General features: G+C 38.9%; 1 protein-coding gene and 1 non-coding gene across 2 annotated transcripts; both read right to left on the minus strand.

Annotated features, from left to right (window-relative positions):
* Window positions 1-1,972: 1,972 nt before the first annotated feature.
* TMX1 (thioredoxin related transmembrane protein 1) lies at window positions 1,973-15,293 on the minus strand. The gene is made up of 8 exons (XM_060004565.1): window positions 15,056-15,293; window positions 11,900-12,015; window positions 10,514-10,559; window positions 8,579-8,707; window positions 6,329-6,374; window positions 6,129-6,230; window positions 5,947-6,013; window positions 1,973-3,288 (listed from the first exon to the last, which is right to left on the minus strand). The coding sequence occupies exons 1-8, from the start codon at window positions 15,205-15,207 to the stop codon at window positions 3,107-3,109; spliced, it is 840 nt and encodes a 279-aa protein (XP_059860548.1). The 5' UTR covers window positions 15,208-15,293; the 3' UTR covers window positions 1,973-3,106.
* LOC132421364 (small nucleolar RNA SNORA70) lies at window positions 11,648-11,782 on the minus strand. Its single transcript, XR_009518626.1, has one exon. It is a non-coding gene; the product is annotated as a small nucleolar RNA SNORA70 (small nucleolar RNA).
* Window positions 15,294-72,089: the final 56,796 nt, after the last annotated feature.

A 72,089-nucleotide genomic window follows, 5' to 3' on the forward strand; every position in this document is an offset into this window, starting at 1 on the left:
ATCACCATTTGTAATGAATGAATCAAAACTAAAAAATCATTAAAGGAGAAGGAACATTTTAGATGTTTAGTTCAAGTATGTAACTGAATCTTACTACTTATAGAGTATCAAAGTTCCAATTTAAACTTATGTTTTTCTAATTTCAATGGCTCTAAAACAGGTGCAAAAGTTGCTGGATATGAAATACCAACATATCTAAATCTGCAAGTAGGATATTCAATTTAAAATTTACTTTTAGAATTACACAATTATACTCAGTATGACCACTCATTTAAATTCCAACCCAAAGCAATTATGATTAACAAAATACCCACATCAAAAGTAATTTGTCAATCATACCTCAGTAAAGCTTGGGGAAAAAAATTATCGAAAGAATTCTAACTTAAATTATGCAATGAATCAGAATATCCTAGGTAACTTTAAAATGAGTTAAAATGTTCATTCAAAAATGTTTATCTAATCACGAGTCCAGTACTATGCCTTTTTATGCATCGGGCTCAATAAGAACACAACTGACTAGAGAGAAAACTGCTTTCAAAAGCATCATTTATGGTAATAACCTCGATTCTTTATGCAGTACCCAAAACACAAGACTGCAAGTACTGAATTCTGGTATTTCTGAATATATTTGTTGCAATATCTGGTAAGAGTGAAATTTTTAAATTTATATTGTAATTTCATATATAAATTGCTAAATCTGCAGTACTCGTGCTGAAAAAAAAAAAGCATGATTTGAAATCTTGTGGTTTCTGATTGTACCTATTTCTGCCCTAGCTCTCTGAGCCTGTTCACATGTAATGCTCAGATATCACATACTGTAGTCAGACTAAATGAATTATTACAGGAAAAGAGCACAGCTCCAATACTCAATGAATGAAGAATGTTCCCCATGGAACCTTCATTCAAACTACTGTCAGTCTTGCTCATTTAAGTATTTAGGCAATACGTGGTAGAATACTGCATTTTCTAGTGGAGTGATCAGATTTCAATACTTTAGTGCTGGAGCTGAATGACTGAGGCATCCTGGGGAGCAGCGTTCTCCAGGATGCTGATATTGCACCTTATTCCCTCCTAGATGATCTGTTGCTAAGCTGCCATGTGGAGCCCCTTTAAACCAATGCAGAAACAAAAGGGGTCTGTTAAAGGTAAAATGATCCCAATATAGTTTCTGTAAGCCTCTGGTGTGACAGAAAATTGATTATTCAGATGTCTACAGTGACAATCCTGAAGACACACAAGATCATCTCTTTTCTGAAATATCAAGTCTCTACATGTTCAGCCTACTTGTAATCTTCTGTATATATTGTTTTTAATCACTTAAAAACTTAAAACTATATTGTCATGTATACAAGACTAGAAAAATAGAACGCTTAATTAACGAGAAGCATTTCTCTGTCATCTCAAGTGACAGAAACAGATGTGTATGACTCTAGCCTTTTGATTACACATATCAAGTATATACACAGTGACACAAATATTCACTTGAACACTGTAAAATGCAAATTAATTAAGCATCGTTAAATATGCAACTAGAAATCACACTTGCCTTCAGCTTCAGTGAAGTGCTTAGAAAAGTTTATTTTGTGCTTAGATTATTTTTCTAAAGCATCACAAAATTACACATCCAAACTCTTCAATGGTAGAATATTTAATATTCTAAAGGAGAGGCCTTTAAAGAAAACTGTTGTACATTATGATATTGTAAGTCTAATGGATTCACACAGCAGCAGAACCTAGATGAAAGGGGACATTACAGAAATTGTCTATTACCATAATGGAGAGGTGATCCATTCTAAATATTTATGCTTTTTCCCCTTCTTGTAGCTAACACAGTTTTCTACTGCTGCCGCACACATCCGCCCACCCCCTCTTTTGCTGTAAGGTGAAAACTCTTCAACTCTTCAAGGAGTAAAAATATATTAAATGTCCCACCTTGCTGATACCCACCTGTGAAATAACACACAACAGAAAGTACAGTAGAATACGGAGTCTGTCTTTTCAAAAACATAAGCCTTTTATGAGTTTAAGACATCAGGCATACATTGACTTTGTAAAATCAATTAAGAACTTTCTGTATGAGGACAAATATACATTGAAAACATACACTACAAGATGCTTTTTCCTGAGTAGAATGCTAACTTTATATCAAATTAAGCTTCTGTGAATTTTCAAAATGTAAAATACCAAGGCTTTTCCACAAAATCAAGTAAAAATCAGGAATGTTCACCTTCACATCCAAAAAAAGTTCAAGTAGAGGTTCAACAAGAATGATGTAAAATCTGAAACAAGTAGCCAAGATTTTAAATTATCAGTAGATGCCTCTTCACTTTTAAGGATTCCTCAGTAAACTTCAGTTTGAAACAATTTATTAAAACATGAAAAACATTTCCAGGAAATTATCCAATTTGGAAAATGAAAAATGTAACTCATGGTAAGAAAAATACAAATCATACACTGAACAGAGGAGAACAAAAAGGCAACCAACCTTTTATAGGAATCAAGACAACATCATGGGCTTATAAAATCTTCCTAAACATATCCTGTATTATCATATGTAGAAAACTGTAACTAAAGTAAGGTAGCTTTTATTAGTTGCATACTCTAAAGCTATGACTACATTTTGGAATTTACCTCTAAAAGGACCTCACAGTTGTCACTGAAATACACATTTCTTGAGACAATGGGCAAAGTTCCCATTTATGGGAAATATGTTCTTTTTTTCACACAGTGAAACTGAGAAAAATTATATCAAATGAGAAATCTTTTTCTCTAAAGTAATCTCCTTAAATACCTCAATAATGCAATACTTGGGAAATGTAATTTTTCAACTCAGACTTGAAAAGGTTATTATGAAACAAACATACAGAAATCTTATTGCTTGGCACCAGATTTTTCAAAAATTAAACTACTGTTTGAACCACCATACTGTTCTCAAATCCTGATTTTTCAAATAATGCTACTTTTATTTTCTGAAGGTAGACTGTTCAACCTAATGACAATCTAGACTGAACCCTGCAATGTACAAGCAAGTCACAGTTCACTTCAAACCAAAAGAAATGATCAATCTTCTGTTTTTGTCAAAATCATATGAATATACTTGTACAAATTAACTAGATTTATCTGTGGCCAATGAAGGAGCCACAGAACGTTGTCTTATGGCATTTTGTGCAAACTCTGTGTTTATTCCTTCTTTGCTTTCAGGTTCCTCTTCTGAAACATCTTCTTCATCAGCCTCTTGTTCTTCCTCCACTTTTTTCAGAGGTTGAGAAGATTCTAGTAATAATTTTTCTTAAAGATAAAAACCAGAAATGTTCTTTTGTTGATGTATTAGAGTTGTGTTAAGAGTACAATCAAGACACAATTCATATGCCCATAAATTGCTTTGGCACTTATTTATCAATCATGTTTGGATTTCCAAAAGGAAAAAGCTATCTTCAAGAACAAGTGATACTGTAAAAATAACTGGTTTGGAAGATCCATTTTACTTACCAAATTCATTCTTATTATCCACCTATTCATAAACTGAACTGAAATTAATGAACCAGAATTAATGCTGTGCATATTGTTGTAAGAAAACAGACTGCATTAAATATAACTATCTTATATTAACTTGCTATTAAATCTTCTAGCTAAGAAGTATACTAAGACAAACTTCAATACCACCCTTGTTTCAGCTCCCAGGAGAACAGGAATCAGACACTTAAGTTGAAGGCTATTTTCCTAGCTATGTTTTTTTCAAGTGGTTTCATAAAGATGCTTCCACTTCTCCACATATGTAATTTTATTAAGGTGTAATTACAAATAATATAAGATACATATCTTAAGTATACAGCTCAATTAATTTTTTAATATACACACACACCACATATACCCCCCCTCCCTTTGTTAATAGGGACTGTTGCTAGTTAACTTAAACTTAGAAGACACCATGTTACTGAGATCCAGAACACAGAATTTGGCCAATAAGCTTTTCTCTGTTCAGTGATCCGAGACTGTCCCTAATCCTAGGCAACCCGGAATGGAGCGGGAAGAACACGGGGGTGCAAGGTAGAAGAAATTACGGGAAGGAATTACCGTAAAGTGGACAATCTGTTGTTTGGTCTGTCTAGCATCCCTTTTCCTGTTGGGTTACCCCTTCCCTATGCTACATCCCAGGTGGCTGTGGTGGACACAAATGACAGTTTAGAGCAGTGGTTCTCCACCAGGGGTGATTCTGCCTCCTAAGAAACACTTGGCTATGTCTGAAGATATTTTTGGTTGCTACAAGAGAGAGGGGTGGTGCTACTGGCAACCAGGGGGATGCTGCTGAAAATTCAATAATGTACAAAAGACAGTTCATCACGATTAAGAATTATCCAGCCCAAAAGACCAATAGTGTCAAGGTTGAGAAACTCTGGTTTACAGTGACTGTTCCAAAAACTGAGCCCTCTATACAAGTGGAATACACCAGAATTTTTCCAGAAGATAGGTGAGTACAGGGAGAAGTATATTTCCTTCTTACTCTGGGATTATGAGCTATAGCTTTCTATAGTCATTCTATTCTCAGGACTAAAAAGAGCCCAAAATGGAGCAAGCAAAGTTATAGAGAACTGAGCAATTCAGAAACATAAAAACATTTGAGCCCCAGGATCCAATCAACTCTGCCCTCAGGCTTCCTGACTATGTGAACCAATAAATTCTGATTTTGCTTAAAGTTAGACTCAGTTGGATCTTTTCCTAGCAACTCAAAATCTAAGCCAAATACACATAATGGAAAACAACTCAAAAAAATCCTGTAGCCTGCTGTAGAAGGGGTAATATCACATTAAAGTATAGATTAGTATCAGCTGTGTCACAGATTACTTGAGACAAATCTGTTATTAGGTTTAAGGTTTTTGAAGCAAAATAAATATAAAAGGTACATTCACTGACTTAATTGTCTTTTAAGTAATCTGTGCTTATTATATTTTTTCCTACAGGTCAGTGACCCTTGGTGGATAAAATTATTCCCTCCCCTACCTGTGTTCTTCTTAGCATCAATTCAACTATCTAAGAAATTTTTTAAAAACACTATCAGTTGTTCGACAGACAAGGAATACTGTAAATGCAATCTCCACTGATTTCATTTCAGGAGTTCTGACCTCAGTTTAAGTCCTAAGTCACGAAATACAACAGAAATGTCAGGCCAAAAGTCTGGTTTAGGTTCTACTCTCAGCTCTGTCATTTCTGTGTGAACTTGGAAACACAGTTCATCTCTCTCAGCTTTAGTTTCCTCAACCACAAAATGGGAAGAGTATCACTTATGCAGTCTACCTAAAGAGCTGCTGAAAAGCAAATGGGACGACAGAAAGTGAAAGCTCTTTACAAACAGCAAATAAGAGGGCCTTCATAACAGCATGATTTTCAAGATTAAAAATAAATGATTGGTAGGTAATCCTATTAAGATAAACAGCAGTGAATATTCTAATTCTATAAACCCATCGTGTAGTAAAATACAATGGCAATGAGAATCCTCAAGCAGCTACAGGATTTGCTTTTCCCAATAACCTAACAGAAAAACTCAGACTTGACCAGCATACAAAGAAAAAGCTTCAAATGTCGTCACTATACCAATGAAAAGACTTCAAGAGTGGAATATATTCAACTTTTTTTGACACAAGTATATTCAAATGGATCCATGAATATCATGGAATTTTCAAACAAACTGACATCAGGTCAATGGTTATCAAATATCTATAAGTTATATGCAGTGTTAAAATTCTCCACACTATAAAAACCAAAAAAAAAACTATGTTTCTAAATCCAATGGGCTGTCATTCTTACATGAAATATACATCCCTCTTCCCCCACCACTCCATATTTAGAAACCTAAGCTAGAAAGACAACCTGTTTTATGTGTGATTGTGTTTATTACAGAAATCAATGGGATTATAGTGAATAAAAATAAACATTTAAAAATATACTTACTGGAAGGGTATGGCTGTGGTCTGCGCCTTTTTGAAGGACAAAGGCAATCTGCCACAAATATCATGCACTGCAAAAATAAACAGAAGAAGTATGAATGTACAATATAAAGCCAGTGAAACTATATTGAATTATGAAATTCTAAAATATTTTTCTTCCCAGTACTCTGAAAATGAAGTGCTTACAAGTCCTAATAATAGTCCCGAAAGCAGAGTTGCTAAAGCAAACACTGTATATGATCCCCAAACCGGTAATCCAAGGTCTTCAATAAAATAGTTATGGTAAGTCTAAAATCAAAAGAAAAAAATAAACTAAAAACATGGTCATTTCTTAAAAAGTGACAGTGTCAAAATGTTTAAAATAGAAATAAAATTTTAGCCCATACCCTGATCCACATAGACAGCTGAAAGAGTGCTGACATACTACTCATCCTAAAATAAAGAGACAAGTGAAAAACTGAATCAGATACACAGTTTTGAAGTAGAATACATGTGTGTTACCTATATCTTCTATTTTTCACTCTATAACTTCCCCAACACAACAGATTTTATTGCTGATGTTACTCAAGATTAGTGATACATCAGTGATTTCAAGCCCATAATAAGAAGGCTTATTAATGGAAATTAACAGTTTCTGAATTTTTGCCACTATGTGATATCCTCATAAACAAAACACTTGATCATTTTTTTTTTCCTTTTCTCCTATTGTTTTGACTATAATCTTTCACCTGATGATTTCTCCAATATACTTTGAGTACAGGTTACAAACTCTATGGAACAAACTGGTTTGAAGTTAGGCACACTGTAAGCAAATGGCAACTCTTATTCACCCTTAAAATCTTCCAAAGAAGTAGAGAAGGGAGCCTGAAGGAAGACTGGGAGCACTTGCTGAGTTGATCCTTCCCACCTAAGAATTACCCTCCTTTTGTATTAAAATTAAACTTACAACAGCATTAGTTTGATATAGTTTAATGATATACAAAATAATCACACAAGAAATAAATGCTAAGTTACCATATAAGTAAAATGGTAAAAGTAAAAATAACAATTTTCACATAATTAAACCCAAGTAGCTTTGATGGGCAGTTAGAAAAGAGGCCTGCTCCAAAACTTAGCTTTGTGGGTTCTCTCTAGCAGAAGTGGGGCCACTTACACATAAACTAATTCACACACAAGCCAGAGGTCCTGCATGCAGGATGGCCTAATCCAATCACTGATCGCTGGGTGGATGAACCTGCCAAGCTGACCCTGGAAGCGCCTCTTACTCAGTCTACCAATAAAAAAGGTATGGACTGCTGTCCGGAGGAGTCAGCGGAGACTTACAAGCGACCCCCACTTCCTCGACCAGAGAGGGGAAGAATCATTTATGACATGAGATTTCAAACAAAAATCAGATACATTTTCAGTCCAACACAGACAGGTACATTAACCATGTTGCTTCTGTTCTTTAAAACACAAAATAGGAATAGGAACAAGGAACTGAAACATGAATCACTGTGTTGTCTCACTGTAGTCTGTGCTGATTAGATTCTATCAGGAAGAGCAGGTGCCTTATTTGGGTTGGGCATGGTGGCTCAGTGGGGGAATTCTGACAGTTCAATTCAGAGGTGTAAGGAAAAGGTCCTAAAGATGAACTTTCTTTTTCAAAATACTGCTTAGGGATGATCATGCCCCCACTCCCAGATCCAGAGCATTATCGCTTACACTCTCCATCCTCCAAAGGCAAGTGTGGTAAGAGGACAGGTAGAGACAGCTTAGCCACACCAGGATGAGCCCATGGTGGCCTCAGCCAAACTCAGTATTCCCAGACGTCTCTCAAATGACCCGTGAGGCCTTGCTCCCCAAGAGAGATTCAGAAAATGTGCTAGTTATGCCCAATCCTACTGCTCCATAGCAAGCTGCTCTGGAGAAATGTACCCTCTACCTACATATAAAGCTCAGTGGTTAGTCATGTCATTAGGCTCATTGTTCATCCATACTATTCGTACAAAAAGCTATCAGACAGGTGGAATAATTCAATCACATTAAATCAAGAACTTAAATCTAAAGGTAGCATGAGTATGCATATGGTTGAGGCTTCTCATCCAAATGCTAAGCTCAAATGATAGGGACTTCCCTGGTGGTCCAGTGGTTAAAACTCCACACTCCCAATGCAGGGGCCCTGGATTTGATCCCTGGTCAGGGAACTAGATCCCGTGTGCCGCAACTAAGAGCCCATATGCCTCAACTAAAGATGCCACACACCGCAACTAAGACCTGGCACAGCCAAATAAATAAATATTTAAAAAAAACAAAACCAAAAACAAACAAAAAACCCCTCAAATGATAGTTTTACCTATTGTATCGCTCACACTCTTAGGGGGATTTATTAGTTTTTGATGATACAAATGACCATATTTACAGAACTAAAATATTCCTAAAAAGACTTAATTCTATAGAAAGCCTCCTTCTACATTAACAAGGATCACAGTATCCACTGGACTTAGAAGATAAAGTCAAACTGAAAATATCACATAGTAAATCTGAACACATCTTAAGGGTCCTAGAATTAAAACTAAGTAAATATGCTTTATTTACATGAAATATATGTCCCAATTAATCCTGAAATAAATAAGAGAAAAACCCCTCATACTTACAAAACAGAACCTGGACCAACCCATGATGAAACAGGTTCAATACTCTTCCACTCTTTTTCACTTATAAAGTTTATGAAGTCCTTCTTAGTCCTTGGGCCCTGATAGCGCCTAAATTCACCATTTTTACAACTAAAGATCACAAGTAAATATTAATCAGCACCAAATAAATAAACTTTGTTTTGCTATTTCTATAACCCCATTTTACAATCAATCCTAATCTTCAAAATCATCAGCAATGCAGAAGTAGCAAATTACACTAATTACCTACCCTTGACATCTTAGCCCCAAATTTAATTAAACACTGAGGTTATACTTTTAAACAATCGTAAGTCTTAAGACTGTTATTGTTACTCTTCCAAATAATAAAACTATGAAACACAGTAAGTAATTATATGTCAATTATGTCTCAATAAAAAACTGGGGAGAAAAAGAAATGCAGTACGTAGATATATCTCAGAAAATCACTTTTAAGCCACAATACACACATTAAAGAGATGACTTCATGAAAAAGCAGTTAGAATCGCGTCTGACATTTATTATTTATTAGCTATTGTTAAAGAACTTTCACAGCCATCATGGTTTAAGTCGCTGGAGGCATCTGATGCAGTGACATTCGGCTTTGCGTTCTTCCTGACACCCACCTCCTCCTTCCCATTCCTAATGCATGGAGCTCTGTCATAGGATCGTAAGTGCTCTCCCTGTTCCCACATCTTCACCATTTCTAAATTACCTTAAATAATACTGCCAGTCTAACTCTACTTAATTAACACTTCAATTTTTATCACTTTAAGCGCAAAAACTTTCCATAGCTCCCCACTACCTACAGTAAGATCAGAGGATCCTTTATCCACCCAGAGCCAAAGACAACAAGGAAGCCCCCACTCAAAAACCCAAAGTTTTGTGGAGAAAATGACACTTGAGCTGTTTTTGAAGGATAGGTAGGATTTCAGCAGGCAGAAATTAGGGGAATGAGCATGATAAACAACGTTACTAAAAGAAAAAGGCAGGAAATTCCAGAAAATTTCAGGGGTTGTTAAGACAAGGGGGAGACTGACTAGCCAGTTAAGGGGCATGTGGAGAAAAGGACTGAGTAAAAACGGAGAGAAGCACTTACAGAGACAGAGAAGAGACATTTAAACATATACAAAGGGAGTCGTGGCAAATAAAAAGGTACAGGGAAACAGATACAAACATGAAAAAAAGACAAGGAAAATCAAGATACACACAGAACCGCCAACTTCTTGTTTGTGTAACTTTTAAGTGAAGGAGAGAAGTGCCTCCTGGCATTCAACCCACCAGCTAGATGAACATTAAGGTTCAGGGCAGATACAGAGATTTAAGATTTCTTATGGCCAGTTCAGAAGATAAAGACAAACTAAAAAACCTGACACTGAACACTACATAATCTTGTTTATTCTGACTTAACAACCATTTCACCTACCACTGTCCCCAAGGCTGAGCTACAGCACTTTCTAATAGCTAATGTTTGAACATACCATGATCCTAATTATAACTGTTTATGAGACTGTTCTCAGGATGGAATGCTTACTCTGCACTCTTGAAAATGCTACCTCCAAAGTTGAGTTTAAACCGCATATTCTCCAGGAACCAGTCCAAAGCAGCGATTTTTTTCCCTTACCAAATTTCCTACAGTACTTACCACAACTCTGCGCTCATAATCACTTACTAGCTGAATGGTATCACACCATTTCTCGTGCACATCATCTTCTAAAACAATTACAAATCTTTGGGATCACAGATTGTTTCATGCATCATTCATCTATCTAAAGGCACTTAGAATAGCACTAAGCAAAGTAAGCCTTCTAGTAAACTTATTGAATATAATGCTCTTTAAACATGATCTAGGCTGGAGGTCTACTATTCTGATTACACTATGATGCATCTTTCATAACTACAGAATCTTCAAATACTTACTGATAAACAGTAGGAAGAGCACTTATGATAAATCGTCCGCTTAGTCCTACAAATGATAAAGAAAGATTAGAAATAAATACAAGAAAGAACACACAGCAGGTTTTATATGGGCCAATCACTTACCACTTAAAAGCTGACTCTGAATTACTTGAATACTAATAAGCAAAGAATATGAAATTATACCTAAAAATAGTTGAGCTCTGTAATATAAACAATGAAAGAAATTCCAATTACGTACTTAAAGCAACTGAAAAAAAACTCTACTATACATTATCTCCATTTAAAAGTATGTAAAATCTGAATATTGAAGACATTTGTGAATATATATGTATAAACATTTGGTCAATTATACTACTATAAGATTACTAGCTGAGTCATGGGACAGCACAATATAACTGCGGTCTTAGGTCTAAAATCAAATGAAACTGCATTTGATAATCAAAAAGCAAACACAGAGTTTCTAAGGTATTGTTAAAAATGGAAAATATTATGAATCTTCCAAAAGGTGGGCAATAACAGCATCAGCTAACATTATCAACCATGTGTTAAACACTAAAATAACTAAGAACCAATCTATGACTCAGTTTTTTGATCTGTAAAACGGGGATACTATCTATCCCACAACGTTGTACAAGGACTACATAATAAATGCAAAACACTTGGAGCAGTACCTGTAACAGTAAGTGCTCACCAAATATTAGCGATTATTACCATTTGGGATGGGGCAGAATCAAGAATCCAGGTTTACTGTGACCAAGAACAGGTAAGAAGAAGCATCTGTAAGGGCAGGGCCTGACACTTCTCCAGGGGGCCAAGTCAGGAGGCCACAACCATGAGGGCTTTGTAATTAACAGCCAATGTTCTCAAATCACAGTTAAAGGATTAAATTTGAAATCCAATTGCAGAGATTTAGACGACTCACACAGGGAATGTGACCTTGACTCTACAAAGAACCTCAACCACATGCTCCTTATTCTGAAGCTTGGTACAGATGCAAATGCTGGGTTAACCAATGTCCACCTGAGCCACAATATTCTAGGGCTTCTCACAGACGTCTTACATACTAGTCTGGGGCCTGAGATGCAAAGGAAAAAAGATCACAGGCAGTTATGTGAGGGAAGAGTGGGGGGAGGGAGATGTCTCCAAGGTCCCTTAGAGCAATAGAGAAAAGAAGTAAGCTGCCATACCCAACCAGGGAATCCACTTTCTGCGGCACTTCACACTGAGCCCCCATCAGGGAGGTGGGTAAGTCAGCCTAACCAGCTGAAGACAGTTCTGTTTTTAAAAACTAGTGAAAGGTAGAGTTAAGATCATGCAATGTGGAAAACAAACCAACAGATCATCCCAATCTGCAACGAAACAAAATTAACCAAAGACTTACAGTACCTGGCTGCTCTGTGACATCTACTTTTGCAACATTAACCTCAAGATCTTCTCCCCATTCGGCAAAACTTTCCCATTCTGGTTGAAGATTCTGACAAGCAGGACACCATGGAGCATAACTAAGAAATAGTTTTTAAAAAAGTTAAACACTCTAATATGATCATATTGGGATAAAAATTCTAAAATGTGTAACTTGTGAAGAATATTTTATACTAAAAACAAGATAGCAAAGTGGTTAATTTTGTGAAGATGAAAAGGTTTTAAGTGTGAGTCGAACACTCTGGAAATCAAGAACTATGAATTGATAATGCTAATCACAGAAAAGTAATTCTGAGAATAAGTTTTTAAGACACAAGGCCTTTTTCAAGTGCAAAACAGCTCTTTAAAAACCTTTGGGGGCTTCCCTGGTGGCGCAGTGGCTGAGAGTCCGCCTGCCGATGCAGGGAACATGGGTTTAGGGGACACGGGTTCGTGCCCCGGTCCGGGAAGATCCCACATGCCGCGGAGCGGCTAGGCTCGTGAGCCATGGCCGCTGAGCCTGCACGTCCGGAGCCTGTGCTCTGCAACGGGAGAGGCCACAACAGCGAGAGGCCCGCGTACAGCAAAAAAAAAAAAAAAAAAAAAAAAAACCTTTGGATTTCTCTTATTATAAGGTGGGCAGAAAGCTCAAAGCCAAATTTGGAGTTCATCAGTTTTAACAATGGTATGTGCAGGAGTCACAAGTGCCAAGGTGCTGGTAAAAAAAGAGGAAGCACCCACGGCTGTGGTGAACAGGAAACACATGCCTCATCTTAAGGAAGGAAACACTACATAGCTTGACAGGTCCAGGACAGCTGGCCCAGTGCAGCAGGCTATTCCAATTTAAAAAGAGCTGAAAATCTGCATTTTTATGTAAAAATGCTACCTCAAAACTTAACCCAGACACAAACACTAGGCCGGCCAAATGAAATTCTCTGCCCAGACCTTGGTCAATCTCGGGTTTATAAATCTGTGGCCAAGCATATTAGCATTTTAATTACTCTTCTGGTATTCATTCTTAAAAGGCCCTGAATCTTTCCTAGGATTTGATTTTTCCCATTTTATTGTATATTATCTCATAATTTACCTCAGTTTTTTTTAATGGAACCAGGAAGAATAAAGCCTGTACCTGTTAAACACAAGAGTACAGTTTCTGTACTTCATTCTATTTTCTTGACTTATTTTATGAAAATAAAATTCCTAAAAGTAATATGCATTGTGGAACAAGACTAGTACCATACACAAAAGCCAAAGTCCGTAACAATAAATTGAATTACAATGAAAATATCTCTGTAACATAACTCCTGATCAGGGCAGATTTAATGCAGATAACTAACTTGTAGTAAGAGCTGACTATCATTAGAAATACTACATCCTTTTTCAAGTTTCTTTTGTTTCTTCGGTGCTTTTTAGAGACAACTTCATATTCAGTAGGCTAGGGGAAAAAATACTACGGTATGCTCTTAATTTCATACAGATGCTCTAATTCAAATCCCCAAATACTTCACTTCTGACTGCTGTATTGATATAGTTTGATCAAATGAGTTAATAAAAATCTCCTTGAGTAATACTTGATTTAATTTGCATAAAAGTTCATAATCACAATTGTTCAACACATTATTTATGAAACTGTGAATATTTTATGGGCACTATCTAAAACAAGGTACTGAGGACAATGAAACCCAAATGCTGTCCCTGGTTATATTTCCTCTCCCCTGCACCTTCAATGGTGCCTGAAAATTCATTTCACTGAGTTACAGATTATATGCATACTATATAAACATTTCCCCTATTGTATCCTGCATATAGATGTTCTATGCCTTGTTTGACTTTATGACTCAGGAGTTACTGATGTGACCTTGTGGGTTCTCCCTTGGGGATGTCCACCTCCACCTCCCTCCTTAACTGGCAACCCAACCACCCAGAAAAACACCCGCCTGAACCCTGTTAAGGAATGGGGTTATTCTAACAACATCTACATGTCTACTCTGTGTTAGTTTCTGGAGACAAAAAGAAAGCCACTATGGCAATACCTGGACATATTAATTAAAGCTTTTAGATATGTCTCTCATCTGTAAAATGCGGGAAATAATACCTATCTTATAGAATTTGTAAAGAATTAAATATGATAACGTATGTAAAGAGCTTAGAAGTGTTTAGTACAGTTAACAGTCAGTAATGGTGTTTTTTACTAATGAATAATGACTAGTACCACTAATAATACTGCCACCACGGTCACCACCACCACCAATTTAGTGACTAAAGCAAAGGCAGACAGTTTATTATCTACCGATGCAGAAGGGACGTTATTATAACGGAATCACCACAGACACATGGTTTTATCTGAACAATAAGTGACGAACTGACGCTCTTTTAAGAGTTTATAATCACACTCATACATTAATTTTTTTAATGCAATACCATTTAGAGAGGCATAAGAGTAATAACCCAAAACATTCAATACTTTGCAAAAACACACACCCAAAAGAAAAATGAAACGTGGGCAAAGAAAAAACAACAAATGATAAAGGGAACGCAGATGTTTAAATAACGCAACTTGAATTTACTTGGCATTTACAATAAAAATATGCCTAATCCATAAAATAACATTTAAAATAAACTAAAAGAGTCTCAAATTCTAACACTGTAAGTGGACTACTTTTTAAGGATAATGAGACAAAAAGAGAGGAGAGGTTCACTCAGTTTCCTCCTTTGTAGAGTTTGGTGAAATAAGTCTGTTAAGTCTGTGAAGACTCATTCCAAAATGAATAATTGTATAGGAACTAGACAGACCAACCACCCTCAATCCCAAAGCCATGAAGAAAGAGAATTCAAAGCTGAAAGTAACCTCACAGGCGCACCTCAGTCATAGCAACCGAACTAGGGTGCACACTTTAGAAGAAACTTAACAGAGTATCCCCTGGTCAGAAACGAGGAGGGGGTGGGACCACGGCTGCGGAGGATCCCAAGAGGAGTTAGGGGATCGCGAGGAGTCGGGGGCTCCCGCCCCGCGCCTCAGAGTCGCAGTCCCGGGTAGTCTGGGACTCGCATGAGACGAACGGGGATGAAATCGGGGGTCCAGACTTGGAACTAGGACCCCGGCCCCCCGAGGGGGCCCCGAGACCACCGCCCCGCACTCACAATTCTATCATCCACTCTCCTTCCAGCAACTCTCTCCAGTTCTCGTCCGTGATGATCCGCACGTCGCTCCGCCGCCCGTGGGTCCAGGGAGCCCCCCAAAGCAACAGCAGCAGCACTGCCACGGGGACCCTGAGACTCCCGGAGGGCGCCATGTCGGCCGCTCGCCCACCCACAACGAGCGCGGCAGCCCTCACTTTGCGAAGCGGCTCCGCACTTCCGCCCGCGCGGGCTGATCGGCTCGTGCGCATGAGCGCGGCGGCGCTCGCGCGCGCGCGCGTCTTGAGAACTCTCAATGCGCATGACGAAGCCAGGTCCTAGTGGGTTGGTGGAGCAGAGAAAAGGGGAGCGCTCCTGTTCCCTAGTGCGCATGACAGAAAAGGGTCTCTCGTCCTGTCTTCTGCTACGCTCTAAACCGTTTTGGAGGAAGAGTGAACGGAGGGCGTGGTATAGAAAGTGGGGCGGGACTTCGGAGAGGAACGGCTTAAAAATTTGCCTCAGGATTTTGGCGCCGAATGATTGGCATTTATACTTAACGAAGGCAGTGGGTAAGTTTACACTAAAGCAGTTTCCAGTTAAATGCCCGTCAGAGTTTTCTTTTGTTTCCTTTGAAAATTTTTGTTGGGAAGCTAATGGATGTTTATGAGTCCGAATATTGGTTTACTTCTGGGGGATTACAGACTGTAAAGGGGTACAAGAGAACCTTATGGGTTCACTTTGTATTCTGTATCTTGGTCTGAACCATGCTTACACAGGTCATACCTAAAAAACCATTGAGACTGTATAGCTCAGGGAACTCAGTGCTCTGTGGTGACTTAAATGGGAAGGAAATCCAAAAAAAGAGGGGATATATGTATACTTATAGCTGATTCACTTTGCTGTACAGCAGAAACTAACACAACATTGTAAAGCAACTATACTCCAATAAAAATTAATTTAATCAAAAAACACACACAAAAACATTGAGCTGTACGTGTTTAGTGCACTTAGGATGTGTATTACGCACTTTAGGATGTATATGATGCCTCAGTTTTTTGTAATGCAGTAGTTACAGAGATGCTAAATCAGAAATTCAAAATGGAACAAGACGCAGGCTTGTAACGAATATTTAAGGGGTTTTTTCCTCAAGCATTTGTAAATACAAATGCAAATCAAAATGTGCAGTCTTTAGAAAGTATTAATCAGTCAAATGAAAATAGTTGCCATTACACCTCCTCACTTCACATTCTCTCCTAAACTCAATCCAGTTGGCTGATTTCCCCACCCCTTCGCTGAAATGCCCTTTCTAGGACACTAGTAATCTGCGTGTTAACATTATTTTTACTTGACTGCCAGCAGCATTCTGTCACCACACCCTTCTTGAAAGGCACAGTGTGGTGCCTCGCTTGCTTTTTTTTCTCCTCACTAGCTGCTCCTTCTGAAATTCTTGGCCGTCCTCCCGTACTTGACTTCCAGACATTGGCTTTCCCCAGGATGCTGTACTGGCCCCCCTCCTCTTCATATCCACATGCTCCTCCAGATAACCTCAATTCTGGCTTTAAAAGCTATCAATATGCCTGTCGTTCCAGCCCTGACCTTTCTGGGAACTTCAGACATGTATGTGGTTAAAAAACAAAAGTCAACCAAGTAAATTTAAAGATCTGATTGTCTTGGGACTTCCATGGCGGTCCAGTGGTTAAGACTTCGCCTTCCAATGCAGGGGGTGCAAGTTCGATCCCTGGTTGGGGAGCTAAGATCCCACATGCTTGTGGCCAAAATATCAAAACAAAAAACAGAAGCAGTATTGTAACAAATTCAATAAAGACTTTAAAAATGGTCAACATCAAAAAAAAATCTTAAAAAAAAGATCTCATTGTCTTTATTTGGTGATTCATGAATCAGGCAGCATCCCATCTAGCAACTAGAAGGGCTCTCCTAGAGGTTATACAGAATGGAAGGCTTTTATAGGAAGAAGGGTGAGGTAAGGGAGTTATTAGCAAAAGAAAATAAAATTATTTTTTAGGCCTTTTTAGGAGAGAAGAACTGGCAAGGGTTTTATCATGAGATTGCCTCTTCTTTAAGTCTGGATTTGCTCTCATGGGGGGCAAATTACTCCATTTTAAGACTGTTATTTCTTTTTTAACAATATTCAACCCATGGCTGGACAACTCTTGGATATCTAATAGGTAGCTTAAACATAACAGCATCAAAAAATAAAATTCTTGATTCTCCCTCTCCTGGTTTTCCATCTCAGTTAAGAGCCCCAAGGTCCATCTGGTTGCTCAAGACAAAAATTTACATTTTAATTCTTCATTATTGTTCTCTCTTTTCACCCCCTCTTCATGTACTCCATCAGCAAGTCCCATGAACTCTACCTTCTCTAATTTCCATCTCCACAGCCAATACCCTAGTCCAAGTTTCTATCATCTCTTGCCTCGACAATAATAGATTCCTAACTGATCACCCTGTGTCCTCTCTCTTGCTTCTCTAAATAAGATCTAGCAATTTCTCCTTAAAACCCTCCAAGAAGTTCCCACTGCACTAAACATTAAAACCAAACTCCTTAAACTCATTACTATGGCTTAAAAAGTCCTACATGATCTGACATCTGCCTAACTGCTACCTCGTGTAGTACTGGCTCTCCTCCTCCCTACCCTGCTACACTCCAGGGGGTTCCTGAATAAATCAAATTCATTCTCACACTAGAGAATTTGCATTAGCTGTTCCCTCTGCCTACACTACTTCCCCGCCAGTCTTCACATCACTCCTTTATTTTTTTTCTAATATCACTAGACCATCAGTACTTTATTAATATTTTTTTAACATCTTTATTGGAGTATAATTGCTTTACAATGGTGTGTTAGTTTCTGCTTTATAACAAAGTGAATCAGTTATACATATACATATGTTCCCATATCTCTTTCCTCTTGCGTCTCCCTCCCTCCTACCCTCCCTATCCCACCCCTCTAGGTGGTCACAAAGCACCAAGCTGATCTCCCTGTGCTATGCGGCTGCTTCCCACTAGCTATCTATTTTACGTTTGGTAGTGTATATATGTCCATGCTACTCTCTCGCTTTATCACAGCTTACCCTTCCCCCTCCCCATATCCTCAAGTCCATTCTCTAGTAGGTCTGTGTCTTTATTCCCATCTTGCCCCTAGGTTCTTCATGACCATTTTAAATGGAATATTTTAATACATGGTCCTTTGTGACTAACTTCTTTTATTTAGCATAATGTATTCAAAGTTTGTACATGTTGTAGCATGTATCAGTACTTCATTTCTGTTTATTGCTGAGTCACATTCCATTTTATGAATATATCTGTTTATCCATTCATCAGTTGATGGACATTTGTTCTGCTCTTTGGCTGTTTATGAGTAATGCTACTATCAACATTAACAAGTTTTTGCAGGAACATAATGTTCTCATTTCCCCTGGGTACACACCTTGAAATGGAAATGCTTGTGGTGTAGTATCTAAGAAACTGACTATTGCCCAATCCAGGGTAACTGATGTTTTTTATCTAAGAGTTTTATAGTTTTATCTCATACATTTGTGTCTTTGATCCATTTTGAGTTAATTTTTATGTATGGTGTGGGATAGGGGGTCCAACTTCATTCCATAGCATGTGGATAGCCAGTTGTCCCAACACCATTTGTTGAAAAGACTATTCTTTCACCATTGAATGGTCTTGGCACCCTTGTCAGAAATCAGTTGGCCATAGATGTTCGAGGGGGGTTATTTTTCCCCTGACTTTTCAGTTCTATTCCATTGATCTGTGTGTCTCTCTTGATACCAATAGCACACTCTCTTTGTTACTTTAGTTTTGAAATTGGGAAGTATGAGTCTTCCAACTATGTTTTTTTTCAAGATTATTTTACCTATTTCGGGACCCTTGATTTTCCATATAAATTTTAAAATCAGCTTGTCAATTTCTATTAAAAAGTATGTGGGGATTTTGCAAGAGAATGCGTTAAATCTGTAGAACAAATTGGGGAGTATTGCCCTTTTAACAATATTAAGCCTTCCAGCCCATGAACATGGGAAGTCTTGTCATTTATTTGGGTCTTCTTAATTTTTTTCAGCAATGTTTTATAGTTTTCAAAGGCTAAGTTTTGCACCTCTTTTATTAAATTTATTCTTAAGTATTTATTCTTTTTGATGCTAATGTGAATGGAATTTTCTTAATATCATTTTTGTTTTGTTCATTTCTGCTGTATAGAATTACAGTCGAATTTGGTATTTATCTGTATCCTGCAGCTTTGCTGAATGTGTTTATTCTAAAAATTACTAGATAATTTTTAGTGGATTCCTGAGGATTTTTTGTATACAAGATTATGTGATCTACAAGTAGAGATAGTTTTACTTCTTTGTTTCCAATTTGGATGCCTTCTATTTAATTCTCTCACCTAATTTCCCTGGCTAGACCTCCAGTCCAATGTTGAATAGAAGTGGCAAGAGTAGATATCCTTGTCTTGTTGCTGTTCTTAGGGGGGAAGCATTTAGTCTTTTATTATTAGTATGATGTGAGTGTGGGTTTTTCATAGATGCCCTTTATAAGGTTGAGGAAGTTTCCTTCTGTTCCTAGGTGGTTGTGTATCCTGAAAGAATGTTTAATTTTATCACATGCTTTTTCTGCATTTATTAAGATGATCAAGTAGTCTCTGTCCTTTATTCTATTGATATCATTTATTAATTGACTTTTGAATGTTAAACCAACCTTACATACTGCTCACCATATGACAGGCCAGTAAACCTAGAGATGAATTGTTGGGGCACAGAATAGTGACTTTATTTGGAAAGCCAGCAGACTGAGAAGAGGGTGGACTAGTGCCCCAAAGATGCTAGTTTCTTTTATAAACAAAGATGCTAGTTTCTTTTATAAACAAAGATGCTAGTTTCTTTTATAAACAAAGAGGGGGAGATGAGGAGGTAAAGTAAAAAAGGTAATGCACAATAAGTTGTTGCAATATTTCCTGGTTCCAGCTAGACTCTGGAGGAGATGCGGTAATTTCTTCTTCCCTGCAGCAATTCACAGGTGAGCCTGGTCAGGATTTTTCCTGTGAACTTAAACAAAGGTATTTTTGCTTGATGTTCAGGCATGGGCGGCAGGGTACCTGGAAATGGGCCATTATGTATACTTTAAGCTATAGGCAACATCCCTTTAGTGATTAACTTGTATTATAGCAATAACAATACAATACAAAGGTTAAAGTAAAAGAAACAGACCCAATATGGAGTCAGATCTGTTATTCCCTATTACAGTTATGGTGTTTAGTTTTTTTTGTATATTGCTAGATTCAGTTTGCTAGTATTTTGTTGAGGATTTTTATATCTGTATTCATAAGAGATACTGGTCTATAGTTTTCTTGTGATGTCTTTATCTCATTTTGTTATCAGGATAATACTAGTTTCATAGAATGAGTTGAGCAATGTTCCCTCCTTTTCTATTATTGGAAGTATTCGTGAAGAATTTCTTTTGTCGTCTTCTTTAAATGTTTGGTAGAATTCTGCAGTACAGTCATCTGGAGCTGGGCTTTTCTTTGTGGATATCCAATCTCTTATAGATTTATTCAGATTTTCTATTTCTTCTTGAATCCGTTTTGGTAGTTTGTGTCTTTCTAGGAATGTGTCTATTTTATCTAAGTTATCTAATTTGTTGGCCTACAAGTGGTCATAGTATTCCCTTATAATCCTTTTTATATTTGTAAGGTCAATATTAATGTCTCTTTTTTTTTTTTTTTTTTTTTTTGTTGCAATACGTGGGCCTCTCACTGTTGTGGCCTCTCCCGTTGCGGAGCACAGGCTCCGGATGCACAGGCTCAGCGGCCATGGCTCACGGGCCCAGCCACTCTGTGGCATGTGGGATCTTCCCAGACCGGGGCACGAACCCACGCCCCCTGCATCGGCAGGTGGACTCTCAACCACTGCGCCACCAGGGAAGCCCTAATGTCTCTTCTTTCATTCCTAATTTTAGCAATGTGAGTCTTCTCTCTTTTTTCTTGGTCAGTTTAGCTAAAGGTTTGTCAATTTTGTTGATCTTTTCAAAGAACAGACTTTTACTTTTGTTGGTTTTCTCTATTGTTTTTTAATTCTCTCTTTCATTATTTTTTTCTTTTTGCATGATTTGGATTTAGTGTGCTTTCTCTCTCCCCCTAAAGTATTTTAAAGTAGAAGACTAGGTTATTGATTTTCTTAATGTAGATTTTGAACCGCTGAGTTTCCTCTAAACACTTCTTCAGCTGCATCCCATAACTTTTGTTATGTTTGTTATGTTGTGGCCCTCATTTCATTCATGTCATAGTATTTACTAATTTCTCTTTTGATATCCTCTTTGTCGGTTATTTAGAAATAACGTGTGTTGTTTATTTCCATATATTTGTGAATTTCCCAAATTTCTTTGTTATTAATTTCTAATTTCACTCTATTGTGATCAAAGAGCACACTTTCTGTGATTTCAGTTCTTTCTAATTTGTTGACACTTGGTTTATGGCCTAACATATGGTCTATTCCAGAGAATGTTCCAACACTTGAGAAAAATTTGCATTTTTCTGTTGTTGGGCAGAGTGCTCTATAGATGTCTATTAGGTCTAGGTGGTGTATAATGTTGTTCAAGTCTTTTAATTCCTTGCTGACCTTCTGCCTAAGTGTTGTATTATTGAAAGTGGGGTATAGAAGTCTCCAACTATTGTCTCTTCAATTCTGATAGTTTGTATTTCATGTATTTTGGGGCTCTGTTTTATATATGTTAATAATTGTTGTATATTTCTGATGGATTGACTCTTATAAAACTTCCCTCTTTATATCTAGCAACATTCTTTGTTTTACAGTCTATTTTGTCAGATATTAGTAGAGCCACTTGCTCTGATTTTATTAAATTAACACTTGTTATTAGAACCCTGGGGTGTCAGATGGATAGCTGCCTTCTGGCAAAAGACCACCAGGGAAATTGAATAGAGAAGTTTATTACTCACAAGTCCTGAAGGAAGTATACAGCATGCCTTGAGGGCCCACACAGGGAGGATGAGGCAGGGTGCAGGCAGAGAGAAGCAGGACTTGGGGCACATGCCTCTCTTAGGGTCAGTGGGTGGAGTGCTTTGGGGTTCCTGGGCAATTCAAACCAAAAAGAGCAGGGTTTTAGTAAGCTTCTCAGGGGTCTTATCTAAGGGGTGCACAGAGTGAAGCCCCTGAGAGGATGAGGGGGACAGTTTATCACAAGGGCCACTGGGGGAGTCATATCAGTAACCTACATTTACTTGTGACCCTCGGGGCTGTTACCTAGGGCATACACTCACAGGACGGGCTAGAGTTAGTTCAACGCCCCTGCAGGCTGCTGGGTCACACAAAACGTATGCTGAGGCAGCAATATTATAGAGTAACTTAGCTAAACTCTCCGAGAACTACACTAACAGTAAGATAACATCCTCAGATGGTCTCACAGCTCTTTAAGCCAAGATTAGGAAGATTAATTATTCTCTTCTCCCATTTGGATACAGCAAGGCAAAAGTAAGGATCATTCTAAATGTATGAGGTTGGCTTTAAAATTTAACTTTAAAGACGCTTATTAAATATTTTATAATGTTCATGCATAAAATATTTAAACCCAGCTAGAGAAAAATGTAGCTTTTCAAAGGGATACTATCATGTGAAACCCTAAATTAGAGTTAATAAATGAAGATTTGGCCATCTGAAGGGTTACTAATCACTGACATAATTACTTGGCAAGTTGCAAAGTATTTGTAGCTCAAGGTTAGCTTAATATATGTTATTGCAGTTGTCCAAAAGGCACAAGCAAAGCTAAAGCTATAGACACCAGAGTTAAATTCGGAAGTCTGGCCAATTGTAGGAGGAGAAAGAGAAGTGTGTTCACTTAGCATTAAAATCTCTGACACAAGTAGCAGCTCTTCCCACACAGATGGCTCAAGGCATAGAAGAGATCATAAATGATGCAGAGTCAGGACAACAAGAAATGCTTGAACTGAACCAGGACAGAGATGGTTATCTGAGCACACCATGGGTCTCACAGTTTCCCTGCCCATGAGAGTTGGCAGTTAATACAGAGCAACATTGCATCTTAACTTATTTTTACCTATTATATTAATTATAGTAGGTTAAATATCAAATTTTATATATGAATAGATATACCATACTTATATGTAAATATGTCTCTGAAATTCAATAATTATGGAAAATGACCCCTTAATTGTTGTTATGGACTGAGTGTGCCTCCCCAAAGTTCACGTGTTAAAGCACTAAGCACCACTACCTCTTCCCTGTTCCATGCAGTGGTATTAAGAGGTGGGGCCTTTGTGAAATAATTTGGTTTAAATGAGGTCATGGGGATGGAACCCCCTTGATGGAATTAGTACCCTTATAAGAAGAGGAAGAGAGACCAGAGCTTCTTTTCTCTGCCATGTGAGGATAACAGCAAGAAGGCAGTCACCTGCAAACCAGGAAGAGGACCGTCACCAAGAACCCAAACTGCTGGCACCTTGATCTTAGACTTCCCAACCTCTGGAACTGTGAGAAATAAATGTCTATTATTTAAATCACTAAGTCTGTGGTGTTTTGTTACAGCAGCCTGAACAGACAAGGACTGTCATTTAAAAAAAATTAAAGGCAGCAAGTCAGTATGCTTTTGTTTTTTTGTTTGTTTGTTTTAATTAATTTATTTATTTATTTTTGGCTGCGTTGGGTCTTTGTTGCTGCGCGTGGACTTTCTCTAGTTGCGGTGAGCAGGGGCTACTCTTCATTGCAGTTCTCATTGCAGTGGCTTTTCTTGTTGCGGAGCACGAGCTCTAGGCACACAGGCTTCAGTAGTTGTGGCTCGCGGCCTCTAGAGCACAGGCTCAGTAGTTGTGGCGCACGGGCTTAGTTGCTCCGCGGCATGTGGGATCTTCCCAGACCAGGGCTCGAACCTGTGTCCCCTGCATTGTCAGGCAGATTCTTAACCACTGTACCACCAGGGAAGTCCCTGCTTTTGTTTTTTAATATTTCCATTCTAAATAATATTTGGACCCAATAGCATAGTAGTATCTGTTTTTACAAAAGCCTAATATATTAGTTATCTATTGCTTCCTCAAATTACTTCAAGTTCAGTAACTTAAAAACAATAAACATGATCTCTCACAGTTTCTGTGTATCAGGAATTCAGAAGTGGCTAAATTCCTGGTGATTCTGGCTCAGTCTTTCATGAGGTTATTGATAATGGTGCAGGAGGTAACATTCAATAACCATTGATAATGGTTATTGATCAATGGTGCACCATTGATCATGGTGCAGTCATCTGAAGGTTTAACTGGTACTGGAGGATCCACTTATCAAGTGGCTGTCTGTCATGTGCTGGCAAGTTGGCGCTGACTGGTGGGATGCTCCAGCACCTCTCCACGTACGTCTCTCCATAGACTGCTTGAGGTCTTCATGACTCCAAGAAAGCAAGCCAGAAGCAGTGATGCCTTTTATGACCTAGTCTCAGAGGCCACTCGCCATGAGTCACTTCTGCAATATCCTACTGGTCTTAAAGGTCAGACCTGTTCATTGTGGTAGAGGATCATACAAGAGTGTGATACACATAGACAAGGATCACTGGGGGCCATTGTGGAGTCTGGCTACCATACCTAATAGCTCCATTTTAATGGTCATGATGGCTTAGGTCTGGTGGCCAAGAACCTGGTTCTGGTGTTAGGTAGACAAGTATTCCAGTTTTAATTGCACTACCTACTTACTCTTTCTAATCCTCTGTTTCCTCATCTGTTGTATGGAAATGGTAGATCCATCTCACAGGTTTGCTGTAAGCATTAAATGAGTTAATGGACACAGAATAATCCTTTCTGTCAGATCATGTCATTTCGTAACTTAAAGTCCTCCAGTTGCTTCCCATCAGACTTAGAATTCATCTGGTCTGACAGATCCAGACCTAGCTACTCACTGACTTAGACACTACTGCTACTGCTACCACTATCATTACTACTACTAGTACTACTACTACTACTACCACTACTACTACTACTACTACTACTACTACTACTGCCACCACCACAACCAGCACCACTACCTAACCAGCTCTGATATGGTTTCTTCTCACTGTCTCCCTTCCTCACTCCACTCTATCCACTGGCCTCTTTTCTGTTCAACCATACTAAGTTCCCTCCTACCTCAGAGCCTTTACACTTGCTGTTCCCTGTACCTGGAACATCCTTTCCCTGTGTGTTTTCATGGATCATTTGCCCACTTCATTCAGGTCTCTGCCTGAATGTTACCTCCTCAGAGACCTTCCCTGGTCATTCCTTTCATCCCTTTATCGCTCTTCGTTTTTCTGTTTATAGCTCTTATCACTACTTGACATTTTATTATGTATTTGTTTGCCTATTTTGATTTTTGTGGCTCTCCTTCATTAGTGTGTGAGTTCCATGAATACTATGTCTCCTTCACCACCTTATCCTTAGGGCTTAGAAGTATGCCTGGCTTATAGTACACGTTTCATAAATATTTGTTTGAAAATTAAAGAAAGCATGCAAATTACTCAGCACATTGCTTGACCCACAGCATCATGAGGCGTTCAGTAAATCTTAGCTGACTTCAACCTCATCGTCATCTACATCCTTCCCATCTTCCCCAACCACCCTAATATCTCAAATGTATATGGTGCTTTACAGTTCTCAAATTCTTTTGTCGTTTATAGAGAATAGGTAATAATACTTTAAAGCAAAGCTGTAATTGTGTAGCTATAATTGAAATGCTCTGACAAGTAATGAAACTGGAAAGTGCAGGGGGAGGATTTGTCTCCTATAAACAGCTTTTTTTTTTTCAAATGGCCCTGCCTGAAAATTGGTCTTTTCCCACCAAATGAGCAGGCTTTCCTGAGGACAGATCAATGTATTATAAACTGGTCATCTTAAGTTCATTTAAGACTTGACTCTTCAAAGAGTCTTTAATGGTTGAGCAGTGCCCTGGATCTTTCTAGGCCAAACTCTGAAGCAGAGGATCATGTCTTATGACTTTTCAACTTTTGGAATTCTCCTGGAAGGTTAGTCATTTCTTCCACATGCTGGCCTGCTTGCCAGTCTGGTGCCTTCACATAGATTAAGAAAAGGAAACCTTTCCTCCTGCAGGGGACTTGACTTGGCAGAGATAGCGGCTGGGGCACAGGGCACTGTCTACAGACAGTGAATTTGAGCCTCACTTACCCCTTGGCTGGAGGCCCCGGAGCACAGTGGCGGGCAGTGGAAGTCTCTGCTTCCTTTGTGCTGCCCACAGGCCGCCCATCTCCGCTGTCATCCTAGGAGATGACTATCCTGCTGAATCCTACTGAGTAGAACAAGTCTTGGCTGAGTCTAGCCCAGTGGGGACTGTACAGCAAGGTGCTTAAGAGTCAGGGTTCTAAAGTCAGATTCCTGGCCTTGAATCCTGCCTCTACCAATTAGTGATCTGAGAACTTAGGCAAGTTATACAATCTCTCTGTGCCTCAGTCTTGGGCTGTTGTGAGGCTCATGTGAGTTAATATATGTAATGCATGCTCAATACACATTATTTATTGATATAGAGTGGCCCAGAAAACCTAGGAGCATTGTTCAAATAGTGCATCCTTGTGCATTTTTGAGCAGCTGGATGAAAATATAGTAACATCTAAGAATGCTTCATTTTGATGCCTTCCACTCACCCTTTCTGGAGTCAGAGACTGGCATTGCGTTGAGTCATTCAGCAAGCATTTGAACACTTCCTGTGCACAGTGGTGGACAAACACATTTAAAGAGATAACCCCCACCTTCAAAGTATGTTCCCTAATTCTCAAAAAGTGAATCAAACTAAGAGAACACTACTGTCCTAAAACAAATGTGACCATATCAGGAAACATGGCATATTCTGGTTTACCGGCATGGACTCAGGCTTTAGAGATAGATCATCTTTCAATTCAAGCTCCCTCACTTATTGGTTGTGTGACCTCAAGTAAGTTACTTAACTTCCAGGAGCCTCAGTTTTCCACTAAGTAAAATGAGGCGGGGAAAGTTTCAAGGGTTACTGTAAGGATTGAGATAATATTTAGAACGAAAGGGGTCTGGTACACAGGAGATAATTATTCACTGGTAGCTTTTGTCCTTATCAATCATCTAATTTCCATTGTAAAGATCTGTGATGGCTTCTAATATCCCACAGGTGAAAGTCCAGATACATCCCATTGCAGGCCTTTGGGAATCTGGCCACACCTACCTTTCTACACACTACTTTCACCGTGAACCTTACAGCCCAAACACATGGAACTACTTACAGGTTACAGAGCCTGCCGTCACACATACCCTGCCTTCTTCCAAGGTCCCCTCTGTCTAGACGACCCTTCTTGCTTCTTTTGCCAGTGAACTTTCATTCTTGTGTAAAACAGATACATTTAGTTTAAAGAATAATAAAAAATAAACATGTTCTTACCCCCAGTTTAAGAAATAGAAATAGAAGGCACCTGAGCACTCCACACTTTTAAAAAAATCAGCACTTGTGATACTTGTATTTTAAAAGCAGAGAAGATGAAATCCTTATGTTTATGTACCACCTCTACCATGAAGACACCAGGGAACTCACCTGTGGCCTAAAAGCCGTAAAGGCTCCCTCCCAGTCACTCTGCAGAACTGCTGTTAGCAATTAAATATTGAAATACAATTTGATTAATAGAATATTATGAAGAAAAAATAATATGTTAAATTTAAGCAGTTTTTTGCTACCATGTATAACTTCTTTTGAAAATCTACGGCATGATTCCTTTGTTAAATATGGTGGCTTTTGGGGGGGATTTGAGGGTGTCTTTTTATGTTTTCCTTGACTGGTCATAAGGAGCCACTAGGTGGCAGAGGACACGTCTTTAGATTACAGTGAGAAAACATGAAAATATTTTCAGCTGGAAACAGGTTTTGGAAAACATAAAAAGCATCACTTCAGGGCTTCCCTGGTGGCGCAGTGGTTAAGAATCCGCTTGCCAATGCAGGGGACACGGGTTAGAGCCCTAGTCGGGGAAGATCCCACGTGCTGCAGAGCACCTAAGCCTGTGCACCACAACTACTGAGCCTGCGCTCTAGGGCCCGCGAGCCACAACTACTGAGCCCGCGCGCCTAGAGCCTGTGCTCCACAACAAGAGAAGCCACTGCAATGAGAAGTCCACGCACCGCAACACCTGCGCACCACAGCAGAATAGCGTCTGCTCGCCACAATTAGAGAAAGCCCGTGCACAGCAACGAAGACCCAACACAGCCAAAAATAATAAATAAATTTAAAAAAATAAATTTATTTTTAAAAAAAAGCATCACTTCATAGGTTAACGTGTTGCACTAGTATCCCATGGCCCTGCAGTTAGCAATTTTGGCCTATTGCCTATATCGTAGTAACAATAACAACAATAATAATATCAAGACCACAGTATTTATTGTACAATAACTGTGTATGAGGCACCAGATGAAGAGGTGTCCAGATATGATGCTGTTTAATTTCCACAGAATCCGGAGGAAGCAAAAGCTGTTAATCACCTTTTTGCAGATGAGAAATCAGTCTTGAAAAGAGAAGAAACAATATACCCAGGACATTGATAAGCAGCAGAAGCCAGATTCAAACCAGGTCTGTCAGATTTTAGAGCCTCTGGGGGATTAACAACTTCACAGACTCTCAGAGCTGGGAGAACATTTAATTGTTTTTGGAAGGATTAACCACTGTATGATATCATGTTTTGGAAGTCATGTTAATATCTGTGAGGTTAGTCCTTAAAGGCCTTATCAGATAAAGAGTTTATTAAGGCCTTATCAGGTATGTGGGCCCAACCTCTTATCTCTTTCCCCATTTAGTGACCATTTGAACCCAATTCCTAATCATCATGTTTAATCCGTTCCCTCAAAATCTTTCCATTGTGCCTGTATGTCAAAAAAAAGGCAATTTATGAATGAAAGCCAAATTTTCCCCAGTATTTTGAAGATCTTTCTCTAGTCAAAAAAATTTTAAGTTCCTTGCAACAGTGTAATTGACAAGAATATTATAATGGTGTCAATATACACATGTAGATAGTAAAGTGAAATCAAACATCATTAAAAAATTAGGTTTTGCAATCCAGTGTGCTCATCTTCAGAAAATGATACCATGTTCTAAAGCCTCAAAGTAACAGAAGACATCCATTATAGCAAAGAAGCATTTTTCTTTATTTCCTAAAAGCACTGAATAACAGTCTTAAAGGTATAATGGGAAAAGTGAGAGATTATGGAGACAATACTGGTTAATGTTAAGCTTTGTGGCAGTGTGTGACTATTTTATAAATCTGAAATGGGGCAGCGATTACTTAGAAATATCACAGGGCTACGTGATTCATAGGGCTGGTCCTTCTTCTAATTGATAAAGTTTTCCTTAGTGTCTTTATACTTGTGTTTCCTTTCTATTTTTTTACTTTGGGGAAAAAAAATAAGGCAGAGGGGTGGAGGGAGTGAGGTGATAACCTATACTTGCATAGATGTTAATTGAATAAGAGAGTGTCTCCAAATGTTCATGTTCCTGGATGTGAATGTGGGAGCGTAGGCTAATAGAAGGAAGCTTAAATCTCATGTCTTTACTTGTTATGACATTGTCCTCAAATCATCTAGATTGAATGATACCTTACACTAACTTCATATTATGCTTTATAGTTGAGAAGGTGCTTTCAAAAACATCAGCTTATCCTTTGAAATAAAGAGAGGAGAGAAGTGCACAGATTAGAATGGCGATGGGTAGTTCATTAGATGTTGATAGTTTGTTGGATGTTAAATGTGATGCTTATTTGTATTTTTAAACTAGATTGTAGTGTTTTTATTTTTGTTTTGAAGATCAAATGATAGTAGGCAAAATTTTTAAAAAATACTCCTTTATTTGGTTTCCTTTTAAATATTCAATCTTTATTTTGGTCACACTTAAATGTCTAATATGGCTGTACATTTTTTTTTCAGCAGATTTTTTTTTTAGTTTTCTTTTTTCTTTTTTAATTTTTAAAAATATTATTGAAGTATGGTTGATTTACAATGTTGTGTTAATTTCTGCTGTACAGCATAGGGACTCAGTTATACATATATATATATATTCTTTTTCATATTCTTTTCCATTATGGTTTGTCACAGGATATATATTTTTTAATATATAAATTTATTTATTTATTTTTGGCTGAGTTGGGTCTTTGTTGCTGCGTGTGAGCTTTCTCTAGTTGTGGCGAGCAGGGGCTACTCTTCGTTGCGGTGTGCAGGCTTCTCATTGTGGTGGCTTCTCTTGCTGCGGAGCACAGGCTCTAGGCACGTGGGCTCAGTAGTTGTGGCTTGCGGACTCTAGAGCACAGGCTCAGTAGTTGTGGCACACGGGCTTAGTTGCTCCATGCATGTGGAATCTTCCTGGACCAGGGCTTGAACCCGTGTCCCCTGCATTGGCAGGCAGATTCTTAACCACTGCACCACCAGGGAAGTCCTGTCACAGGATATTGAATATAGTTCCCTGTGCTGTACAGTAGGACCTTGTTGTTTATCGATCCTATACATAATAATTTGCCTCTGCTAATCCCAAACTCCCCATCCCAAACTCCCTCCTCTACCCTCCCCTCCTTGGCAACCACAAGTCTGTTCTCTATGTCTGTGAATCTGTTTCTTTTTCTTTTCTTTTTTTTTTTTTTTTTTGCGGTATGCGGGCCTCTCACTGTTGCAGCCTCTCCCGTTGCGGAGCACAGGCTCCGGACGCTCAGGCTCAGCGGCCATGGCTCCGCGGCGTGTGGGATCCTCCCGGACCGGGGCACGAACCCGCGTCCCCTGCATAGGCAGGCGGACTCCCAACCACTGCGCCAGCAGGGAAGCCCTGTTTCTATTTCTTAGATCAGTTCATTTGTGTCATATTTTAGATTCCACATATAAATGATTTAATATGGTATTTGTCTTTCTCTTTCTGACTTACTTCACTTAGTATGATAGTCTCTGAGTCCATCCATGGTGCTGCAAATGGCATTATTTCACTCTTTTTTATGGCTGAGTAATATTCCATTGTATATATGTGCCACATCTTCTTTATCCATTCGTATGTCGATGGACATTTAGCTTGTTTCCATGTCTTGGCTATTGTAAATAGTGCTGCTATGAACATAGGGGTGCATGTATCTTTTCAAATTATAGTTTTGTCTGGGTATATACCCAGGAATGGAATTGCTGGATCATATAGCAACTCTATTTTTAGTTTTGGGGTTTTTTTAATATTTATTTATTTGGCTGCGCTGGGTCTTAGTTTCAGGAGGAGAGATCTTTGTTGCCCACATGTGGGCTCCTTTAGTTGTGGCATGTGGGCTCTTAGTTGTGGCATGTGGGATCTAGTTCCCTGACCAGGGATCGAACCTGGGCCACCTGCATTGTGAGCGCAGAGTCTTAAACACTGTACCACCAGTGAAGTTCCTCTATTTTTATCTTTTTGAGGAATCTCCATACTGTTTTCCATAGTGGCTGCACCAGTTTACATTCCCACCAACAGTGTAGGAGGGTCCCCTTTTCTCCACACCCTCTCCAGCATTTGCTATCTGTAGACTTTTTGATGATGGCCGTTCTGACTGGTGTGAGGTGGTACCTCATTGTAATTTTGATTTGCATTTCTCTAATAATTAGCAACGTTGAGCATTTTTTCATGTGCCTCTTGGCCATCTGTATGTCTTCTTCGGAGAAATGTCTGTTTAGGTCTTCTGCCCTTTTTCTGATTGATTTGTTTGTTTTGTTGTTGTTGAGTTTTATTCGCTGTTTGTATATTTTGGAAATAAAGCCCTTGTTAGTCGCATCATTTACAAATATTTTCTCCCAGTCTGTAGGTTGTCTTTTCATTTTGTTTATGGTTTCCTTTGCTGTGCAAAAGTTTATAAGTTTGACTTAGGCCCCATTTGTTTATTTTTGCTTTTATTTCTATTGCCTTGGGAGACTGACCTTAGAAAACACTGGTACAATTTATGTCTGAGAATGTTTTGTCTGTGTTCTCTTCTAGGAGTTTTATGGTGCCTTGTCTTATAGTTAAGTCTTTAAGTCATTTGGAGTTTATTTTTGTGTATGGTTTGAGAGTGTGTTCTAACTTCACTGATTAACATATGGCCATCCAGCTTTCCCAACACCACTTGCTGAAGAGACTGTCTTTTCCCCATTGTATATTCTTGCCTTCTTTGTTGAAGATTAATTGTCCATAGGTGTGTGGGTTTATTTCTGGGCTCTCTGTTCTGTTCCACTGACCACTATGTCTGTTTTTGTATGGCCGTACATTTTTAATGTGCCAATAAGTTGTGCATGTATATAATTTAAAACTTTTCTAAAAACAAAATAGGTAAAACTTTCAAGAATCCAATTTCTTAAAAATTTGGGAGTAACAGTTGCTATCACACTGATCGTAAATTTTACTGACAAGCAGTTTTTAATATTATTATTTCCTTAGGCTAAAGAAATAAACAGAAGTATGTTAAGGATTAGCAATTTAAAGTTGTTAAGTGTCACTTTAATAATTAATTGATTTTTTCGTAAATGGTTTACTAGCTCCTTTTTTTCTGTTGTTTTGTAAAGAAGTTATATTTACCTATAACAATTTTGAGAGACTTCTTGTCAAAAGAGATCTCTCTTATAACTTTACAATTTAAACTGCTGTTCATTTAGAATGTAATTATCCTGTATAATATTATTTTAGCCTACTTATTTCTTCTAGCTGTTGGGTAATATTCTATTTATCCGTTCATTGTTTAGGAAGAGATTACTGCCTGTATTTTTATGTTTTGCATGATTTGTATATGTATTGTCATGCAATAAAACCACTAAAAGTCAGATGTTTAATATATTTGTACCTTTCTCCCCTTCCCTGAGCCTTTGTAACACTTTTTGTTTTCCTACTAAAAATAGCTACTTTTTGGTATCTAAGCATCAAGGGTCATCACTCCACTGAAAATGGTAGTGTAGTTTTAACAAAAAGGGGGCAGCCTTGACAAAGGCATCAAGGAGAAACAATTTCATATTGTATAAAACTGCCTCCCCTACCCCATTGTACTAGAGTAAATAAGGCTAGCTGCTGTGACAGTCAAATCTCAAAATGTCAGTGGCTTAACACAATAAAAGTTTATTTTTGCTCTCCTGTCAAGTCTGATGAGGGTGTTCAGGGCTGGAGGACAGCTTTCAGTGTGGTCATTCAGGGTCTCCTTCCCCCATATGGCTCTAATTTTGCTAGGATCTCAGACTTCTCTGTTGGATCCTCTGCCTCCAACTGGCAAATAGGGACTGAGAAGATACAGAGAATCACATAGGAAGTTTGCATGACAGGCCTGGAAATGGTCAATATGGTTTGCCCTTGTTTCGTTGACCATAACTCACTCATGTGCAAGGGAGTCAGGGAACTGTGATTTAGCCGTGTGACCAGGAGGTAAAGGAAAAGCTTTTGTTGAACATGTAGTGGTCCTTGCCTAGCTAGTGAATTCTGTTACTGAGAAGTCTCAAATGGTACATGGCTCTGGAAGGCTTGAAAGCAGACAGTGGTTATGGATGGGCATGAAAGAGGAAAAATGGACATGCAGCAGCTGAAGCCAGACTCAGATTTACCTGTGTCCTCTGAGGGCACTTCCCAGATGCCACAATGAGAGCTCTACTGCCATCTTTCCAGCTCTCCTTTGAATTCACTTTCCATTGCCTTTAGCATGACCTGGCCTCCACCTCTGTCAGCCAGAGAACTCATAATCAATCAATGTGGCCAATATTCATTAGTAGAATGAAAACTGAAAACCTGAATAAGAAAATTAATGAGGCTATGGGCTCATTAAGCAAATGTATTAGTGAATAGTTTAGTGATATCTGAACTAAATTACAATGTTGTTTTTATCCTTATGCTATGAAGGACACTTGTGCCCAGCACTGAATTTGGTAATTGTGTTGTTGGTTATTGAAAATGACATTCAAGTGTATTGATCACCTTTTTAATCTTTGAAGCTGACTGAATGTAAATTTGATTTGATGGTTTAAATTTGAATATGTCATAAAAGGGCCTTAACCCCTTTTATAGAGATTAAGAGAAACCTCTTCCCATTAACTTGTTTTATTTTTGTTACCATGGAGACCACAAGAGGCACAATCTTCATAAATTCATAATGCAGATGAATTAGCCTCCAAGTAATGAATGTTTGTATACATTTATTCACTTCAAATAATGTTTGAAGTGATTTACATTTATGTCAAAAATGAATATGGATTTTTTTTACTTTCTTGAGTTTCATAAATATGCAGTCTAGGATCATAGGTTATGAATATAAAATTAATTCACTGAGATACCCACTTTATGAGTCTAAGTTATTAATTAGTTCATCACAAAATGCCATAGCAAAAAAGCAGTTTAATGATATAAATTGCTTTTATCAACTACAGATCATTAAAATGCACAATTATAATGAAAAGAAAATCTTATACATAATATCAAGCTTAACATTAATACTCTATTCTAAAGTATCTAGTATTCTATAGGATATATATTTTCTGTTCTAAATTTTGGAATAATAATTATTATTTCAAAATATATGCATAAAATTGGAATTACCAAAAGTCATGAGCGAAAGTAATTTGCTGCTGTCAGTTTAGTGTTAGTAATGGTTATGACCAGCAGTATTTACCTAACTCTCATAACAAACTCTTTGCTTGAATGGTAACATTTCCTCCCTCACCCCTAAATAATTGTGTCTTTCTCACTGAGAGTTACGACCCTCTCAGAAATCTCTGCGAGGATTCTGGAGAGAATATGGATTTAGCCCAAATGGCTGTTATAATTCTATAAATTCATTCATCCTAGCCAGAAATGACATCTCATGTTTACGTTAATTTAAGAAGAAAAGTTCTGATATTGTCCTCAAAGAACATTCAACAAGATTCTGCATATTAGCTTGAGTTCAGATGCAGCCTCCTTCTGGGGGCAGAGGGAGGAAGCAGCAGTCTTTTTAGCTTGGTGGGGATTCCCTCTCACCAGCCTTCAGCCATCCAGGCTAGAGTCATCTATCCCTTCCTAAAGCTACTCTCCCCACTAGAGACCTACAAAATAGTTTTTCCCACAGCCAGTAATTAGCATGTAGATAGAGATGAATTTGGGGTCACTGGGGGCTGTTTTGTCTACACTTCCCCAGAAGAGAAGCAGAAAAACTTTGGAGCCTCAGTTTGTTACCTCAGCTCAGGCATTCACAAATTATGGAAACTTGGTCAAATTACTAAACTTCTCTTTTCCTCATTTTCCTATTAACGTAAAATGGGGATAATAAGAGTACTTGCTTCATAAGCAGTGGTGTGAGGGCTTGTATCTGCAAAAGCCAACTGTTAAATTTTCAGGAATTTTGCACATCATTGTTAAATATAGCCCCATTAAAAATTAAATTATATAATTTAATAATAGGTTATATTAAATCAGGTAATAAATAATCAAAACTCATCACTTCCTAATTATTTGACTACATTTTACTATTATCTATGGTTCTGAGATTATTTACATCTGTTGAATCTATATGGTGCAAATAGCATATAATGGTGAACTACTGTGAATTTCTGCCCAAGCCCTACGTTCAGTGACATCAGATTGGTAGCTTGAAATTGGCCATGGTGGCAATGTAAGTTCTCAAAATGCGTTAGCCATTAGTATTTCTGAGGTGTGTTTATTTCATTTTTCGCATCTCTGTTCTTTCCAACCTTTCTCCTTGAAAGGTCTCTTCTTTTCCTCTTCCCTCTTTCCCTTCCTCCACCCCCAAGCCCAAAGCAGGGGGTATGGGGAGGTATGACAGTAACTGGAAACCATTCTAGGTCCCTTTCCGTTTCCTTTCACCTCTACTGACTTGACTTTAAGCTCCGCCTGCACCAGATCACAGTGTATATCTGACTTAACAGTGGATCTCCAGAACCAAGCAATGAGCCTACCCTGAAGCAGCCCTCAGATAATCCCTGCTCTGTAGATCCACCTGAGGACAAGGAGGGGGAGTGTTGTAGAAGCCCTGCAGGACACACGTTTGCAATCTTCTTTCTGCTCACTCTCTCTTATGACCCTTTTGGTTCTAGAAAGTCAAAGCTATAGCTGGGAACTGCTGCTTTTCAACACTGCTGCCCTCCCCAGACCACTGCCAAGATGAACTAGAAGGGTTCTAGAAGATGTTCTAGAGAGTATATTTGATTAAATGACCTCAAGCAGCTGTAAACAGCAGTAGACTAGGCTGTGAAGAAGTATGCAGAGATAATGACTTACTAAGGTTTTCATTTGTCCCCAGTTCTGGAAACTTCATCTTTGCCCTTCCTCCTCTATTTTATATGCCTAGTCAAGAGCTTTCCTATGTAGCAATTGTTGTCAAATTGGCTCTGGTTTTGAGAATCAGCTATTCATCCTGTTTGTCAATTTAATGACCTGCTTTGGTTCATTTTACAGTTAAGTATCCTTCTGCCCCATGGCCTAATTCAGTTTTCATTAATTTGCCTTTTAATGAAGAACTTTGAGATTTAGTTTTACCATGTCTTGGCTGCGTTCTATTTTAAATTATAGGTTACCATTTTGCCCTGATTCAAACTACCGGTAGCACCTGAATTTTGAGTTGCAGTTGAGCATGTAAAAATAGATTTGCTATGGTATAACTACCTTTAATTATACTTTTAGTAAACAGAGTCAGTTACAGATTCCAAAATTTAGAGAACTATCCAAGGGATTTTTTTTCCTCGGAAGGATTTTTACGACTGACTTTTGCTGCAATCCTCAGTGATCTTCCTAGTGCTTTTCATGATCAAAGTAGTTCAGGGTTCTGTAACTGGCTCTTTAATCTATGCCACTGGGGCTACTTTATCTAAATACGTACACTTGTATCTTCAAATAATTGTAGATAAAAAGATGAAATTCTAAGGTAAGACCTTTCCTTTAATGACCTAGTCCCTTAAAAGTTTTTTGTTTTTTTTTTTTTTAATCGATTAAACACTTTCTCTCAAGATTTTGCCGCCCAGATCATCTTAAATAGGCCGTGGATTGGCATTAACCCACCATCTGGGGCAATTTAGTAGTTGCTTTTTAGGTTAAAGGTGGCCTTCTTCAGGGGCAAGTTAATTGTCTAACCAGCACCTGGTATTGTCCCAGCTGCAGAGCAGATGGTGCAGTGAGCAGAGGGCAGCTGCGGGGCCCACCCCATGGTTTCACCCGCTTGCAGGCCACAACACACCCTCTGTCTCTCTACTGGGGGCTCAAAAACATTCTCTTCCATCTCTGCCTCCTCAACCCCAGCAGAGTCCTGAAATAGAAACTGTCTTTTTGTGTAATAAAAGATAATGGAATGACTTCCACAAGTGTTGCAAAAAATTTCTTTGAGTTTAGGGAGGAGGCCTGGGTGAGAAGTTCCCTAAGGAACAGGTGTTAGGATGTGTTTGAATAGTGGGCCATCTGCTAGGCTGTGGCAACCTGCTGGGGGTAGCTGGCTGCCTGACACATCAGGGTGTCACTGATTAATACATCACATGTATTAACACCATGCTTGTAGGGAATGATGCCCAGTGTGGTATGAAACTGAACTTAAAATAATAGATCTGTAACCTGTTTGTTCTGCTTGGGGTGGCCTAATGTGTGATTTAAAGTATATCATACTTGGGAGTATAATAAGATTTTCATTCACTTACTTAGTAAAGCTATAAAACCTGTTACTTCTTCTTTTATAACAGTAAGGTCTAATGGCATGAATCTTTCAAAATGTAAAATATCCTTCTCTACAAAATATAATGCAATCAAGCGATATTCTACTCAAAAGCACATCTCCCAAAGATCAGATTATCTCTTTAGTAAAAGGTTCTTCCATCCTAATCCAGAATTTTTTAGAGTATTACCAGAAGTTAATATTCTCTTTCGTGAATGTAGTATATATCCAAAGGGTATTACTTTGTCTTGACTTCCTTTGAATGACATTTCTGTCTCATAGAAGTTCTTGTTCATATTTTCAAAGGGAGTAGGTGTATAACCATTTGCAGCCATTATATAGCTTTTGAAATATGTTATGTGTTATCTGGATGATCTGTCTACTACTCACACATCTTTCAGACAGGCTGGCAAATTACTAGTAGCTCTCTCCATCTTGAAATACAGTTGACAGAAACTGAAGGAAACACCTTAAACTACTGGAGAAAATCTTATAATTGGGTTATAATTTTCCTCTCTGAAGGGAAAATACCATTTAGACATAAGAAATAGGCTGGGAAATATAAACTGAGCTTAGGAGCAACTAGCTCTGTAGTACATAGACAGCTTGTGGTAATCCTCAGTGAAATTAGAAAATCTCTTCTTCGTGATGGAAGTCTTACATGGAAACAGAGCACAGTTTTCTGTGTTTTCCTTTGTCGTATCTCTCCAGTTCTCATAGGAATTATGCAGGTAAATAGTAATAATGTGCTAATAGTCCTAGACATCAGAAGCATCATTGGTTATGTTGTTGGTTTGCGAACATCTATTGCAAGTTCCATCTCGAAACTCAAGTCATAGTCTCAGGCTTTCCTTCTCCCTCTAGCAGAGGGCACAGGATCTGGGATCAGACCCCTGGGGTTCCGGCAAGTTGAGAAGAGTGTTTTGCCCATCTATTTAAATGCTCTGTGGACTCCAGTCTGGTCAGCCTGGACCTTAAGACACAATTGGTCTGGGCCTTCAGGAAGCAGCAACTGGGATGGAGAGAGAGGAGGGAAAGGAGAGGGAGACAGGTAACATGGGACCAGCAGCCACCATCCACAGGAAGAGTCCATCCTGATCCTGGACAGGAGGGAAGGGCAGTTCTTGCAGTCAGGCCAAGTCTACAGAACGGGTGTTGGAACATTAGTGACTCCCTGCATGAATTAAAACCCAAACTCCCCAAACTAAAGACATGCTCATCTTTATAAAGTGCAGCAATCTGCCAGTTCATCGGTGGGCTTCCTCTTGCAGCAGCAACCTATGATGACAATCAACATTCAAGACAATTATTCATAAGAAGTAAAATAACATTTTAAGGATTTGTTAGCTGCTCCTTTGTTAGGTAAAGTGATTCTACAGAAATTCTGGTTCACCCTGATGAAATGCAAGGATTATGAAAATTAGACAAACTAAAAATACTTCCAACAACAACAAGAAATTAAGTTTAAGATGTTGTATGCATCTAACTAAGAAGAACAGAAATCTGAGCTGTGTTCAAAGGAGGTATCTTTTACAAAAATAGGGGCAGATATAAAAATAGAAATTTGAGCAGTGGCTCACAGCCAATTTTATATCATTTGGGTTGAGAACAAATGGTACCATAACATCTATCATTAGAAAAGAACATATCCTACCCAAACAGAGAATGGGAGAAAGTGATTTATGAGGTGCTTTTGAAGAAAACATGCCTTCTGGAAAGCAAATGAGAGACAACCAATGAAACAGCTGTAAACAGTGACTACTAAAATTCAGGAACCAGACCAATATAAATTGAAACATTAGTGTAAGATGAATAGGTAAGAAAGATACCTTAAGGTCAATACTCACCTCAGGCTCTTTGTATTCAAATGACCATAACTAATTAAGTCTCTGCCCTTTTATTTTCCCAACATATATAAATGCCACCAATAACCTAAACTTAAAGTTATGTTGTCTTCATATGTTTTCAATATATTGAAGAGAAACAATAAAAAAAAATCACCCACTAAAAGGAGGTCTCTTAGCCACCTAGAACTTTCAAGTTTGGAAACACTGAGTCATCTAAATTGATGTTCAAGGACATGGTAATTTTCATTAATCTGGAAGCTGGATTCTAAGGTAAAGGAGGTACCATCTACTGGCACTCACTTCTGGGGCAGCACAAGAGTTATGTCTCTGATGTTGCATCAGCAGTTTAACATAGGAAATGCAGAGCCCATCCCTGTTTTTTGAGTAAGACCTTGGTGGCACATTTCCTGGACAGAGTGGACATGTGATCCTTCATCACTTCCCTCATCTTCTCTTGTCTCAGCCTTCTCCTCTGCTACCACCAGCCCATGTGGCCACAGCAGAAGGAACTAGCTCCAGCAGAGAATGGGAACAAAGCTGCTTTTTGCCATAGGATCTGCCTCTACTCTTGACCTGCCTTTGGCAAGTCTCCTTCTGAAGGAGCGTGGCTGGACCAGGGCAGCAGGTGACTCTGGACCTCCCACCCCTCTGTCATGTGTACTGGATGTGGGGAGGTGGTCATCCCAGGAGAGGAGCACATTGTTCCCTCCATGGCTTTAAGAGGTGTTCACTTTTCCACATTTCCACTGAGAGGGGACTGCTGAGCCCAGGTACCACTGAAACCAGGGAACATACACAGCTAGCTATCAGCTGACCACCACAGACTTGCCATGCCCGAGAAGCCAGCATTTCTGGTTTAAAAAAAGGAATGCTGTATGCAAAATTGTTTAGCCAAGAAAAATGAGTACTATTTCTTTCCCATTATGGTAAAAAGTGCTAGACTTCAAATGTGATAAATACATGAACTGGCCCAACCATTATTTTTTCTTAAATGACATAGGAAATTTATCCAGATTAAACTTAGTTTTCATTGGTACTTCTTTCTGTTTGGAATTTTCATAAAGAAGTGAAATTTATTTTGTACTTTATATTTATAAATGCATTTCATTAAAATTTTCAAAAGTTCCTAATATAAATGGTACCATTTTCTATAAATATAAAAAGTATAATAAAATAATATCTCTATACATAAATACTACAAAATAACAACAGTGACAGACACCAATTAAATTAATCAAAAGAAATATAAGTATGGTAATCATCCTTTAGTGAGATACAATATAAGATATTGTATCTTTAGTGAGATACAGTATTTACAAATTGCTTTCAATCCAAGTGTATAGGGGGACTCAATTAAAGGTTGAATTTTCAAGAACAAAAATAAAGGTAACAAAAGAGGAGTAAAACAAAATAAAGACTAAATAAGATTTTACATACCAAAACCAAGTGAGATTATTTAGGAATTCCAGACTCCCTGGTCACAAAAGCCAAAAATCAACCTTTCTACTACACTAATGTTCGAACCTATATATATATATATATATATATATATATATATATATATATATATATATATATATATATATATATTTGGAAGTATATGGGGAGAAATCCCACATAAATTGTTTTTGTAGAGCCTCAAACAACAGTTAACTGATGACAATTATCAATAATATTGGTATACCTTAGAATTCATTGTCTTTGTGGGGGAGAAGGAAAATTGTATAACAGCTTATTGTATTTAATGCCACAAAATTAGAATACTTTATTAAGGTTATGTACATAAAAGAGCTCTAACTTAGTTAATAGGAAGAAAGGATCCTGTGTTTTATGTTCAGTAGATTATGCTGCATACTTTTTAAAGTTTTTTCTTAAACGTCTGTAAGTTATGATCAATGAAAGTAATACAGTGCATGCATGTTGACAGAGTCTGTGGAGGTCTATCAGCCATTTGAAACTTAGTTTTGAAAGGCTTTATTAAGCTCGCCCACACTTCACCTCACCAGGGGTAATTAATAAGTTCTACGTTCACCCACTTGCCATTTTTGCTGGGGTTTTCTTTTAATAAAGTATGGTATATATTGTTTAGAGCAATGTTCCTTCTGGAAATAACACATGATAAATAGTCAGAAATTATTAGCCACAGGGGAGTATTGGATTATGGATAGGAAACCTTGGAGATGTAAAGCCTTCCATGGGGACTAAACTCCCAGTAGACACAGCCACCTCCAGCATCTTTATTTCCTTCTGTCTCTTCCCACAGGTTCTGCTTTGCTTCCATCAAGAGAGTCCTGCTTGGCCTCCTGTGTCATATAGATGGGTAAGAAAGTCCAAGTTTCAAGTTCAGTCAGAAAACTATCAAGCAGTTTTGAACGTGGGTCTCATACGCTGCCTACAGCCATGCTTTACCAAAGTAATTCTTGAAAGAAGCTAGAGAAAGAAGGATTCAATGATTACTGAAAAAATTCAAGCTAAACATGGAAAGAATTTCATGGAGATTGATGATATACTGGAAGTGGATATTGAACAAGGTCATGAGATAGCTACCTAATAAAAAGGTCTTTTCTTAATATAACTTGTATTATGACAATATGACAATCTTTTATGACATAGTAGCAATTTGACTAAGGCAGAACACTGGATAATGGGTTATCAGTTCAAAAATGTTTTCTACAGTACCTATGATTTTGTAAGAAATATCTCTGATTTCGCTTTTTCAAAAAGCCAGTAAAACATTATTCCTGTGTTCCTAAGAGACATTGTAAGCATAAAGCATTTGGACCCCGATGTACCCATTGACTGCTGGAATATATGCAACAATGGATTTCTCAGACTGTTTTCCAAGCATACTAGATTCAAAAAGGAAAATAAATCTCCTTTTTCCCATAGGCAAGAACATCTTGCATTCTTCAGACTTAAATTTATTCCAATCTATTTTCTATTCATCTAGTCCATTCATTTGCCAAAGAATTATTTCCTAATACACCATAAAGTATGAAATGAATGGATGAATAATGGAGTGAAGATAACTAATAATTATACCTCATAATATCTACAGTAGAAATTATAAAAGTCACAGATTTAAAAATCCCCTGTAAGATAAATATTCTTTCTTTCTACTCTGCATTCTAACATAGAGAAAGTTAGCATTTTGGAGTTAGGTTGCTACTTGAATCATGACTGGTGACATTTTTGAAAAGGAAATGCCAAACTGTTTTAAGATTTCAAACAACAGAAGAATCAAGGGATCAGAATTAAAACTGGGGTAGAAAGAAATCCCTGTCACTTAGAGATTGACGCTTTCATTCATCTTCTAATTATTTCACTCAGAAATGTCTTCCATTATACACTGCCTTAGTCATCCCAGTTATCACTGCTCTGGGATTGAACCCTAAGTCCCTCCTACTCTTTTTCTGCACACAGCCATCCATATATTACTAATTTTATTCCTGATGGCCTTTCAATTACCCATATTCTTCCCCATGAAGGAATTCAAGGTGAGTACTGTTCCCAAGGAGTTATCTGGTTCCAGTCTGTTACCTTCAGGTAAGTAAATAATGAAAGCAACCATCTAAATACATCGTGATCTTCTCCACACTAACAAGCTTTACACCTGGAGAACAATATTAAATTTGTTCCAGGATAGAATCTGATGTTTAAAATTGTCCTAACATAGCATGCTATGTTCCAGTATAATCAGCTTTGGTAACTTCTAGTTCGTTCCTTCCTCAAGCCCAGCCATTTGGTACATTTTTAGAATCATCAATTCATTCACCATCTTGTTTAATCAAGACACTTCAGTGTGCCTGCTGTAATTCAACAGGAGACTTATAAACTAGTGTTTCTCAAGTATCTGTGGTAAAGGAGGATTTTTTTTAAAATTTCCCCACTGTTGCAGACAAATTGTTTGGTAAAAGACAATGAAAATGAATTACTAGAAAATGATACTGGATATCAGCAAAATCAAATTGCTATTAAAAACCATCTAAGACTTGACTCTCAATTTCTGTACTTGACACAAATCAGCCTCAGGGCATAGCCCATGCCTTCCTTGCATAACACTATTCCCAAACATTCTTGTTACTTTATCTCAGGGTTTTGTTCCCATGTGTGAATCATTATCATGCCAAGAACAGGGAGGTGGGAGCAGACCACCTGGGCACATGCAATAGGAAGTTGTATTGTCTGTAGACAATTTTTTTATCTTTCTTGTTATTTATTTATTTTTTGGCCATGCTGAGTGGCATGTGAGATCTTAGTTCCCCGACAAGAGATCAAACCCGTGCCCCCTGCAGTGGAAGTGCGGAGTCCTAACAACTGGACCACCAGGGAAGTCCCTGTAGACAATTTTTAAACAATCATAAAACTGAATAAAGACCAGAGGACAGACAGCAGAAGCAAAAAGAACTACAATTCTGCAGCCTGTGGAAGGAAAACCACATTCACAGAAAGATACACAAAATGAAAAAGCAGAGAACTTTGTACCAGATGAATGAACAATATAAAACCCCAGAAAAACAACTACATAAAGTGGAGATAGTCAACATTCCAGAAAAAGAATTCAGAATAATGATACTGAAGATGATCCAGGACCTCGGAAAAAGAATGGAGGCAAAGATCGAGAAGATGCAAGAAATGTTTAACAAAGACCTAGAAGAATTAAAGAAGAGATGAACAATACAATAACTGAAATGAAAAACACACGAGAAGGAATCAATAGCAGAATAACTGAGGCAGAAGAAAGGATAAGCGACCAGGAAGACAGAATGGTGGAATTCACTGCCACAGAACAGAATAAAGAAAAAAGAATGAAAAGAAATGAAGACAGCCTAAGAGACCTCTGGGACAACATTAAATGCAACAACATTTGCATTATAGGGGTCCCAGAAGGAGAAGACAGACAGAAAGGACCTGAGAAAATATTTGAAGAGATTATAGTCAAAAACTTCCCTAACATGGGAAAGGAAATAGCCACCCAAGTCCAGGAAGCGCAGAGTCCCAGGCAGGATAAACCCAAGGAGAAACATGCTGAGACACATAGTATTCAAATTGACAAAAATTAAAGACAAAGAAAAATTATTGAAAGCAACAAGGGAAAAACGACAAATAACATGCAAGGGAACTCCCATAAGGTCAACAGCTGATTTCTCAGCAGAAACTCTACAAGCCAGAAGGGAGTGGCATGATACAGTTAAAGTGATGAAAGCAAAGAACGTACAACCAAGATTACTCTACCCGGCAAGGATCTCATTCAGATTCGATGGAGAAATCAAAAACTTTACAGACAAGCAAAAGCTAACAGAATTCAGCACCACAAAACCAGCTCTACAACAAATACTAAAGGAACTTCTCTAAGTGGGAAACACTAGAGAAGAAAAGGACCTACAAAAACAAACCCAAAACAATTAAGAAAATGGTCATAGGAACATACATATCAATAATTACCTTAAATGTGAATGGATTAAATGCTCCAACCAAAAGACACAGGTTTGCTGAATGGATACAAAAGCAAGACCCATGTATATGCTGTCTACAAGAGACCCACTTCAGGGCTTCCCTGGTGGCGCAGTGGTTGGGAGCCCGCCTGCCGATGCAGGGGATACGGGTTCATGCCCCGGTCCGGGAGGATCACACATGCTGCGGCACGGCTGGGCCCGTGGGCCATGGCTGCTGAGCCTGCGCGTCCAGAGCCTGTGCTCCACAACGGGAGGGGCCACAGCGGTGAGAGGGTCGCATACCGCAACAACAACAACAAAAAAAAGAGACCCACTTCAGACCTAGGAACACATACAGACTGAAAGTGAGGGGATGGAAAAAGATATTCCATGCAAACGGAAATCAAAAGAAAGCTGGAGTAGAAATACTCATATCAGATAAAATACACTTTAAAATAAAGAATGTTACAAGAGACAAGGAAGGACACTATGTAATGATCAAGGGATCGATCCAAGAAGAAGATATAACAATTATAAACATATATGCACCCAACATAGGAGCACCTCAATACATAAGGCAACTGCTAACAGCTATTAAAGAGGAAATCGACGGTAACACGATAATAGTGGGGGACTTTAACACCTCACTTACACCAGTGGACAGACCATCCAGACAGAAAATTAATAAGGAAACACAAGCTTTAAATGACACAGTAGAACAGATAGATTTAATTGATATTTATAGGACATTCCATCCAAAAACAGCATATTACACTTTCTTCTCAAGTGTGCATGGAACATTCTTCAGGATAGATCACATCTTGGGTCGCAAATCAAGTAAATTTAAGAAAATTGAAATCATGTCAAGCATCTTTTCTGACCACAACACTGAGATTAGAAATCAATTCCAGGGGAAAAAACGTAAAAAACACAAACACATGGAAGCTAAACAATACGTTACTAAATAACCAAGAGATCATTGAAGAAATCAAAGAGGAAATCAAAAAATACCTAGAGACAAATTACAAAGATAACACAACAATCAAATCCTATGGGATGCAGCAAAAGCAGTTATAAGAGGGAAGTTTATAGCTGTACAAGCCTACCTCAATAAACAAGAAAAATCTCAAATAAACAATCTAACCTTACTCCTAAAGCAATTAGAGAAAGAAGAACAAAAATCCCCAAAGTTAGCAGAAGGAAAGAAATCATAAAGATCAGATCAGAAATAAATGAAAAAGAAATGAAGGAAATGATAGCAGAGATCAATAAAACTAAAAGCTGTTTCTTTGAAAGATAAAATTGATAAACCTTTAGCCAAACTCATCAAGAAAAAGAGGGAGAGGACTCAAATCAATAAAATTAGAAATGAAAAAGGAGAAGTTACAACAGACACCACACAAAGCATCCTAAGAGACTACTACAAGCAACTCTATGCCAATAAAATGGACAACCTGGAAGAAATGGACCAATTCTTAGAAAGGTATAACCTTCCAAGACTGAACCAGGAAGAAACAGAAAATATGAACAGACCAATCACAAGTAATGAAGGTGAAACTGTGATTAAAAATATTCCAGAAAACAAAAGTCCAGGACCAGATGGCTTCACAGGTGAATTCTATCAAACATTTAGAGAAGAGCTAACACTCATCCTTCTCAAACTCTTCCAAAAAATTCCAGAGGAAGGAACACTCCCAAACTCATTCTGTGAGGCCACCATTAGCCTGATACCAAAACCAGACAAAGATACTACGAAAAAAAGAAAATTACACACCAATAACACTGATGAATATAGATTCAAAAATCCTCAACGAACTACTAGCAAACAGAATCCAACAACACATTAAAAGGATCATACACCATGATCAAGTGGGATTTATCCCAGGGATGCAAGAATTCTTCAATATGCGCAAATCAATCAGTGTTGTACACCATATTAACAAATTGAAGAATAAAAACCATATGATCATCTCAATAGATGCAGAAAAAGCTTTTGACAAAATTCAACACCCATTTATGATAAAAACTCTCCAGAAAGTGGGCATAGAGGGAACCTACTTCAACATAATAAAGGCCATATATGACAAACCCACAGCAAACATCATTCTCAATGGTGAAAAACTGAAAGCATTTCCTCTAGGATCCAGAAGAAGACAAGGATGTCCATTCTTGCCACTGTTATTCAACATAGTTTTGGAAGTCCTAGCCACGGCATTCAGAGAAGAAAAAGAAATAAAAGGAATACAAATTGGAAAAGAAGAAGTAAAACTGTCACTGTTTGCAGATGACATTATACTATACATAGAGAATCCTAAAGATGCCACCAGAAAACTACTAGAGCTAATCAATGAATTTGGTAAAGTTGCAGGATACAAAATTACTGCACAGAAATCTCTTGCATTCCTATACACTGACAATGAAAGATCAGAAAGAGAAATTAAGGAAACAATCCCATTCACCATTGCAACAAAAAGAATAAAATACCTAGGAATAAACCTACCTAAGGAGGTAAAAGACATGTATACAGAAAGCTGTTAGACACTGATGAAAGAAATCAAAGATGACACAAACAGATGGAGAGCTATACCATGTTCTTGAATTGGAAGAATCAATATTGTGAAAATGACTATACTACCCAAAGCCATCTACAGATTCAATGCAATCCCTGTCAAATTACCAGTGGCATTTTTACAGAACTAGAACAAAAAATCTTAATATTTGTGTGGAGACACAAAAGACCCCGAATAGCCAAAGCAGTCTTGAGGGATAAAAATGGAGCTGGAGGAATCAGACTCCCTGACTTCAGACTATACTACAAAGCTACAGTAATCAAGACAGTATGGTACCGGCACAAAAATAGAAATATAGATCAATGGAACAGGATAGAAAGCTCAGAGATAAACCCAAGTTGACCTATGGTCAACTAATCTGTGACAAGGGAGACAGGGATGTACAATGGAGAAAAGACAGTCTCTTCAATAAGTGGTGCTGGGAAAATTGGACAGCTACATGTAAAAGAATGAAATTACAACACTCCCTAACACCATACACAAAAATAAACTCAAAATGGATTAGACACCTAAATGTAAGACTGGACACTGTAAAACTCTTAGAGGAAAACATAGGAAGAACACTCTTTGACATAAATCCCAGCAAGATCTTTTCTGATCCACCTCCTAGAGTAATGGAAGTAAAAACAAAAATAAACAAATGGGACCTAATGAGACTTAAAAGCTTTTGCAAAGCAAAGAAAACTACAAACAAGACGAAAAGACAGCCCTCAGAATGGGAGAAAATATTTGCAAACGAATCAATGGACAAAGGATGAATCTCCAAAATATATAAACAGCTCATGCAGCTCAATATTAAAAAAACAAATAACCCAATCCAGAAATGGGCAGAAGACCTAAATAGACATTTCTCCAAAGAATACATACAGATGGCCAAGAAGCACATGAAAAGCTGCTCAATATCACTAATTATTAGAGATATGCAAATCAAAACTTCAATGATGTATCACCTCAGACCAGTTGGAATGGGCATCATCAGAAAATCTACGAATAACAAATGCTGGAGAGGGTGTGGAGAAAAGGGGACCCTCTTGCACTGTTGGTGGGAATGTAAATTGATACGGCCACTATGGAGAACAGTATGGAGGTTCCTTAAAAAACTAAAAATAGAACTACCATATGACCCAGCAGTCCCACTACTGGGTATATACCCAGAGAAAACCATAATTCAAAAAGACACGTGCACCCCAGTGTTCATTGCAGCACTATTTACAATAGCCAGGTCACTGAAGCAACGTAAATACCCATCGACAGATGAATGGATAAAGAAGATGTGGTACATATATACCATGGAATATTACTGAGCCATAAAAAGGAACGAAATTGGGTCATTTGTAGAGACATGGATGGATCTAGAGACTGTCACACAGAGTGAAGTAAGTCAGAAAGAGAAAAACAAATATCGTATGTTAACGCATATATGTGGAACCTAGAAAAGTGGTACAGCTGAACCTGTTTGCAGGGCAGAAGTAGAGAATCAGATGTAGGTAACAAACGTATGGACACCAAGGGAGGAAAGTGGCGGGTGGTAGGGGTCGTGGTGTGATGAATTGGGAGATTGGGATTGACATATATACACTGATGTGTATAAAATTGATGACTAATAACCTGCTGTATAAAAAAATAAATTAAATTTAAAAAAAACTGAATAAAAATCAGTCTGCTTTTGAAGTCACTGTGACTGTGCTGGTCTTGAACTAAATATCCACAATTTCCAGATGGTGTGGCCAGCCGAATTATGTAGTGACAGGTGACAAGTATCAGAGATCTTTAAATGGCATTCCTTTGAGGATTAGCAAATCCTGTCTTCTCAAATTCGCCAGTAATCTTTTTATTTGTACTTATTACAGGCTGGATACATAGTAAGAAATCAATAAGTTCTTTTTTTTGTTTGTTTGATTAAATTTTTCCAATGTGTAAACACACACACAAAAAATCAGTCTGCTTTTTGTTATCATCATTCAGTCATTGACAATTCTAAACAATGTCAGTAATAAGATCTTCTCCTTGATAAAAACACTCTTCTCCCCTCAAAAAAATCTTTTCCACACACACAGAACCCACTATGTGCACTTTAATCAATTTTGTTGCTGTACCCTACATGGTCTCTAGTTTCTCCACAATCTCTGTTATCAAATAGGACACACTATTAAGAGTCTAACCAACTCAGAAAATAATGGAAGACCTATTCTTAGCTGTTCAGACATTAAATTTCTTCAATATATCTCTGTTTTTAACAATATTTAAGCAATAGCACTGCCATTGCTAGTTGATATTTGGCTTTTGAGATCAACTATACCCAGTTCTTCTTTCCTCTAGTGTTTAGTCTTAAGCTACACTTCTGTATCTTAAATTTTCTATTTGAGGAGATTTTTTTTTAATTTCCCCTAATTATACCATGGGATCCTTTTCCTTCTGAAATCTGCCCATTGTTGGATTAGTCTTCCAGTTGGTTTAAGTCAACTTAAAAATTGTTCCCGCCTCCTAGAATCAGGAAGGGCACAGTCTTAAGTTAGTTTCCCTAGAAGCAGAGCCTGCAGTAGGGATTTAAGGTGTTTTATTGAGGGACTGGTCTTCAGAAAAAGGGATTGGGAGCTGAGTGAGGATGTGATCTCAGTGGTCTAGCCTTGGCCTGAGCCACTGGGTTGTGTGTGCCTGTATGCGGAGGGTGCTCTAGGGTAAAAATCACAATGCAGAATCATCCTGCCTGTAACAGACTATCATTGTCTGTCCCCAGGAGGGAAGTATATAACCTCCCAAGCATCCTAGCCATGGGACTTGAAGAAGATGGAAGATATAGGTCTGGTTCTAGGTTATGTGGGGGGAGCACCAGCAGCATCTACCATATGTGCAGTGCTCAGGTTCACTGGCTTCCCACATTCAGTTCACTCCATCTAGATACAACTTCTCCAGGATTCTAGTTGGTCACAATTCCTGGGGAAGCTTCCAAGAGGAAGGTTAGAGGAAGAAGGTAGATTTCTGCTGTGGCAGTTGGTCCCAAGGCTATAACTAATGTTATTACTGCCTTTTTTTACCACCTGTTCTAGATTCCCCTCATCCTTGGCTAGTACTTCTACTAGTCTAAGTGGTTTGCTTGGTGGAATGACCTAGACCCACATCACTGAAGGGTCTGGGCTACACTTCACCGTGCCCTATCAGTCTATGGTTGCTATACTTGCCCATTTACAGTTAAAATCAGGTATGGGAGAACCACAGGATGCCTCAGTAGATCACCTGAGTGCCAAATATATTCCTCCCACCCCCATTTTGTATCAGGCTTACCTCCTTATAATGATCAGGGTCAACTCCATCTGGCATTGTGGGAACTCCTTTGTGTGCCTGCCAATCTACTGGCACAAGGAGCCTTAAGTGACCACATGGCAGCCACAGAAATAAGTGTAATAGGTATCTTGATGCACCACCTGTTGGAAATACCCCCCTTTTGTGAACCAGGACTTCTAGACCCACAGGGCCAAGGGCTGTGAGAAATGGGAAGCACAAAGTCCCCGAGTGGGTCACTGGGAATACCGGAGAGCAGTGCTACTCCTATTTCTGTCCCTTGGTTCCCCAGTCCATGTTGTTCTTCCACCTGTTTGGGCCATAGTACCATAAAATGGCTTTTGGTCTACATCTTGAAGGATAACACCCCCTCCTCACAGGGTGTCTACCTCCAACTCGGCATGTCAGCAGTGCCTTCAAGTGTCCTTTCCACAGCTCTATCAAGCTGGCAACTTCTGGATGATGAAGTATGTGATAGAGCCAGTGGATCTCATGTTCATGTATCTTTTCCCACACTGGTGGTCTTTGCCATGAAGGTTCATTTAGTCCAGGGTGGTGTTTTTCAGGATACTGTGTCAGGTTATCAGGCAATCTGTGAACATTTGGATAGTGCTGCTGGACTGTGGGTAGGAAAAGGCAAACCTATACCTGAATTATGTGTCAGTCTTGATCAGTGATGAATCATTGACCTTTGCAGGGTAGAAGGCACCTGATGGAATCACCCTGCCGTCACGTTGCTGGTGTGTCTCCTCAAGGATTGGTACAATATCAGGGGGGAAGTTGGGGTTTCTGTTGCTAGAAAGTGATACATTCAGCAGCAGGAATGGCTCCATGTTCTGTTGTGCCCAGACAGGGTCTCCACATATGCCTCAGTGGCTGTTCTGTTCTTGAGCCCAATAAGTAAGCCCCGGGGTGGCCAATGACAGAGGCTGGCTGACATCTACTGACCAAGTCATCTTGTCTACTTGTTTACTTAGTGTTTCTTCTACAGTGGATGCTCTCTGGAGGGCATTATTGTGCAATATGAAGATCTTACACTTTGTTCCCACTCTAAAGTTCATTCACCTGCCTCTTTCACAGAACACTTTTGTTCCCATACCCTCTTGGTGGGCTGAGCTAGGGTATATATATATACACACATTTTTATATATATTTGGAGAGCGAGAGAGTGTGCATTATAGTTATAGTTATATATATAAATCTATTAGTTTACACCAGTATCTCTAATTCAGTCCAATATCCGGGTGATAATTCTAGTTTTCTCCCTTTTATATTTGTAACTCCCTTCTCCAACATTGAGAAGTCCAGTTCCCATTTTCCTTAATAAGGTTATTTATAGGAAATTTATAATTTCCCTATATGTAATCTATCTCATATTGCCGTTTTTGCCCCCTACCCATTATGGACACCCTCCTCACCCCGCTTGGGCTCCAATACCTGACACCAGTTCTTCCTTCCAAATGGATGCCTTCCTCATTCTGCTGAGGCTCTAATACCTCATGCCAGTCCTGTCCTTCTGCATGTCCTTCACTCTATTCCGACTTTGACACCTCTTGGAGGGAGGTAGGGGCCTCACACAGTCCCCAAGTCTGAACCACATGGTCCAAACCGTCTTTACCAGAGCTTGACAGTAGAGACATGGGTTCAGATAATGAGGTAGAATTACCTTGTTTTTTTTCATTATCTTTTTTCTTTGTGTAAGTCTCTCTCACCCATACCATACTCACCCATGAAGGGGACAGGGCAAGAGGAAAGGACTGTTAGCAGGGCAGAATTGGAGAATTTCAATACCCTCAACTATTATGTTTCTAAACTTAGGCCCAATAAGTGATGAAGATGTAAAGATAAAAATGGAAAAGTATAGAAGTATCATTGTTGTGTGCCAGTATATGAGACATATTAATTTTCTTTGTTGTAACAGACACTATACAGAACTCCTTGAATGCATGTCAAAATATTCAGATTAACAAATTACAAGGTAATCACAACGGCCACATGCAGTGGATGAGAACTGCCTTGAGTAACAGCCTTTTAATTTCCATCTACCACTTAACACCATAAAATTGCCCTCTTAATTTTATTATTCCACATACTCCTGGAAATGCTTCAGTTTCAAAAGATAAAGGCAGGGAAAAACTTTCTCAAATGAAGTACTTCTTGCTGTAATAATTGTGTTTTCACCATAAATGATGAGATCATGCCTATATCTCCTTGGCCTTAAGAGCTGGAAATGGACATTGAACTGCAGTTATTGCTGGTAGGTCAGTCACGGAATAAAAGCAAGAGCAGATTTTGAAATGTGTTAAGACTAGGGTCACCAAATAAAATACAGGTTGCCCAGTTACATTTGAATTTCAGATAAGCAAGGGATACTTTTAGGACAAGTATGTCCCAGATATTGAATGGGGTATACTTATACTAAAAAATTATTTTCTATTTATCTGAAATTTAAATCTAACAACATGTCCTGTATTTTTATCTGCTACATCTGGCAACCCAAGATGAGAAGAGAAGCCCAAAAATCCTAATCTATTTGTTTTTCTAAAGCAGTGGAACAATCTCAACCACTTTACTCAATAAAAAGAATATAACCCAGAGAAAAGCAACTGGCACTAAGCTGGGAGTTTTTCCAGATGTTACCAGGATTGAAATTAACTGGTAAAAATGGAAGAAACAGACTAGGGGAATATCCAAATCCTAGGAGAAACGGAGAGAGTGAAAGAGGGAGAAACCAAGAAGGCAGAAGGAAATATAAGGAAGAGAAAAGAGAATAAGAAAGAAAGAAGACAGAAGGGGAGAGAGAGAAACTATTAGGAGAAGGAAGGTGGAGCCACAGAGGAGAGGGCGTAACCATTTTCACCAGCTTAGCAGAAGCAGAATGGAGACAAAGTCCACCATGGGAACCCCATGGCCATTCCGTCTCCAGCTCCAAAGCAAAGATATCTCCCATCTCAGAAATCATGATGAGATGCATATCAGGTGAAGAATATAGCCAACTTAATGTCCCAGCCCCCAAAAGGACAAGCAATTATATCTGTGCTCCAGAGTCAAGCCATAGGCTTATGAAAAATGAAAAATGCTTCTGTAACATCTCCACATGCTTCTGTAACATCTCCACATATCCACTTTCTTCAAAATGAGCCTCTCTAAATATGTAACAAACATCCTTTCTTATTCATGGCTTTGGAAATTATTGCAATAAAATGTACTGGAATAGAGTCATAATAACATCCCAAAAGATCCTACCAAGAAATCAGATATTTTCATACCACAAACAATATCCTAGAACTTAGTTTTCTTACATAGTAGAAACTTCTAACATTGTGTTTACATTGTAATAGTAACAAGATAGCATTATAATTCTGGCTGCAGAGTTTAAGCAAATGAGGAAACTGAAAAATATCATGGAAGCTTTAGAAACTATCTGATCCAAATCTCTCTCCCAACAGATGCAGAAATTAACTATTAGGTCAACATCTCATCTAAGTTGAGTTTTAAGAAGTCTAGGTCAGTTACAAAGTAATGGTATCAGACACTCTGGTGTCCCGCCCATAGTTCCCACCCTCACCAGGTTACTCTAGCATGGTTTCCAACTGCCAGCACCATCATGTATTTGCCTGAGAACAAGAACTCCTGCTGCTGGAACCAGCAAGATAAAACTTTACTGCCATCACTTTGTGATGGTCAGTGGGTGGGAAAATTAGCTCTTCCTGGGATCAGCCCTCAAGCACTCCCCTATTCCTTAGGTGAGATAACTGAGGTGTGCATGAGATCCAGGCTGGCTCCACACGTTCCTCCAGTGGGATCAAGCACAATCTCCCACATGGATAGCTCCCTGGATAGCACCCTTTATTGGCTGACTTCGCTTCTTTGTCTCATTTCTTCACTCTTTTATCGGTGCTCTTTTCACCTCCCAAATCAACTATCTGCACTTGAGTCATTGTTTGCTAGTGGGGAACCCAAACCAAGGCAGTCAGACTTCTAGAAGCCTGTTGTATCTCCAAATTTCTGATCAATATGATAGGTTATTAGAATGCATTTGGTAAATAAATCTCATTTTATTATACTTTGATAATATACTATTGTGCATAATAACAACAATAATTGCTACTTGGATCACAATATTTTCAAAGAATTTATATAGACATAAGTATATATATTGCTAATTCAGTATTCTTTCATTCATTCATATTTTTTCTTTTAGATGAATTTGTGAATTAGTTAAATATCAACAAGGAAAGTGAAACTTTACTATCAGTAGATAGAAATCACTAGGCCCTTAAGATAAAACAAGAAGAAAAACATAACTGCTTTAAAAAAAAAAAAAGTGAGGTGAGGCAGACAGAGAGAGAATGAAGTCCATTTAAACACTCTGGCATCATTTAAGTTGCTAATTATTTCTTATAGCAGCTAAATGGGCTAGGTTACCTTTGTCTGTGACCTACTAGATCAGTCTAAAAACTCTAGAATTAGAAAGTTCAGAGGTTTCTTTGAACTCTAAACATTTCTTCTTAAGTAGCCTCAGGAAAGTCATCTCAGTGTTTCAAGCACTCTACTTCTCAGGCGAGAAAGGATTTAAGAAAGTTAGGAGGAAAGAGACACTTTATTCAAGCCCCCATGGGGTAAACAGTTGATATATTTTGAGCTGCCCTACTCTTGGATCACCCTTCCTATATTGGGAAGTTCTCCATCTTTTGAGTCCTGTCCTTCCCCTGACAGAAGCCAGAAATGCTTTCCCATCTCCCATACAACTAGGCACCAGCATGTGATAGGGGCCTCCCCAACCGGACCTACTCATGCAACACCTCAGTTCAGAGACTGGTGACCCACCTGAGCTAGTGCTACACAGATTCATTCTGGGGAAGGTGAATTGCAAAGACATGGACTTCCAGTGGCAGAGAGGGCCGAGGTTCAGCTGCAAACAAAACAAGCTACAGCTTGTTTTGGGGGGCAGCAGTGAGCTCTGGTCTTGCCTCCATCTGGTGACTCCATGGGACCGTACTGTGCGATGATTTACATGTTGCTCCTGAGACTGCACACCTCAGATGAGACTCGAACCCAGCCAAAATTCACATTGGGACTGGAACCCACAGGCTGGGACTCAAACCCACTGTCTTTTAATTGAGATTGCACACCTGGTCTCAGGACTTAGTGAAGCTCAGGTTCTTTATGTCTCAGTGCAGAAGGAATTCAGAGAGAGGCAAAGTGATTGGTTAGAAGTAGATTTGTTGAGAGAGAGACACACTCCATAGACAGTGTGGGTCATGCGGTCCATCTCAAAAGGCGAGGGCAGCCCCGAAATACAGGGTGGTTAGTTTTTATGGGCTGGGTAATTTCATAGGCTAATGAGTGGGAGGATTATTCCAGCTATTCCAATATTTCGGGAGAAGGGGTGGAGATTTCCAGGAATTGGGCCACTGCCCACTTTTTGGCCTTCTATGGTTAGCCTCAGAACTGTTATGGCACCTGTGGGTGTGTCATTTAGCATATGCTAATGCATTACAATGAGCATATAATGAGGGTCAAGGTCTACGGGAAGTCAAATCTTCCGCCATCTTGGACCTAGTTGGTTCTAATCAGTTTATGTTGTATCCTCAACGGCTCTGACATTCTTTTAAATGTTGTGCCCTGTCCCCTTCCCTCCTATTTCATTCTGGGCTATATAATCTTTAAAGCTGATTCTCTGGTCCTTTGGAAGAGGCTTTGTGCTATCAAAATCACTTGCTACATTTCTTTTATGCTTAAACTAGCTAGAGTTTGCAACTCTGTGGCCTGCAACTAAGAACTAGCTGACATACCCTTTATAATATGCAAAGCTACAATGCAGGAAATTTGAAGGTGAATGGAATCTTTTCCTCAAGGAGTTTATATAGCACAGTGGAGAGAAAAAAAGCAAGTGACCACATGTACAGTAGACTCTGAGAAGGCAGAAGAATATTGTAGGTAGACCAAACCCTTTGGAGCCATACTGCCTGGGGTTCAAATCATGGCCCCACCATTGTTAACTTTGTTTCAATGGACAAGTTACTTAACTTCTCTGTGCCTCAGTGTTTTTATCTGTAAAATGGGGATAATAATATAACTATTTTATAGGGTTTTATCATGGAGAGTCCTGAATGTTTTCTCACATCCATTCTCTCCTTTCTGGGCACATGGCCAATCAACTAAAGATTTTATTTTCAACCTCCCTTAGAACTAACTCAATGCAGCTATGTCACTAAGTGTTAACCACTGGAATGAGAGCAGAAGCAACGTGCAGTACCCTGGCTCTACTTGGTTAAAAGGAAATTCGTTATCCTGGACTTATACTCTTTCTTCCCTTTCCTCCGTTTGAAAATGTTGATTACGGGTGATGAATGGTGATGGTGAAACTTAATGTTGAGGATGGGCCATCCTGCTTGTCTGGGTTCATGGATGACTCTGTGGAGCAGAGCAACCCTTCTACCATCATTGCAGTGTTATAAGAGAAATCAATGGCTGTATTAGTCAGAGTTCTCCAGAGAAACAGAGCCAAAAGGAGATAGTTAGATACATACATACATACATACATACATACACACACAGAGATAGAGATATGTTAGAGAAGATTTATTATGGGAATTGGAGGCTGAGAAATGCTGTTGTTACTGAACCAAACTTGGGTCTGCTCACCTGCCACACAGCAAAGCCAGTCTACTGACACCAGGGTGTGATGAAGGAAAGTACAGTGTGTATTGCAGATGCCAAGCAAGGAGAATGGGAAGCTTACGCTCAAAAGATGCAAACTCCCCAATTGCTTTCAGGGAAGCGTTTTTAAAGGCAACGTTAAGGGTGAGGGTTGCAGGGTGCATGATCAGCTCATGGACTTTCTTCTGATTGGTTGGTGGTGAGGTAACTGGGTGATGTTTTGGGAATCTTAATCATCATCCTTCTGGTTCCAACCAGTCTGAAGTCTATGTGCTTGTGGTCAGTATGTAGTCATCATCATCCGCCTGGGTAGACGTCTTAGTTTCTGCAGAACAATTCAAAGATATGTGTCAGATTGTTATGTATATCCCTTGAGGAGAAACTAAGGGTCCTGTGATTCTGCTTTATCACTGAACTGTTGTTTAAAGTATCACTGCTTTTCTTGCTTGATCGCTTTTCCTTTATTTCTGCATTCCCTCACTTCCGTAATCAGTAACTTCTTGTGTCTGCTGTTTGGAACTCAGGGAAGACCTAGGAGACTAAAGCCTTTTTCTTTTTTTTTTTTTTCCTTATTGGCTTTTTAACAATTTGTTGCTTATTAAATATTTAGCAAGACTGTGAGGAACAGGGCTATGGTATCATATGAGTGGCTTTCAAACTTTTCTCCATAAAGTTGAAGAGTTCAAGGTGATCCTACATGACAATGATGCCCCAAAGAGTTAAGACTATAAATATGCAAAGTATAAAGGACTTGCCGCTGAAGGGCCAGAGAAGGCATATAGGAAATGCACTACAGTGCAATAGTTTTGTGTACTACTAATATCATTATTTATAGGTGAATTAGTTTTTCATTTCATTACAAAATGCCATCATTAAGTTTCAGTAAGTTCTAAAAGTGAAGCCTTTTTCTATAAACAAGAAACAGGGGACATAGAGGGACTTTTATATCCAGGAAGGCCCCACAAGGGTGCTTGAGGTCATTGTTTGCAAACCGGAGAACCAGTTTGCAGTAATTCAGTCCAGATCTGAAGCCCTGAGAATGGGGGTTGGGAGGATAAAAGGTGATGAGGGGACACACTGGTGTAAGTCCAAAGGCCTAAGAACCAAGGGCTGCTGTGTCTGAGGACAGGAGAAGACAGACATCCCAGCTCAAGAAGGGAAAAAGAGAATTTGATCTTCCTTCACCTTTTTGATCTCTTTGGGCCCTCAAAGGATTGGATGATGTCTACGGCCATTGATGAGGGCAGATTTTCTTTATTCAGTCTACTGATTCAAATGTTTATCTCTTCTGGAAACACTCTCAAAGACATACCCAGAAATAATGTTTTACCCGCTATCTGGACATCTCTTAGCCCCAACACATAAAATTAACCATCACAATGTCTTTATTTTTTACGCCTTTGCATCACTGGGGCTCTTTATCACAGCAACGCTGGCTTTTACCCTAAATACTATAGTTATTACAAGGATTACACGTTTTACCTGAGCTTAGAACAGTACCTGGCTTAAAGTAAGCACTATATACATTTTGCTTGTATTAGCCCCATTTTTTTTCATGTGAAGATATTGAGGCCTAGATAGATTAAGCAATTGAATCATGGCTATACTCAAAGTGTCAGAATTAGGATTTAAACCCAATCTGTCTGCTGTAGAATGATGTATAAGTTTCAACTTATAAATGTCTTTGTTATTTAAACAAGTTTCACACTTAAATAAAAATATCAAGGTCCTAATTGATATTGCCATCCCTGAGAATTTACATTTATTAGGTTCCCTTGAAGATCAGGAGGGGGCCTTTCTATCCCAGGCTTCCCTTATTCTCTTATGAACAATGAAATGAGTCATCAGGGGAATAGTAAGTGAGTGGCAGTGTCTCTAGAGCTGGCGTCCAGGAAAGTGTTCATGAGAGAAGGATTCTAATTCTCACTGAACAGGCTCTCCGTGGGGTCTAGCTAGGAAGGGAGAAAGTGAGGGTAAAAGGACCAAGGGGGGTACTTCCCTGGTGGCGCAGTGGATAAGAATCTGCCTGCCAATGCAGGGGACACGGGTTCGAGCCCTGATCCGGGAAGACCCCACATGCCGTGGAGCAGCTGAGCCCGTGCGCCACAACTACTGAGCCTGCGCTCTAGAGACCACGTGCCACAACTACTGAAGTCTGCACGCCTAGAGCCCATGCTCCACAACAAGTGAAGCCACCGAAATGAGAAGCCCACACACTGCAACAAAGAGTAGCCCCCGCTCGCCACAACTAGAGAAAGCCCGTGCACAGCAACGAAGACCCAGCGCAGCCAAAAAATTAATTAATTAATTAATTAATTTTTTAAAAAGAGGACCAAGGGGCTTTGAGCCCAGGTATCAGCTCTCTGTCCCTCTAGGGATATAAAGAACAGGTGAAGCACAGGGAAGACTGGGAAAGACAGAAGGATGAGAAGTAGCAGTCACACAGGGTATTTCAGACCAAGCATAAAGACTGTTTCAGCCTTTGCCTTGATGGTTTGTACAAATTTGGTTTTCCCCCTCCATTTTTAAAAAATAAATTTTTTTATTTTATTTGTTTATTTTTGGCTGCGTTGGGTCTTCATTGCTGCGCACGGGCTTTCTCTAGTTGCAGCGAGCAGGGGCTACTCTTCGTTGTGATGTGCAGGCTTCTCATTACGGTGGCTTCTCTTGTTGCGGACCACGGGCTCTAGGCACACAGGCTTCAGTAGTTGTGGCACGCGAGCTCAGTAGTTGTGGCTCACGGGCTTTAGAACCCAGGCTCAGTAGTTGTGGCACATGGGCTTAGTTACTCCGCAGCATGTAGGATCTTCCCGGACCAGGGCTCGAACCTGTGTCCCCTGCGTTGGCAGGCGGATCTTAACCACTGCACCACCAGGGAAGCCCCCTTCCCTCCATTTTAATGGTCAATGAGATCTCCCTATCATCTCTTTGGGAGACGTATTTCTTTTATGTTAACAGCTCATATCATTTCACTATATTCTGCTTAACAAAGGATTTAGTCATTTAATGGTTCATTTGCTCAGTCTGATGATTGAAAACCTATACAGATTGCTTCTCACAGCTTGATTGCATATGGATCTAATGTGACTTTTGATCAATAGCCCTACTGTACAGCAATAGTAGGGGACTGCCAGGATTGCAAGGGAAGGAAAGGAGAGCTAGAGTTTATTGAGCACCCACTATGTGCTTGACATTTTAAGCATATAATTTTCTTTACTTTTACTAACTCATGACATTTTATCATCCCAGTTTTCAGACATGAGAAACCCAGGTTAAAGAGGTTACATAACTTATATGTAACCAGGGTCACAAATATAGCAAGTGGAGGAAATGGTGTTCAAACTCAACCCCCTCTGACTCTGAAGTCTGTGCCCTCCACTCTACTCTGCACACACCCGTGAGGATGCTACCATTCAGACTGAACTGAATTTTCTCTATAAAATGGGGAGGATAAAGTTACTTACCTCATGTAACTGAATAAAATGAAATAATGTATGCAGTTAGCATGGTGCCTGGCACATAGTAGATGTTGAATGTGCTTGGAAACACGTACTCATTTTCTGTATGTGACCATGAATTGATAGAGTTCTAATGGCATTTCATTTTGCATTGAAATCTATGAAGCTGACTGATTTGTCATCTTGATCTGCCTCCCTAAGCTGTGAGTGGACCCTTGGGCTAATTGTTCCATTTGGTAGTAAATGACGTATTATCGTATGAAGACAAAAAAATAATATGGTAGTTGAGTTTTCTTGGTTGCTGCAAAAGGTAAACAAAAGCAAATGGGTGGAAGTTATAGAAAGGCAGACTTCAACAATATTTAGAGAGAGAAGTCCAGTTGTCAGATGTTTCCTAAGGAAGTAAAGGCCACTGAACATGTCCAAGCTGACTGGGGGACTCCCTGATGAAGGTCGTGTGTGACAGCATCCTCTACTGGGCAAGGCACCAGACTACAATGTCTCACCCAGTGTCTTGGCCAAGTTTCTATTGCTTTTTTGTAGGTTGCAGAGAACAGTTCCTGGGTGATTTCAGGACATCTCAATCTTGAAATTTATATGAATTATGCTTGATTGAAGACTTTTCTTCTTCAAAAGTCAGTTTTCCCATTTGTTTTTCCCCCGCTGCACCTTTTGAGGGATGAACTGTGTTGAGCATCTGCTCCCAGATTTCTGTCCTGTCCTCCAGCTATGAAGAACACCCCCGTTCCCCTGTGGGCGGGAGGCTTGGCTCTCCTTTTAGAAATTCCCTTCTGTGCTGCGCTAATCACATCCTCAGTACATTTTACATCTTATTTTTAGGAGCAAAGTATAAAGAATCCTAGCACCAACAGCAGTTTCTGTGGCAACCTGCATCGCCCCCTTGCTTGTCCAGCTGTGCAGAATTAAATTCTAAAAGAGGCCATTTTACATCATGTAAAGGAGATCCAAAGTGAGGGTGCTTTTTAAATGCAGGTTTTCTTCTAAGTTAAGTGGGAACGAGCCAGGAATTAGGTTGGGAGGTGGATGGGTGAATAAAAGAAACAGAACCTTTACTTAGAACTAGAACTCTTATAAAGTGCCAGGTGTTCACAGGCATGCCCTAGTTGCCCTGATTTTTTTCCCACAGGACATCATTTTAGATACAGAAATAGCATTTAGAACAATGAAAACTAGGTTTGAATATTTATATCTGGGGAGTTTGTTGCTAAGTCCTCCCTCCTCTTCCTCCTCCTCTCGTGGGGTCTGCCTGCATAACCTTCCAGGTTAGACTTGATTAGAAAATGACACGCTTTTCATGTTTATCTTGAATAGCTCTTTCAAGCCAACTATCCAAGCTTCCAGGAGGCTTTCACCAAACTCTCCCTTCCTGACACAGTCAAAACAGGTTGAGTCCCCCTGGGCCAGGCCGGAGGGTGTGCCTGTAAAAGTTGTGCCCTGAGAATGTGATTCAGGGGGAAAGACCACCCATCCAAAATAATCTCCTCCAAGGCCAACTGATCTCCCAGATTATCGTAATAACCACTACTTTGTGTTGTCATTTGGTTCCATCTGATTCTGGGAAGTTACAAATATGATACTGGGAGGAATAACATATTCTAATGAACATAGTATTTTACATTCTGTTTGCTTCTAGGAAAACATGACGTGGCCCATAATTAAAAAAAAAAAAAAAAAAAGACATTTCTCCTAAGACCATTAGTTTAGAGACCACAAAAAAGAAAAAATAAATATGCCCCAAACTTAGACTATGCTTAAACATTGATTGAACTCCAAGTTTCCTGAATTCAAGTGAGTGTTTTAATTATGATTCATTACATGATTATCACCTGTTAAAAGATACCAGTTTGTCAGGAGAGAGACATTTTTCTGATACAAAATACTTTTTTTAAATTAATTTTTATTGGAGTATAGTTGCTTTCTGATACTAAATTCTTAAAAGGGATGCTTCTATATAGGAAACAGAAAATTAACTTTTTTAACAATGATTTATGAAAAGATGCAAAGTCATTCTCCACAGGACCATTTATAATATTGACCTTTGATAAAATCTGAGGTTATAACCTAAAAGTAAAACTCAGTAAAGCTACCAGTGTAATTAATGCATTAAAACATTTTACAGTCAAAATATATTTTATCCTTGAAGTGTTTTTCTCTCCATTAGGTACAGATTCATCAAAGGACAGGGACACATTTTATCCATCTTGGCATCCTCAGTACCCAACACAATAGCTTACATACAGGTGATACTTAGGACATATTTGTTGAATGAACTGATAATAAGACCAGTTCTTCAAAGTATAACCTGTAACATCCCAGAAAAATTTACCGTGGCACTGGATTTAAAGAGTGTTACTCTTTCTAACGGGGACGTGAGAGAGGAGGGGAAGTCTTATTTCTGCATCTCCATCCCCCTCGCCATGCCTGCCCCAGCAGCTGCTCAGCTCATGTCAGCATCCTCTTATTTGGCTCTATGGATAATTTGGGAGTTTGTGTAATCTTTTCTGGTAAAAGTCGTTGAGGCTGGGGAGATGACATCATAACAGGTGCCGGCATTAGGAGGAAGTCCGGCCAAGTGGCCCCTGAAAAAAGGCATGGCCAAGACTGGAGTGAGTGACGAGAATGCTGGCATGCTTCTTCCGGCAGCACAAAAACAGAACAAGCTCAGAGAAGCTCAATGACTGAAGGCTTCCTCACAGTTTCTGAGAATGAGAGTTTCTCCTTTACCCATCACTGGAATCATGGGTCCTTCTCTGTATTTCTCTAGAGTTCTTCTCAGTATCCATAAGATACTGAAGCATACAGTTTTGTATTAAATGTAAGGGAATGGTAGAGGCAACAGTGTGTACTAATCCGATGATTTACAAGCAATTGAACCCATTCAATTGAACTTGGCATGTGTTCTTCGGTGGAACCTATGTTTAGGTCACTTCTCCCTCTCCTGCACCTGTGTGGCTCCAAGGATATCTCACCACGTGCTCTTTGGCTCACTGAAGGAGCAAAGGCTGCTTTCCCTCAGTCCCTTACTTTTCAGTTGAAATGATTTCTGATTTTCATAGTCAGTTTCCTAACATCTACCTGGGATTTTGCACACAGAATTTCTTGAAAGTAAAGTTCTCCCTTTCCTGGGAAGATTCCTTTTTTTTTTTTTTTTTACAATATTTATGTCCATAGTTTTATTTCTGCATACATACTTTTTTCAAATATGAATTATACTATATATTCAGTTTCATAATTTGTTCTTTTTCTTTTAATATTCCTGGGAAGATTCTATCCACACCAAGTCTCTTCTGTTGTTGCTTCTCTGAGATTCTCCCACTCTTTATCGAAATGCCCCAAATTCCCTAACAATTCCAGCTTGACTCATTGTCTTACCTGACGAATTTTCACATATTTAGTGGAGGACTTTAGCCCACTCACATTTATTTTAACCACCAGTATATTTAGTCATATTTTTTACTTTATATTTTAAATTCTCTTTTTCATGATTTCCTGTTTGCTTTGTTTGTCCCTCTTTCCTGATCTGTACTGGATGGAGTTTTCTTTTTCTTTCCCTCTACAGCAGGGATACTTTTTCTGTTATGGGCCAGATAATAGATATTTTAGTCTCTGTAGGCCATACGGTCTCTGTCACAGCTCCTCAATTCTGGTGTTGTAGTGTGAAGCAGCCAGACAGTACACAAATGAATGAGCATGGCTGTGTTTCAATAAAACTTTGTTTACAAAATAAGCAGCAGGCCAGACCTGGCCTGTGTCCATAGTTTACTAACCCTTGTTGTGGAGGATTAGAAGTTCTATATCCTTCATTTTTAACAGACATACCTTGCATTTATTAGAATATACATTCAAATTCTATGAAAGATAATGTAAATAATATGACTTAAACAAGACAGTTTATTTCTTTAATTATATGTGAGCAGTCAGGGGCTGCTTTGGCAACACTGCAGTTTTGGCACCCAGGATTCTACCTCGTTGGTCCTAGTCACTGAGGTGTTGCACTCACCTGTACCTACATCATCATCCACATTTCAGCCAGTGGAGAGGGGGCATGGGAAGTGGAGGACACGGCCCTTTTCTTTAGGGGGCACAGCCCTGAAGATGCACAAATCACTTCTACCTGCATCCCTTTGATTAGAAATTTGTCATAGGTCACACCTGGCCTATAACGGAGCCTGAGATATGTAGACAAACTGGGAGGCCATGTACCCAGCTACAAATCCTAAGACTGTAGAAGATGGGGAGGATAGATACTGGGAGGTATCTGGCAGTCTCTGCTGAAACTAAAATTTTGATTTTCTGACTTGCTTCAAAGATTAATTAGAATCTATAACCCCTCATCCAATCAAAACAAGACCTTTAGCATATATTTATTTAGCACAGTTAAAATCCAGTTGTGTTTTTACTGCTGTCATCTCGCTAGATTTGGGTTCTTCTAACTCCCTTGGGAGTTTTTGGTGCTCCATGCCCCTTTTTTAATAGATGTGATTGGTTTCTCAATGATCCTTTTCTAAGATCTTACCTTTAAACTTTCAGGACAATTATTCCACACATCTTTCTCTCTTTTTTTTTTTTTTTTTTTTTTTTTTTGTGGAGAAAGAAGAAGCAGTACATGGGAAAGCCTTAATATTTTTGCTTAGAAAGACCTGGGTTTTAATTACCGTAATTTACATATGAGTTTTGTGTTTAGTGGTGGACAGTGTGAAATGAAATATCTGCTAATGAGACATGACACTAAGGGAAGGAACAGCCCTCCACAGACAACATGTCGGTGAATTAATTCGCTTCTGTCGTATCTCTTCTGAGAACCTCAGTCGTCATCCCCCGTTATGAATAATTTTCCATTTGTATGTATGGGTGTCTGACAGTTTGTTTACATGAACACTGGGAGGAAAAGCCAAAATTATTTGGCTTAGCATCAAAAGCTGCCTCTATTTCTGTTGTCTGCACTGCTCTGATTCAATGCATTTTAATACGTTTTTAACAATGCATGAATTTGAGTCAGAGGAACTGGAGGAAAGGCTAGGATGACACATTACTTATTACAGGCTATAAAGGGATGAGACGTCATCTATTGCTTGCCATGCCAACAGCGCTTAAATTAATGCCCTTTCGCCTTCAGAACTGAATTGTTCTCATTACGACCAGGCATGAGCAACTTGGCATGATTTGGTGTGTTCCTTTAAGAGGTTTTAAATCTGAAGTCGTGCTTGAGTTAATCTCCAAGTTCTATGTCACCTAGATTTTATCAGCTTTCTTCAAGGTCCAGGCTTTGGAAGATTTCTTCCCTACATGACCATTAGACGTTTGTAGTTCGTCATGTGGGAATATATCTTAACCCATGCAAAGGCAGACAAGAAATGCAGTATTGTTTTCTTTAGAAGCTGGAGGAATCCCTTTTTCTGCATGCTTGCCCTCCTGCTCTTTGGCTTACAATGTTGAACCAACAGTGTAACAAACTAAAATTTAAAAGCATTGGGGTATTTTAGTTTTTTTAATAGGTGAAAAAGTAATTTGGACTCTCTTATTTAGTCTTACTGTGTAGCCCCTGTATCAGGGACAAACCAGTATTGTTAAGCTGCCTGCAGTTTCTTCCTGTTGCTAGAGGTAGAATTTGAATTTTAACTGAAAGCCTGCTATCTGGGGGTTCATAACTAATTTCTGAATATTAAAATGGAAACAGAAGCTATTCTGCAGGCAAGCCCTTTTTAGGTTTTGCATTGTGGATAGATGTAAAGCAAATAATTCCATATTAATTTGGGGAAAGCCCTAAACCACTGAAATAATACAAATATAGTTGCCTCAGACTGGAATGTTTTCATTCAGTTTAGAAATAGGAATGTGATGTGTCTTTAGTAAGACTGTGTCCTTGCGGAAAAACCTCTTTTTTCTAAATATATATTTGAATTGCCCTGAATGTGTCCCAAAAGGATAGTTATTTAGGACTGAATAACCTACACTTTGGTTAATATGTTGCCTATTATTATGATTGCCTTGCAGTGGAGGGAGTAGGACATCAGACCACACTGACTTTCCACCCCCCGCATTAGTCATAAATGGGGTGGAAAAAAGAAAGGTGGGCTTTAAGCTGAGGGAAGGGGAACTCTCTCTCCTAATGGCTGAGAGAGATGGGGAACTAAGCTGTTGGAGAAAGAACAAGGAATGAGCTATTTGTGGGGCATAAACAGGTGCCTGTATATAGCGGCAGATCTGGAGAAATGATCTGTAGGGGACCTCTGTGAAGGGGCATGGACCATGGGCTCTACTTAAATTTTTTAGCCCCAAATTTCCCAAATTTATTCAAATAAGGAATCCTTCTGTTGCATAACACTTGTTAACATGTCTTAGAATACTTTCCTGAAGAATACACCATGGGAAATAGCATTAGTCAGACAACCTCGTAGCATGTGTTGGAATCATCCAGATGGCTTGTGGGAACACAGATTTCTGGCCCCACTCCCAAAGTTTCAGATTCAGTAGGTCTGAGGTGGGCCTGAGGATTTGCATTTCTAAAAAGTTCCTGGATACATGCTGATGCTGCTGGGTCCAGGAACCACATTTTGAGAGTGAATCGCAGACCAAAATGGTCTGGTTCCTTCTTTCTCTTTCTAGAGTAACACAAATCAAATCAAGAAGTAGTCACTGAAATAAAGACCACAAATATGAAAAGCCCACATCTAACATTATAGTTAATGGTAAAAAACTGAAAGCTTTTCCTCTAAGATCAGAAATAAGGCAAGGAGGCACACTCTTGACACTTCTATTCAATATAGTACTAAAAGTTTTAGCCAGAGCAATTAGGCAAGAAAAGGAAATAAAAGAGATGCAAATCAGAAAGGAAGAAGTAAAATTGTCCCTCTTTACAGAAGACATGATCTTATATGTAGAAAACCCTAAAGACTCCACAAGAAGACTCTTAGAACTAATTAACTCAGTAAAGTTACAGGATACAAAATCAACATACAAAATTCAGTTGTGTTTCCATACACTAACAGCAAACAATCTGAAAAGGAAATTAAGAAAAAAAATCCCATTTACAATAGCACCAGAAAGAATTAAATATTTAGAAATAAATTTAACAAAGGAGGTTACTTGTATAGTGAAACTACAAAACATTGATGAAATAAACGAAAGAAGACACAAATGGAAAGTCATCCCATGTTCACAGTTTGGAAGACTTAATAATGTTAAAATCCTCATGCTATCCAGAGCAATCTACAAATTCAAAGCAATCCCTATGAAAATTCCATTGGCATTTTCTACAGAAGTAGAAAAGCAATTCTGCAACTCATATGGAATCATAAAAGGCCATGAATAGCTAATTAATCTTGAGAAATAATAAAATTGGTGCCATTATGCTTCCTGGTCTTAAAATATATTACAAAGGCTATCATAATCAAAACAATATGGTACTGGTATAAAGACAGACCTACAAACAAATGGAACAGAATGGAGAGCCCAGAAATAAGTCCACACATATATGTTCAACTGATCTTCAACAAGCACACAGTAGGGAAAGTTTAGTCTCTTCAGCAATTCGTGTTGGGAAAACTGGATATCCATATGCAAAAGAATGAAATTGGACTCTTACACCATACAAAAATCAACTCAAAATGGAATACAGACTTAAATGTAAGGCCTGAAACTGTAAAATTCCGAGGAAAAAACATATGGGAAAGCTTCATGACAGTGGTCTACACAGTTTCATAAATACGACATCAAAACACAGGCAACAAAAATAAAAATAGACAAGTGGGACTACATCACACTGAAAAGCTTCTGCACACCCAAGGAAACAGTCAACACAGTAAAAAGGCAATGTACAGAACGGAAGAAAATATTTAGAAACCACATATCTGATAAGGGGTTAATCTCCAAAAAATACAAGGAACTCCTAAAACTCAATAGCCAAAACACTAATATACCAATTTAAAAAATGGGCTAAGGACTTGAGTAGACACTTCTGCAGAGAAGACATGTAAATCACCAACAGCTATATGAAAAAATGCTCAATGACATTAAACATCAGGGAAATGAAAATCAAAACCACAGGGAGAGAACTGCTGAACAATCATCGACAGGAAGACACTGGAACTCACCAAAAAAGATACCCCACATCCAAAGCCAAAGGAGAAGCCGCAATGAGACAGTAGGAGGGGCGCAATCACAATAAAATCAAATCCCATAACTGCTGGGTGGGTGACTCACAAACTGGGGAACACTCATACCACAGAAGTCCACCCACTGGAGTGAAGGTTCTGAGCCCCACGTCAGGCTTCCGAACCTAGGGGTCCGGCAATGGGAGGAGGAATTCCTAGAGAATCAGACTTTGAAGGACAGCGGGATTTGACTGCAGGACTTCGACAGGACTGGGGGAAACAGAGACTCCATTCTTGGAGGGCACACACAAAGTAGTGTGCGCATCGGGACCCAGGGGAAGGAGCAGTGACCCCATAGGAGACTGAACCAGACCTACCTGCTAGTGTTGGAGGGTCTCATGCAGAGGCAGGGGGTGGCTCTGTCTCACCATGAGGACAAGGACACTGGCAGCAGAAGTTCTGGGAAGTACTCCTTGGCGTGAGCCCTCCCAGAGTCCTCCATTAGCCCCACCAAAGAGCCCAGGTAGGCTCCAGTGTTGGATCACCTCAGGCCAAACAACCAACAGGGAAGAAACCCAGCCCCACTCATCAGCAGTCAAGCGGATTAAAGTTTTACTGAGCTCTGCCCACCAGAGCAACAGCCAGCTCTACCCACCACCAGTGGACTGGACAGCTACACGTAAAAGAATGAAATTACAACACTCCCTAACACCATACACAAAAATAAACGCAAAATGGATTAGACACCTGAATGTAAGACTGGACACTATAAAACTCTTAGGGAAAAATATAGAAGAATACTCTGACATAAATCACAGCAAGATCTTTTCTGATCCACCTCCAAGAGTAATGGAAATAAAAACAAAAATAAACAAATGGGACCTAATGAAACTTAAAAGCTTTTGCACAGCAAAGGAAACCATAAACAGGACGAAAAGACAACCCTCAGAATGGGAGAAAATATTTGCAAACGAATCAAGGGACAAAGGATGAATCTCTAAAACATATAAACAGCTCATGCAGCTCAATATTAGAAAAACAAATAACCCAATCCAAAAATGGGCAGAAGACCTAAATAGACATTTCTCCAAAGAAGACATACAGATGGCCAAGAAGCACATGAAAAGCTGCTCATCACTAATTATTAGAGAAATGCAAATTAAAACTACAATAAGGTATCACCTCACACCAGTTAGAATGGGCATCTTCAGAAAATCTACAAACAACAAATGCTGGAGAGGGTGTGGAGGAAAGGAAACCCTCTTGCACTGTTGCTGGGAATGTAAATTGATACAGCCACTATGGAGAACAGTATGGAGGTTCCTTAAAAAACTAAAAATAGAACTACCATATGATCCAGCAATCCCACTACTGGGCATATACCCAGAGAAAAACATAATTCAAAAAGACACATGCACCCCAATGTTCACTGCAGCACTGTTTACAATAGCCAGGTCACTGAAGCAACGTAAATACCCATCGACAGATGAATGGATAAAGAAGATGTGGTACATATATACAATGGAATATTACTCAGCCATAAAAAGGAATGAAATTGGGTCATTTGTAGAGACGTGGATGGATCTAGAGACTGTCACACAGAGTGAAGTAAGTCAGAAAGAGAAAAACAAATATCATATATTAACGCATATATGTGGAACCTAGAAAAGTGGTACAGCTGAACCTGTTTGCAGGGCAGAAGTAGAGAATCAGATGTAGGTAACAAACGTATGGACACCAAGGGGGGAAAGTGGCTGGGGGTGGTGGGGGTGGTGTGATGAATTGAGAGATTGGGATTGACATGTATACACTGATGTGTATAAAATTGATGACTAATAAGAACCTGCAGTATAAAACAAACAAACAAAAAAATAACAACTAATGCTAAGCTTTCTTTGGGTTATTTGTATGGAAATATGTTAATATAAATGTTTCAGACGTCACATGAAATTTCGAAAAATCTTATTTGTTCTCATATAATGTTATAAGTCATAATTCTAGTTATTACTTTAAAATCTATATCTCAGAAATTAAAAAAAAGAACCTGCTGTATATAAAAATAAATAAAATTAAAAAAAAAAACCACAGGGAGATATCAACTCACACCTGTCAGGATGGGTATTATCAAAATAACAAAAGACAACAAATGTTGGCAAGGATGTGGAGAAATTTTTAACACTTGCACACTGTTGGTGGGAGTGTAAAATGGTGCAGCCACCATTTTATGGAGATATGGTTATATTTTATAGAGATACCTCAAAAAATTAAAAATAGAACTACCATATATCCTAGCAACCCCACTTCTGGGTATTTATCCAAAAAAATTGAAATCAGGATCTCAAAGAGCTATTAGTACTTCCAGGTTAGCAGCACTATTCACTGTAGCTAAGATATGGAAACAACCTAAACGTCCACTGACAGATGAAAGGATAAAGAAAACGAGGTCGGAATTCCCTGGTGGCGCAGTGGTTGGGAATCTGCCTGCCAATGCAGGGGACACGAGTTCGATACCTGGTCCCAGAAGATCACACATGCCGCGGAGCAGCTAAGCCCATGCGCCACAACTACTGAAGCCCGCGTGCCTAAGAGCCCGTGCTCACAATAAGAGAAGCCACTGCAATGAGCAGTCCGCGCACCACAACAAAGAGTAGCCCCTGCTCGCTGCAAGTAGAGAGAAAGCCTGCGCACAGCAAGACCCAACGCAGACAAAAATAAATAAATTTATTTTTTTAAAAAAAGAAAATGTGGTATATACATACAATTGAATTCAGCCTTAAAAAAGAAGGAAATTCTGCAATATGTGACAACATGGAGAAACCTGGAGGACATTATGCAAAGTAAAATAAGCCAGTCACAGAAGACAAATACTGCATGAATCCACTTATATGAGGGATCTACAATAATCAACTTAATAGAATCAAAGAATAGAATGGTGGTTGCCAGGGACTGGGAAGAAGGAGAATTACTAATCAATGGGCATAAAATCTAATTAAACAAGATGAATAAGCTCTAGAGATCTGCTGTTCAACACTGGCTATAGTCAA

Source organism: Delphinus delphis, chromosome 2 (assembly GCF_949987515.2).
Source record: "Delphinus delphis chromosome 2, mDelDel1.2, whole genome shotgun sequence".
Lineage (NCBI taxonomy): Eukaryota > Metazoa > Chordata > Mammalia > Artiodactyla > Delphinidae > Delphinus > Delphinus delphis.

What these genes read in the sequence shown, in the direction of transcription:
- TMX1 (XM_060004565.1), bottom strand. Translation starts at nt 15,207, where the DNA reads ATGGCGCCCTCCGGGAGTCTCAGGGTCCCCGTGGCAGTGCTGCTGCTG. An exon ending in CGGGACTATTATTAGGACTT is followed by an intron (nt 6,014 to 6,128) that starts GTAAGCACTTCA and finishes TTATTTTTGCAG; the next exon opens with TGCATGATATTTGTGGCAGA. An exon ending in ACCACAGCCATACCCTTCCA is followed by an intron (nt 3,289 to 5,946) that starts GTAAGTATATTT and finishes TTTATCTTTAAG; the next exon opens with AAAAATTATTACTAGAATCT.